General features: G+C 36.9%; 1 protein-coding gene and 2 long non-coding RNA genes across 3 annotated transcripts; 1 reads left to right on the top strand and 2 right to left on the bottom strand.

Moving 5' to 3' along the window:
* Nucleotides 1–13,986: 13,986 nt before the first annotated feature.
* LOC147567490 (putative ABC transporter C family member 15) lies at nucleotides 13,987–19,986 on the top strand. Its single transcript, XM_086654111.1, has 9 exons — nucleotides 13,987–16,337; nucleotides 16,433–16,519; nucleotides 16,610–17,206; nucleotides 17,314–17,478; nucleotides 17,928–18,222; nucleotides 18,320–18,840; nucleotides 18,920–18,983; nucleotides 19,082–19,321; nucleotides 19,589–19,986. Exons 1-9 carry the CDS (start codon nucleotides 14,112–14,114, stop codon nucleotides 19,696–19,698), a joined length of 4,305 nt encoding a protein of 1,434 aa, XP_086510237.1. The 5' UTR covers nucleotides 13,987–14,111; the 3' UTR covers nucleotides 19,699–19,986.
* A 37,631-nt stretch (nucleotides 19,987–57,617) lies between these two features.
* LOC147567489 (uncharacterized) lies at nucleotides 57,618–58,424 on the bottom strand. The gene is made up of 2 exons (XR_015237724.1): nucleotides 58,308–58,424; nucleotides 57,618–57,838 (listed from the first exon to the last, which is right to left on the bottom strand). It is a non-coding gene; the product is annotated as an uncharacterized LOC147567489 (long non-coding RNA).
* Nucleotides 58,425–59,345: 921 nt separating this feature from the next.
* On the bottom strand, nucleotides 59,346–59,933 carry LOC147567488 (uncharacterized). Its single transcript, XR_015237725.1, has 3 exons — nucleotides 59,846–59,933; nucleotides 59,682–59,723; nucleotides 59,346–59,451 (listed from the first exon to the last, which is right to left on the bottom strand). It is a non-coding gene; the product is annotated as an uncharacterized LOC147567488 (long non-coding RNA).
* Nucleotides 59,934–72,089: the final 12,156 nt, after the last annotated feature.

Here is a 72,089-nt window from a genome sequence, read left to right as displayed (position 1 = left end):
CTCCAATGAAAGCTCCTCCAGCAAATATAACCAATTGGCAACCTCCACCCCACCCTTTCATTAAAATTAACATTGATGCATCTTTTGTGAATGTTGAACAAATTATAGGTACGAGTTTTATTTTACATGACACTCAATCCAGATTTGTCTTTGCTAATGTGAATACTGCTCGAGCTAGAAACAGTGAGGAAAGCGAGGCAATAGCCATTCTCAACAGTCTAGTATGGGCGAAAGAACATAATCACTTGCAGATCATAATTGAAAGCGACAACATCAACTTGATCAAAAACCTTAATAACCCCAAGCATCAAGTGCAATGGCAATCGGTGGTCCATATTCGCAAAATAAGAAACATCAAGAGTGATCTTCAGATGGTTAAATTCAGTCATGTCAAAGAAATGCTAATACTCAGGCAGACAAACTCGCTAAATGAACGCTTAGTTTCTAATATATTTATCCTTAACAAAAAAAATCTGTGAATGGTTGCGTTATTTAGTTGAGGGCATTTCAAAGTCTGTGAATGTTCAGGACATTCAATTGCAGAGATTTTAATGTCTGAGACTTTCAGTTACGAACATTTCAAAGTCCACGAATGTTAGGGATCGACATTCGCAAATCCATAGACTTTGGTGGATTAGGACTTTCATTGACATTCTGGTAGATTCCAATGTAACAAAGAAAACAAATTTTCTCAACAAAAAGAAAACAATTATGATTATTATTACTAAATAAATTTTTATTTCAAAAGGATCTTGATATTTCAAAGATATATGTACGCGCTCATTAAGCGGCTATCAACCATGATATGAAGGAACGATCGTTAGTATACTTGAATAAGTCGGGTTTTTTTTTTTCACTATTTCTGGAAGAAAAATGTTGAAGCTGGTTAGGTCTTCTCAATCGCTATGTTGTAATCACTATCATGGAATTGGGCAATGTTACCTGGTATGCAGATCTTTCCCGTACGTGGCATGACTGCTGGTATGCGATACACTACCATGTGCGAATCAGGTACCCTTGGGGGTATACCTCTATGGCACTTTTGGTTATTTTCTTAAATATATTCTAGCGATCCATATAAAATGTACACACCTACACTCAAACATTTTGTATCCAAAAAAGTTTAACTAGTTGAGTTAAAAATCTTTCATTATTTGCCTTAGTAGTGGAGTTTATAAATTTTTACAGATGAATTGGACTAGTTAAGACGAGAATCTGGTACACCAAATTCGGGATAGTAGATTATAAATCCATTAAAAAAGAATATGAAAATTGAATATACAGGACGCAGGGGAGATAATGTCCGATAACATTGGTGTTCGACTCTTCAGATACGGGAGATTGTAATTCTATATTCCTCGGTACGGTCTCGGGTCGGGATTGTCATCTACTCCAAATTCCAGGTGTCTTAGCTGTGATTCATTTGTCTTAGCTGACAATATTCTTGAGCAGAGGCGGAGCCAGGATTTGGAGTAGGGACGGGCTGAAACATGGTGTCAAGAAAAGTTACCTAATATATTAAGAATAAAGAAGTGAAAATTGATTTCTTTTTTGTATTTAGTAAAAATTAACAAAATGGTCATAATTCTAATGAGATTATGAAATCATTTAAACTAAACAAACTAAGACCTTAGACAGCTATAATTGTCGGGACTCTAGTAAACTTGGTCAATTCGATATAAGAAAAGTTGATGTACAGAAAAAGCTATTCGAAAATGTCATTTTAGCGTAAATAAATTTCATGTAAATTGTGTTTGATGCCGGCAAAAAAAGAAGAATAGCTAAAAGAGGTTCAAGTTAGCTTAAGATAAAATTTATAGTTGAAGAGAATATATAAAGCACCCTCAAATCAAATACACTAGTAAGTTTTTATTCAAAAACAAAATGGGGAGGGGTGAAGTTAAACTGGCCACCACCACTTTGAGCAACCAGTACCACTAGGCCAAATCTAATCAAACTGCATGTGGTAGGTTTACTTTACAATGTGAAAGACATGTGATATTTTCATGGGATGTCCTTCTTAGTTTTTCTTTTTTTGTTGAACTGGTGTCCTTGTAAGGAAGGTCGTGCACGAGTGATGTCATTGCTAGTTAGTGTAATATTTTCTTTGGTACGACAAATATGATTTTTTTTTTTTATTGTTGAAAACAAATACGATCCTTTTAGTAGATATATAGTTTTATTCTTTCAACAAAAAAAAAGATATATAATATTATTGTTTTTTTTTTTTTTTTTACTTTATCACTAAGGTTAGTAACTACTGTATATTATTGATATTGTTCTATTATATTAAGATTATAATTTTAGTTTTACTTATTAATTTTCATCCTATTACTATAGTACATTAGTTATTAACTTTGATGTTTTCCATAATTTTCGTCCCGCTAAAGTTACATCAGATGAGACTTGAGAGTCACCGAATTAACCTTAATGTCATCATCACCCGAAGCTCTTTTGTTTTTATTGTGCTACTACAGAGTTGGTACCAAAATTCTATATAATATTATTGCTATTTATCTTAGAGTAGTTAAGATTTAAGAAGCTAATAAATAGTAGTATAAAATTAGGATTTAAAGTTTCCCAAAAAAAGAAGTCCAGATAATTAGAAGTTGTTGTCTTGGTCTCGGACTCGGTTTTTCTCGGCTAAGATAGCTGAGAAACTCAACCAAATCCTAATCCGGAATCTCGACTGAATCTCGTCTCGGGAGAAGGACGAGACCCGAAATTCTCGGCCGAGACCAACTACATAGGTCGCTAACCGAAGTTGGTAGGCGACAACCGAAGACTTTTTCCTTCTCCTCTTTCTCTCCAGTATCATTCTGTCTCTCTAAATTTCGGCGAAGGGGATCCCCCCTTCGCCGAAATTTAGAGAGAGAAGGAGATTGGGAGAGAGAAAGAAGAAGGAAAGAGAACAGAGAGAGAAAGAAGAGACAATCAGTTTGAGCCCCTTCGCCGAAATTTAGAGAGAAAATGAGATTGGGAGAGAAAAAGAAGAAGGAAAGAGAACAGAGAGAGAAAGAAGAGACAATCAGTTTGAGCCCCTTTGTCGAAATTTAGAGAGAGAATGAGATTGGGAGAGAGAAAGAAGAAGGAAAGAGAATAGAGAGAGAAAGAAGAGTCAGTTTGGTTGTGGATTTCACCGACTTTAATGGTGGAGGTTGCCGGAATATGGTAGAGGTTGTCAGAATTGATGGTGGTGGGAAGGAAGATGGAGGAAGAAGAAAACAAAAATAATAAAATTGGATAGTGTTTGGAGGAAATAAAACAATTTTGTTTCAACCCAAAACCTTCTTTCGCGGAAAATTTTCTTATTTCTCCAAAACTTTCTTCCCCGAAAATTTTCTTATTTTCCCAAAACATTGACCTAATTGAAAACGTGATTCAAAATCTTACTAGACATGTCACAATTCAAAATGTTGATTATTTATTTTGTATGTATTTAAATGGATTGAATAGCTGACTCAAACTTACTGAAATCTGAATAAATGTGACTTTTTTTTTTTCTTTTTCTTTTTCTTTTTGTTGAGATAATACACGTGACTTAGAAGAATCAAAGATACAGGAGAAACTAATGGGTCAAATATGAGCCGTTCGTTGAATGAACAGTCCAGATTAAGTAGGTCTGGTCCTATATATAGGGGTTGTTTACCTTATTATGTGAAAGAAGTCAGAACTCCAAACAGAACACCATAACTGCATGTCTGCATCCCTGATATCTTAGCTTCTTGACAAAATTAAAAGCTTCTATTAACAAGAAAAAAACATTTCACTTTTGTATTCAATATCTTCAATGTTGTTAATGTGGATTTTGGAAAGTTTCCAATTTTATAATTTCTATTTCAAAAAGTTCAGTGAAGGAAGAACCATTAGAGAGAACAAACAGTGACCTCTTGTTTCAATATCTTCAATTTCAAACATTCCAAAATAACCCCATGGAATCAAACACCCATTTCCTGAAAAGGAGGCAGAAGAAGAAGCTAATGTGGATAATTTTGTTACTGGAATTTGGAGTTGAATTGTGTTCCGGTGGCTAAATCCGTTATTCAAATTAGTTCCGGAACAAGAAACAACTAATGTGTGTTTCTCCTTGTTGGAAGAAGCAATTCAAAATACTAAGTCTGAATCTTTCATCTTAACAAGAGCAGTAATCAAACTATATGGAGATTGTTGGTGATTCATGCAATTTTTGCAGAGCTACTACAATTGTTTCTTATATGGGTCCCTTTTTTAATCACAAACTTTGTCGATTTTTTATCGGAGAAGAATGATAATTCAAGTAAGACCCATGGACTTGTTTTAGCATTCATCTTTTTCTTTGCAAAAACTATTGAATCACTTTCACAAAGACAATAGTATTTCGGTGCTCATAGTATTAACATTCGGGTTAGATCATGCTTCACGGTTTCAACTAATACCAAAACCCTTTCAATGAAATACTCTAGTCTAAACAAGGGAAAAGTAATAAAGGAAGTTTTATAGGACCCTCCCATTTTTGTTAAAAACCTCCCCATCAATTCATTGATTTGGTAAATAGTCATTGACCTTGTTTGTTAAAGGGCCCCCATGCAATGGTTTAAAAAAACCCACTTTAAGGGTGTATATCACCCACATTAGCGATCTACATATCTCAACCCTAAACCTCTCCAAAATTCAAATCCCTAAACATTCTTCTTCTTCTACTTTGGTGATAACCAAACTTTCAAAAAACTAAACCTAGAGTTTGAGGAAGATGAAAGATGAAAGAGGAAGAGATGAAGATGAAAAGAGGGTGAAAGAAAGAGAGAATGAGTGGGAATGAGGGAGAGATGAAGCTAAAAATGGCGATAGTGATAGAGGTGATAGATTTTACAGAGAGAGATAAAATAAACTGAAGAAGAAGATGAAACAGAGCTACTGGCCCAATTTTTGGTGTGCTCAGGCGGAATTATGCAATAGTTAAGGATCGAGCCCACAGTAAAATGTTGTATAATTCGGCCGGAGCCCACCGTAAAATATTACATAATTCGGCTCGAGCCCACCGTAAAATATTACATAATTCGGCTCGAGCCCACCGAAAATTGGCCCAACAGCTACTGGTCCAATTTTCGGTGGGCTCGGGCCGAATTATGCAACATTTACGGCTCGAGCCCACCCGTATTTGCCACCAGTAGCTTTTCGGTCTGGTGCAACCGGAAAGCTCACTTGGGGGTTTTCTTCCTCTCTTGATTTTCACCCACTTCCGGACAAAATGCTTCCAAATAAGGTCCATAAATCTCCTTCCTTGTGTTGCTAACCAGTAGATTTAAGTATTCAAACAATGTAGTTTCAAAAAATCGAAAAAATACTAAACCAAGGGTTATGAGGAAGACGAAAGAGGAAGAGATGAAGATGAAAAGAGAGAGAAAGAAAGAGAGAAGAAGAGAGAGAACGAGAGAAACAGAGAGAATGAGGGAGAGGTGAAGATGAAAATAGCGGTAGTGATAAAGATGATAGATTTTACAGAGAGAGAGAATATAAATAGAAAAAGAAGATGAAACTGAGGTTATGAGGAAGATGAAAGAGGGGTGGGGCTTTTGATCGGTCAAGAGACTTTTTCTTGGTTTGAATAATTTTGAACTAACGACATTAACTTTACCGTTAGGTCAAACTAGAGAAGGGAGAGTGCCTTTTCCTTGAGGGGCCCTTCTAACCAAAATGGGAGATTGGGGGAGCGCTTTTAAAGGAGGGGCACTTTTAACAAAAATGAGGGGCCCCTATAAAATCTCCCAAGTAATAAATCTTGTCAATTCGGATATTAAAAAGGTCGAAGACTTTTGATTGGACAAGGGACATCTCACATTTTGTGCTTTGGCCGGGGATCTACAACAGTTTGGGCAGGTGCTTTTAGCCACACCTAAAATCTAATCGTTAACTAGCTCAAGGGTACGAGTTTCAGCTCATTAAATCACCTCTTTTTTCTATTTTAATTGAAGGCCGGTGTTTCGAGGAAAAGGGAAAAATTCCGGGGGAAAAAGTGAAAATCTCAAAATCTACTCCCCAAACACACCCTCAGAGCTTCCAGTTGTGTAGCCGGAATAATGTCGCCAGCTATGTAGTTGGCCGAGACCGAGAAGGGTCGAGATTTTCGGCCAAGACAACATGTAATTCTCCATACTATAAAGTCTAAACATAAAATTTCTTGAATCATTCATAATGAACTTTGAATCACCTTCTTCTTCTACTTTGAAGTAGGAATCTTCTTGTGTTCTTCACTTCTTCTTAGTTCTTAATTTTAATTCACACTACTTTTTCCAACTTAATAACTGTATTCCTAATCTACTAGAATATTTTAAGTTTCTATAGAATTTTCAAAGTTTAAGGCATAACACCTGAAATTCTATATAGTATTATTATAATTTATCTTAGGTTGACTGAGAATATAATAGGTAGTTAATATTTAAGAATGTAATAAATAGTAGTATACAATAAGGATTGAAAGTTTCCCAAAAAAAAAAAAAACCTAAATAATTCGAAGTTGTTGTCTTGGTCTCGGACTCGATTTTTCTCGACTGAAATAGCCGAGAAACTCGACCAAACCCTAACTCGGAGTCTCGGCCAAGACGATCGAGACCAACTACAAAGGTCGCCAGCCAAAGTTGGCGGGAGACAACGCATTCTGATCTAATATAAGATCTCAAACTCAATGTTGTAAGAAGTCATTTCTGAACGACAACAAACACATAACTAAAAACTGTGTTGCCACTTGACTTCCAAGTATGTTATATATAGAATTTTTGGGCTTATAGTCCAAAAAACGGGTCCTAATAGTAGATATAATCCTCTCTAATCCTATAAAGGGTTTTAAAACCAAAAAAATAATATAAATGGATATCTAGTCTATTTGGTCTCATCTAGAGAGAAAACACAAATCTCTAGAATAAATATTATTTCATAATCCCTAATCTAACCTTTCCATATTTTATAACTGATTTATCTTCGAAATCTATGCATATCTTTTCCCATATTTATCTCCCATATTTCTCTCCAATCATGTTTTTATTCAAAGTAAGGATATCTTCATTATTATCTCCCATATTTCTCTCCAATCATGTTTTTATTCAAAGTAAGGATATCTTCATTATTTTCAGTAACGGAAACTCTTTATTTGATCTCTCTAAAACCGATTTAGTTGACAAACCTCCATTAAACCAGAAAATCTTCTTCTTCTACATTATATTGCTGTCCAAATTCATCATTTATCAGGTTTAATACTTTCGAAATCTTTATAAACACCATTGTTAATATCTAATATTTCTTCTTATAACTAAAACCCTAATTATTTCTCTCTATTATAAAACGTATCAGATTTATGATACATATCTATAAGATCTGTTTACTATTTCATTAACTTCGAATGTATGATGTTTATTTTCTCTCTCTAAAATTTTCATAACTGTTTTAGATCTTTATGTTTATTCCTTATTCAATGATTCCTTCAAAGTTAGTATGTTATGTTTGCATCCAGTGATAATATCATATTTCTTTAGATCTATGTTTAATCTTCTGTTATCAATCATCAATCGAATGTTTGATGTTTATTTTCTTTCTCTCTCTTAAAATTTCATTTATGTTTTTGATCTTGATGTTTAATCCTTCAACTCGAGTTTGACATTATTGCAATCAATCATCATAGCAGATATCTTTAGATTTGTAGTTTAAGCTTAATGATATTCTCATTTTTTTTTCTTCAGATCTGGTTTTCAATCCGTACGGATTTATGAAACATTTGTTCTTTCATACGGTTACTCATAACAGAATTTATAGTACATGTACTTTATCGTAAATTACCACAATTTATAGTAAATTATGGGTAATTTATAGAACATTACCCGTGCTTTAACGCCAAAACAGTACTCATTTCATTAGTAGAAATACTTCGCTTTACTATCAAATCTCGTGTACTTTGCAATAAAGTATATATAATTTACGTATATCTTCATGTTCTTACCATTATGTATATAATTTACGTATAAGTGCACATAAATTGCGTATTATTTATTTACCATTACGTGTACTTTTCACCCAAAACAGTAGCCTTGATAAGTTTACCAAACTACTCAAAACCTTCAAATGTTGTCAAAATTTGACAAACGTTATATATAATTTACGAAACTGTACATGTAGTTTATAATACAATATATGATTTTTTTTCTTTAATGTATGTCTATTTATGTGTGTAGATTTCATATATACCAGATGAAATTTCAAAGAGAATCATCAAATCAAAGTGAGTCAACGAAACTAATGGAGAGTACATGGATGGGTACCATTTTTGAACCAAAGAAGATTTTGTACTTTTTTTTTTGTAACAGAATGTAAAGGATGTGTAATGTAAAAGAAATTATGTGTAATTTATTAAACAAGACCCACATACATTTGAGAAATTATGTTGTATACTTGACAAATGATAGTTTCTTCGTCATAAATAATACATAATTTACGTATTTGTTTCATAATTTGTATTCTATATGTATTTATATATGAGTAAAAACGAAAACACATGTTGCTTTAATGTTCCTAGAAAAATATACTATTTCCAAAACTGAAAGTTAAGTGAGAGAAAGTGATATATATGTTTTGTATATTAACCCCCAAATCACGCTAAATTGATCCTTGAAAATATATTATTTCCAAATCTGAAAGTTAAGTGAGAGAAATTTGATTTGAATCGAAAAAAAAATTACATAGTGAGAGAGAGAAAATTGATTTGGTTACGATTTTTGTTTTGAATTGATTTGGAAATAGATTTGCTTTCCAAAACGGTTAGAAGATAGAGAAAAATCAATTTCGGATTTATACGTTAGTTGCTTTAAATCCCCTAAATCACGCCCACATTAGAAACATTCCAAATTCACCCTGGAAAATTAAAAATCCCATGATTTTTGTAGGAGGGACATGGACAGTAGTTCTCTCATAAAGAATGGGTTATTATGTCCATAATGTAAAAGGACTAAATATCCATGTTTTGGGAAGATTGGATCATAAAACTTTTTTGAATATTATTTTGGTCTATATACCCACGGACTCTTATATATACTTATAAAGATCGGTCCTGCTTTTAGGTACAAAACCTAGTCTGGGAACTATTGTGATGAATCCAAACATGACAAAACGGATAGAAATTATATTATGCAAACATTTGTGAATGACGGGGAATATGTTTAGATTTTATATAGATTCTATAGAATGGGCTCTTGATCGGCCTAGATTTGTGGGGGCGCAAGGTGAACTTTGAATTTGCGGATAATACAAGGGGCCACATTTATGAACTTCGCGGGCCACCAAATCGAGTATCACAGATGACCCTGCCTACCACTACACCGAAGGGTGGTGGACAAAACATCAACCTAAATGAACACCTGATTCAAAATCTAACTAGACATGTCACATTTCAAAAAGTTGATCATTTGTTGTTTCTTTTTGTATTTAAATGGACTGAATAGCTGACTCAAACGCAGTGAAATCCAAATACATGTGACTTAGAAGAATCAAAAGATACACGAAAACACATATGGGTCAAATATGAGCCGTTCCTAGGGTTGTTACCTTATTATGTCAAAGAAGCCTAACTCCAAACAGAACTGGATAACTGCATCCCTGATATTCAAAGTTGGAAGTTTCTATTGTTGAGAAAAAAGCATTCACTTGTGTATTCAATATTTTCAATGTTATTAATGTGGAAAGTTTCAATTTTATAATTTCTAATTCAAAATGCCATCTTGGATTCTCTCTGTTTCTGATCATCATCACCTCTACTCTGTTTCCTTCTTCTTCTTCAACTGTTCTAACAATTTCAAAGGAAATTACTTCAAACAAGTTGAAGAACCATTACAGAGAACAAACAATGGCCTCTTGTTTCAATTTCTTCAACTACAAGCATTCCAAGAAACCCATGGAATCAAACACCCATTTCTTGAAAAAGAGGCAGAAGAAGAAGCTAATGTGGATACTTTTGTTAGGCCAGCGCTTTGGGGAAAACAATATAGTTTCCGGGGTGTGAAGACTTAGTCAAAAATTGGTCAATTTTGTTTGACAATTTTATTTTGTAAATTGTTAGAGGGAAAAATAAAAAACCCCCCACCTCACCTCTCTCTCTCTCTTCTCCGACCAGGTAGCCGGAGTTCCGGTCTGTTGAAGAACAGACCGGAACTGCCCTTAAATAATTGTCCAAATACTATTATCCATATCCTGGTGGATTTGAATTTGCGAAAGACCTAATTCATATTATAGGATATTCGGCCGGGAAGGAGACCCTCACCCCGCCGTTCTTTGTCACTTTCTCTCACTAAACTGGTTTGAGAAATCAATCCCCAATATTCAACCGCCATTAATCTTAGCTGCCTCACTGTTACTGCAAAACCAGGGAAATAACCCCATGACCAAGCTTGAAGAGATTAATACCACTGATTTTACTCTTTTCTCAAATTCTCTTCTTCATGAAGTTCCCAGGTTGATTTGTCAACCAATATGAATTCTGGTTTCCTTTTCTCATCAGGACAAACAGGACCTTGACGTGAAATTCTGAGCTCCAAGAAGCTTTTTTGGTTGAAGAAGACGGCTGAAAAACCCTAACTGCCGGACTTCTTTTTTCTTTTTCCCACCAGAGACGATTCTTTTTGTTTTGTCTTGGGAACTTTGACTTCAGGCAACTTTTTCGAGAGAGAGAGCGATTTTTTTTTTCATGGTCGCCGGCCGAAAAATTTTCCGGCCGGCGACCTGGTCGGAGAAGAGAGAGAGGTGGAGGGTTTTTTATTTTTATTTTGAAACATATTCCCAATAAAATATGTTTCCTCGGAAAATTTTCAAAATTTTGCATATTCCCTTTAAAGTTTCACACCCCGGAAACTATTTAGCATTCCCCAAAGCGCTGGCCTTTTGTTACTTCTGGAATTTGGAGTAGAATTGCATTCCCGTGGTTAAACCCGTTATTCAAAATAGGTCATACTCGAAAAGTGGAGCTACCCGATATTCCATTAGTTCGGGAACAAGAAACAGCCAATGTGTGTTTTGTTGGAATATATTTCCATATTTTAAGATATCCCATATAATATTGTTCCTATATTGAAATATTAAGAAATGTAAAAGATTAGTAACTACTAAATAAATTAGAAACTAGTAGTATTGTAACTCTATAAATAGAGTCTTATATTTCTTTTTTAAACCATCAAAGAATAAACCAATTTTTTTATCAATTACAACTTGGTACCAGAGCCAACATTCTGAAATTTATTTTCTGATTCTTTTGTCGATTGAAGAAGAAAGAACCTTCATCTTCTTTTTCTATCTTAGCTCCAAAGAAGAAAAAAAAACCTTCATCAGTTTTTATTTTAAAAAGAAAGAATTTATTTCGGTAATAAAAAGAAGACAAAAATAGAAAGACCAAAACAATAACTTCAATTGTTATTGTGTGATCTATATTGTCTCACAATTTACAAGGCTTTTAGTTTCCAAATTTTCTCATATAAATTTTTCCTTATAACTAATATAGTGGAAAATATGGATCAGACAATTGGTACAATTTTTCAGTCAGGCGGATCTTTTAATTCAGTGAACGGAATTCCCCACTTCTTTCGCAACTTAATTCTAACCGGGGTTTCTCTCCACCTCTTCTATTACCTGATTTACCGATCAATACTACAAATTTATTCTTTCTCCCAATTTCTTCAGCCCAAGCGATTAATTCTTCTCGAGTTTGAAAAACATATTCCGTCAAAAAATACTCACCACCATCAATACTAAATTGACACCCATCATTTGAGTGTTGATTTTTTTCTTCGACATGGTACTTATCATCAATAGGAACAACATAAAAATCTCCAAAAAAAAAATCTCCAGGATGGAACGGACTGCCCAGTCCGGGGCCCCTCTCAGCACTGAACGGATCAGGTTATCCGGCTATATTTGAAAGGTCACGAACAACCTAGTCCGTGACCTTTCAGACCTGGACGAACAAGGTGATCCGTTCCGGGCTGAAAGGTTTCGGACTAGTTCTGTCTGTTCACGTAACCGAAGTTTCACTTTTTTTTTTTCAAGAACTCACAGAAAATGTATTGAAACATAAAAAAAAAAAAAGAGTCGGGGAATGGTTGTATACCTCATGAGAAACTTCTCCTTGCCCGGAAATAGGTGAAAGAGTTGGAATCGATGTTAAATTCAAATTTTTAGAACCCTATTCTTCCATGGTTAACTTCCTAATTTCTTTTAAAAAGATGATATAAAGAAGTTATGAAGGAAATATAACACAGTTGAATGATGAACAAAGCACTGAGATTGATGGTTCAGAATAAAAGAATGGCCGTCGGTAGGTGTCGATGTCGTTGCCGTCGCCAGAGAATGTTGCACTCTTTTCTAGGGTTTTGTTTTGGAAGAAATACGAATTGGATTCCTTTTGTTTTGGAAGAAATAGTGGTTAATTCTGTTCGAAAGACTCCGGCGAACGGAAACCCCCTTCGCCGGAGAACTTAGAAAGAGAGAGAGAGAGGTGAGATAAAAAAATATTTAGAGAAAGAGAGGAGAGAGAATTTTTTTCCTTTTTTTTCTTTTTTGTGTTTGAAGGTCGCCAGCCGGAAAAGTTGCCGGCCGACGACCTTCCCCGGTGAAGATGATGAGGTGGCGAGAAGATGAGGTGGCAGAGAGAGGTGATGAGATGGAGGAGAGAGAGAGAGTAACAGACATTTAACGGTAAGTTAAAAAAGGGGGTCATCTGGGTATTTTTGATAAAATAGGGGGCTAGGTAGGAAACCGGTCACAAAGTTGGGGACTATTAGAAAAATAACCCATTTTATAAACATAAGGATGTAATTAGTTCTAAATTTTTTTTTTGTGAAGGTTCTTAAACAAAACAAAAATGCTTAAGTGAGTTTTGCTAAACTTGTAACCTTTTACACATAAATATACATAGAGATAGGTTATTCCTCACCCGAAAGTAATTTTATAGTTTCGAACTTATATTTCAAATTTTTTGGGGAACCTATTTGAAGAGAAGTTTTTATCTTATAGAATGAGGCAGTCCCTACACGAGCAAAATTATACTAGAATTGCAGGGTAATGGTCAAGTTTTTTCTATTTTAATTGAAAACCTGTTCTATTTTAATTGAAAACCTGACTCAAAATCTAACTAGACATGTCAGATTTCAAAATGTTGATTATTTTTCTTGGCCGGTGTTACAGGGAAATAAAGAAATTTTTCAGGGTGTGAAGTTTTGGGTGGAAACAAAAAAAAATTACAATTTTTTGTTTCTACCAAACAACCAAAACCTAATACTTTTCATCTTCTTCTCTCTTTCACCTATTACCACCATTTTCGGCGACCCTCCATTTTCGGCGAACTTCTATTTCCGGCGACAAATTTTTTTTTTCTGTCCTCTTCATCTCCGGCGAAACCCCTTCGCCGTAGGTTTCCAGATTCGTCTAGAAATCAAACTAAACGAGTTGTCGTAGGAGATAGAAGAAAGAGAGAAAAAGATAAAAGAGAAGAGAGAGAAGAGAGGGTGAAGAGAGAGAGAGGCAGAAGAGAGAGAGAGGCAGAAGAGAGAGAGAGAGATAAAGATGATGAAGTCGTCGGGCGTCGTTGGCGACATCCGGCCGGCGACTTTTTGCCGGCGACTTATGAGGTGTGTTTGGTTTTAGTTTTTTGGGTTTTCCACCGTCTTCCCCGGAAACTTTTATGCTTTCCCCAAAATGTTGGCCTTTTTCTTTTTTATCTAAATGGGATTGAATAGCTGACTCAAACTTACTCAAATCTGAATACACGTGACTTAGAAGAATCAAAGATACACTAGAAGTAAATGGGTCAAATATGAGCCGTTGGTTGAATGAACAGTCCAGATTAAGCTAGGTCTGTTAGTAAAGGGTTGTTTACCTTATTATATCAAAGAAGTTTATAACTGCATCTCTGAAATCTTAATTGAAACTTTCTAAAAAAAAGAAGAAAACATTCCTGGATTCAAAGTTTCAAAATATTACTACTTCTATTCAAGAATCATTTCTTGGGTTCTCTCTCTCTTTCTATTTCATCATCTCTACTATATTTCCTTCTTCTTGTTCATCTGTTCTTAGTTTTTCAAAGGAAAATCACTTCAAAAAAGTTCAGTATGAAGATCATTAGTGTTGGAGCTATCCCAATCTTTCTTGTATGGATATTGTTAGAGATTTTTAGAGAGAGAAAGAGAGAAGAAGCAGAGAAGAGGAAATCATCCTCTGTTTTTACCAAGGTTAGTGTTACTTCCAATGTCATAATCTCTATAACCCAATTGAGTTTCATTGTTTATCAAGTTCTCAAGTTCAAAACTATCTCATGTGATTCAGCTTTTCAAGCTATAATTTGGGTTTTAGTTTCAACATTCGCTTTGTGGTTCAGAGTCATTAGGGAGAACAAACAATGGCCTCTTGTTTTGATTACCTGGTGGGTTTTCTCCACTATTTCTTACACCTTCACTCTCTCTTTCTACTTCATTAGCCATTTGAGATCAACCCAAATTTCAGCTTTCTTTCCTGAACCTAATATGTCTAGTTTTGCTTCTTACCCATTTTCCATTTTTCTCTGCTTCAATATCTTCACTTACAAACATTCCAAGAAACCCCATGAAATCAAACACCCACTTCTTGAAAAGGAGGCAGAAGAAGAAGAAGAAGCTAATGTGGATAGTTTTGTTAGTTCTGGAATTTGGAGTCACATTACTTTCCGGTGGTTGAATCCATTATTCAAAATAGGTCATACTCGGAAAGTGGAGCTGTCCGATATTCCATTAGTTCCGGAGCAAGAAACAGCCAATGTGTGTTTCTCCTTGTTGGAAGAATCAATTCAGAATAACAAGTCCGAAACTTTCATCTTAACAAGAGCAGTAATCAGAACTATATGGAGACCATTGGTGATTAATGCAGTTTTTGCAGGTATTAATACAATTGCTTCTTATATGGGTCCATTTTTAATCACAAACTTCGTCGATTTTTTATCGGAGAAAAATGATAATTCAACGAACAGACATGGACTTGTTTTAGCGTTCATCTTTTTCTTTGCAAAAACTATTGAATCACTTTCACAAAGACACTGGTATTTCGGTGCTCATAGGATTAGCATTCGGGTTCGATCATGTCTCACGGTTTCGACTTATACCAAAACCCTTTCAATGAAGTACTCTAGTCTAAACAACGGAAAAGTTATAAATCTCGTCAATTCTGATATTGAAAAGGTCGGAGACTTTTGTTGGTACATTCATGGGATGTGGTTGCTACCTGTGCAAGTGATCCTAGCGTTAGTTATTCTCTACCGGAGCATTGGTTTAGCTCCCTCTATTGCTGCTCTTTTTGCAACACTTTTGGTTATGGTGTGTAATACTCCATTAGCTAATTTGCAGAAAAGTTTTCATGGTAAAGTAATGGAAGCTAAAGATTCAAGAATAAAAACCACTTCAGAAACTTTAAAGAACATGAGGGTTTTGAAGCTCCATTCTTGGGAAACAACTTACTTGCAGAATATCTTGAAGCTTAGAGAGACAGAGAGAAGTTGGTTGAGAAAATATCTCTATAGTTGTTCCGGGGTTGCTTTTCTATTTTGGACTTCACCCACTTTAGTTTCTGTGATAACTTTTGGTGTAAGTATTCTTGTGAAAGCTCCTTTGACGTCCAGCAGAGTTCTTTCCGCTTTAGCCACTCTTAGGGTACTTCAAGAACCAATTTCAAATCTACCCGAAATCATCTCCTTGTTAATGCAAACAAAGGTCTCGATCGATCGGATAGAAGATTTCATGAAAGAAGATCAAACGACACCTACACCCAACCGCATTCTGAGCCCATCAAATGTTTCTATATTGATGGAAGTAGGGGAATATACTTGGGAACCAAGTAACACAATCCCAAAAGAACCGACCGTTCAAATTACTAATAGTATCCAAATCATGCGAGGAGATAAAGTTGCAGTTTGTGGGACAATTGGATCAGGGAAGTCGAGCTTACTATGTAGTATTCTTGAAGAAATCCCACGAATTTCAGGCGTAGGAACTAAGGTTTTTGGTTCAAAAGCTTACGTTCCACAGACAGCATGGATTCAATCGGGTACGGTTAGAGATAATGTGTTGTTCGGGAAGGAGATGCAGAAAAACTTATATCAGGAGGTTTTGAGGGCTTGCGCTTTGAGTAAGGATATCCAAAAGTGGCTAGATGGAGATTTGAGTGTGGTGGGTGAAAAGGGACTCAATCTAAGTGGAGGGCAGAAGCAGAGGATTCAGCTCGCTCGAGCGATTTATAGTGAAGCCGAAGTTTATTTGCTAGACGACCCTTTCAGCGCAGTGGATGCACATACAGGAGCACACCTTTTCAAGGTATATATACATACTGTCTCTTGGCCTAGTTTAGTTTTTCATAGTGCATCCCTTTGTTGGGAAGACCTATAGTGAGTTTAACTAAAATTTTGCAGGAATGCCTGATGAGATTATTATCCGAAAAGACTGTCGTATATGTCACCCATCAGTTGGAGTTCCTGGATGCTTCAGACCTCATTCTGGTAAAGAACTAGATCCATAAACTAGCTTCTGTTGCGCTCATATTGTAGATTCTTGTCTTGAATCCTAATGTTGTGTTTAATTTTAAACAGGTGATGAAAGATGGTAAGATCGTCCAATCGGGTAAATATGAAGAGTTGATGGCAGAACCTAATGGCGAACTTGTCAAACAAATGAAAGCCCACAATAAATCACTAAGACAAGTAACGCCTTGCGAAGACGAAAAACTCTTAACTGCAGTCCCACGGAAGAAAAATCAAACTGGAGTAGAAGAAGAAATATCGGAAGAGAGTAATAGCAACATCAACCACAGAGAAAATAGTAATGAAGAAACAGAATCTGGTAGAGTAAAATGGAAAGTTTACTCTACCTTCCTGACTTCTGCTTATGGTGGAGTTCTCGTTCCGGTTACCCTTCTGTGTCAAATCTTATTCCAAGGGTTACAGATTGGGAGTAGCTATTGGATTGCGTGGGCAACCGAGAAAAGGAATATAAGTAAAGAAAAACTTATATGGGTTTTTGTTTTGCTTTCTGGTTTAAGCTCTGTGTTCATTTTAGGAAGGGCTCTTTTGCTTTCGACTATTGCTTTAGAAACTGCTAGCCGACTTTTCCTTGGGATGATTAACTCCGTCTTTCGGGCACCCACTTCGTTCTTCGACTCTACACCCTCGAGCCGAATTCTTAACAGAGTTAGTTCTTCAGTCATCTCCATTCTTATGTTTTCTAATGTAGCTTTTAACATTTGGTTCTTTGGGTTAAAAAAAACCCCGCATCTTATATATCCTTATTTTTGCAGTCTTCGACAGACCAGAGCACAGTAGATACCGATATCCCCTACCGAGTAGCAGGATTGGCATTTGCACTCATTCAGCTCTTCAGCATCATAATTCTTATGTCTTATGTTGCCTGGCCAGTCTTCTTTCTCTTTGTAGCCATTTTCGTGATCTCCATATGGTACCAGGTAAGTTTCTTTAAGTTCTCGAGATTCAGTTATTCTTTAGGTGACCCAAGGTGTACACAAGGTTGTTAGGAGCGGAAAGAGAGGCGATGCGGGGAGAGGTGGGGTTAGGCGACCATCTGATATAGACACATAATCATATTTTATCTCATATGGTCTTACCATCAAATACGGCTATTGATATACATTATGCATAATAAGTTAGGCGTTTACACAGATAAACTATATGTTAGTATATACACCACATATATACTTGAACGGCTAAAGACCGAAGTTTATTTTTGATACTAAAAAGGGGCTAATTCGGAAAGGTGGATCGTCCAAATACATTGGCCAAACTTAGTTGTGAAGTTCTTTATTGAGATTAACTTATTTGACTCTGTCAACTCAACTTCATTGCCTACAGTGATCCGTATCAAAGTCACTAACCGCAGCTATCTATTTTCTGGCAGGCTTACTACATAACAACAGCGAGAGAACTTTCAAGGATGGTGGGAGTAAGAAAGTCTCCTATCCTCCATCACTTCTCAGAGTCTATTGCTGGAGCAACAACAATCCGTTGCTTTAATCGAGAAGGTCGCTTCTTCGTGGAAGTTCAGAGCTTAATTGACGATTATTCTCGTGTGGTGTTCCATAACTCGGCTATGATGGAATGGCTTTGTGCTAGAATCAATTTCCTATTTAATCTTGTTTTCTTCCTTGTTCTGGTTATCCTGGTGACCTTGCCAAAGGAAGCCATTAATCCTTGTAAGCTCCTTTCTCATCTCTCTTTAGTTTGTCGGATCGAAGAATCTGTATTATAGAATTTATTAACTTACGGATTATGATTATGATATACATACAGGTTTTGCAGGACTGGCAGCTACCTTTGGCTTGAACTTGAATGTCTTACAAGCTTGGGTAATCTGGAACTTCTGTAACGTCGAGAACAAGATGATTTCGGTTGAGAGGATTCTTCAATTCTCAAATATTCCTAGTGAAGCCCCGTTGAAGATCGATGAATGCACGCCCGAACCAGACTGGCCTATGAATGGGTATATCGAGCTTCATAATCTTCATGTTAGGTATAGACCGTCACTTCCTATGGTTCTTAAAGGAGTAACTTGCGAATTCCCAAGTAAAAAGAAAATTGGGGTAGTGGGCCGGACTGGTAGTGGCAAGTCCACTCTCATCCAAGCGCTATTTCGAGTCGTTGAACCCTCTGAAGGACGGATTCTTATAGACGGACTTGATATTTCTAAGATGGGCTTACATGACTTAAGGTCTAGATTGGGTATCATACCTCAAGACCCAACGCTCTTTCAAGGAACGATGAGAACAAACTTGGATCCACTTGACCAACATTCAGATACTGAATTATGGGAGGTAAAAACTCGAAAACTTTATTTACTCAAAAAGCTCTTGATCAAGTTACTGATTCCCCGGAAACTAATTCAAATCTTAGGTTCTAAACAAGTGTCATCTTCGCGAGATCGTGAGACAAGATCAGAGGCATCTAGATATGCCAGGTACCCAACTTATAACTTGATAATTTTTTCAAATGACATTGTATAGTACATTTTCTGTTTCTGAGGTTGTTTTCTCCTAATGTGTTGGAACGCCGCAGTTTCGGAAGACGGAGAGAATTGGAGCGTTGGGCAAAGACAGTTAGTTTGCCTTGCTAGAGCGTTGTTGAAGAAAAGGAGGATTTTGGTGCTAGATGAAGCTACAGCCTCGGTTGACACCGAAACAGATAACAAAATTCAAAGTACAATCAGAGAAGAAACTAATGGCTGCACCGTTATCACAGTGGCTCATCGAATACCAACAGTAATCGATAACGACCTTGTTCTGGTTCTTGATGAAGGTATGGATTAAAAAAAGTAAACCGAAAAAAGTAAAAGGTAGATAAAGAACATCGAAAATCCCCGAGCCCCGTGCTTGGCTAATACACGCTTTGCCCAACCGGTAACTTTAGGGTTCACAAGATAAGTGAGGACGAAAACTGGGTTCTTTAAAAGAAAAATTAACATTGATCTGAATCAGTGTTTGCATAAAACTGCACTTTTATTTCTGTTCATTTTACTTTGACAAATTGGTAATGATTTTTTTGTTTGAATCTTGATTGAAACAGGTAAGATTCTTGAGTATGACTCTCCAACCAAACTAATGCAAGATAACTCATCTGCATTCTCAAGCTTGGCTATGGAGTTCTTAAGGAGATCACACGGAAGTACTCATTAGTTTAACCCAATCTCAAGACAAGTTGTAGATAGAGCTACTAACTAATTTGATATCACACTCAGAAACAGAATAAAATAGGAGAAGCGACATTAACACTCGTAACACAACAAGAAGAACGTCATTAACAAGATTATCGACACGAAGAAGCCCCAAGAGAACTGAATATACAAATTTATAGGCCACTTAAACTAGAGGATTTGACCACATTGTTTATTAAATCTGTTTTACCTTAAAGGATGTAAATGTCATAATGAGAAAATTTTGCTTATACAATTTCACTTGTTCAAATCTAAACTTCCATCTTGTTTCTTGTACTATATTCTACATGAATCTAAGCTTGTTAGTGCATCTAACCAAATAATAACATATACTGGATAGTTTTTCGGAGTCAGATACTGGATACTGGATACTTGGAAGTTCAACAAAAAAAAAAAAAGATACTGGATAGTTGGATGTTCCTAGTAAATACTCAAATGATTGAATATTCGTGTCAGACGCTTGAACACTCTTGATGGACTTGAAGTCATTTGAATAGTATAAAAATACAAAACCTAGACAAGAAAGTATAGTCGTATTTCTCTTTTGGTGTTTTTTCATTGCAACACCTGGTATTTATGTCTGAAACAGGTGGACTTGTTAAGTTCGAACTAGAAATTTGTGTATAATGGATGTGATTTGTATCGGTAAAAATAAGAGATTAAATAACTTGAACCTATTAGTTCAACAAAAAAGAAAAAAAAAACTTGAACCTATTAAGACATTTTTTTTTTGAAATAACACTAAGACAATCAATCACACCTACACGGTCGGTTAGCCTACAAATAGTTCTGGTTTTTATGTGTTTATGTGCTTGTACGTTGGAGAGTCAGGAGTGTTTTGGGAAGGATGCTACAATACGCAACTCTAGTTTTACTAAAGATAACTGTTGGAAAAAAATAACTATATAAAATTAATTAAAATAGTGTCCTAAATTGCTAAGCATTTATAGGGGTGTACATTTGGTATCCGAACCGACCAAACCAATCCGATCCAAACAGATTTGGACACTGATCGAATGGTTATCCGGATTGGTTTGGATACTAAAATATAAAAACCGAGTGGTTTGGTTCGGTCTATGGATTTGTTTGACGGATAACCGAAGAAACCAAACCAAACCAAACCATTTATTATTACTTTCTATATATTATATATGTGAGAATATATGATTCAATTGTTTATCATTTTTTTTCTCTTCCTCGAATGTTGATAAACTATGTCAACGTACATGTAGACTTAAGGATTTGTGAGATAATACTATTTTTGAACACGATGTAAGTATAATTGTAGCTAGTTTTAAAGTTGAAAATTCCAAAGTTTGCTCTTAAAAAAATTTTGACCTTTGGTTCGGTTGTTTAACCGAACAAAACCATGAACGGATTGGTTCAGATTGAAATTTAGAATAACCGAACCCTTTGGATTGGACTACGGACAGGCTCAAAAAGTCGATTATCCAACCGATGTTCACCCCTACTAAGCAACACTAAAAACAAAAATCAAGTATCATCAAGTTTTTGTTCCACGTTATATAAGTGGAATTTGAGCATTTTCTTTCAAAATTACCTTCACAAAGTGATTTCCCTTCTCATATATAGCAAGTACACCAATTTTTTGTTGTACTGGGACACGCTTTCTTAACAGAGTATGAGTTATATTCTATTTATCTCAGAGTACGCATAAAACACAGTCGAAAGTAGTAGCAAATAAACAACCCATGTCAGGTGATGTGAATCAATGACCCTTGTCACAATATTCTTCATAACGATTCAGTTTTCCTTCAATATATCTATATTAATCACCACCCAAATGCTCATTGAACAGATTATCATCTTCCCTTAGTTATTATTTTTCGGGTTTGGAGCAATGTTGTTTTTAAGATTCTCAATATAATATGGGAAGTTTTAAAGGGCCCTCCCATTCTTGTTAAGAGACCCTTCCTTGTGAATTCGATACGAGCCCACCGAATTCACAAGAGAACTTTCAGCCCGAGCCCACCGATTGTACAAGAGACCTCTCCTAGCCCACAGAATTTCTACTCCAATACCCTATATTGTGATTTCGGTGGACTCGTACCGAATTGTGCATTCGGCGGACTCGCACCAAATTCACAAGAGGCCCTTTTAACAAGAATGGGGCCCCTTTAAAACTTCTCATATAATATATGCAAGAAAATATCAATAAAACAAATTTTATTTTCGTTTAAAATTTAATAAAAAAAGAAGAAGTAATGTCTAGTAAATAGTTTCATAAAGTTAAGGATAGTTGTCTTTAACACTTCAAGATTGAAGAATATATTTGCTAAATAAAACCAATAAAATAAATTTTAGTATTATTTAACAATTTAATAGAAAGAAGAAGTTGTGTCTAGTAAATAGCTTTGTGGAACAATTATGCACCTTTATTTAGCATTTGTCTTTGGGAAAGGTCCCAAGTGGGATTATCACAAACAAAAGTAGGTCAAGTAAAAAATTTTATTTTCATTGAATGAACTTAACTTATACACCAATATTTTGCAGCTATATTTGAGCCTGATGGACCAATTTGACAAAAACAAGTACTAATATTTTCTTCTATTTTCAGTTTAATATTTGAATATCCAAATTGAATTTTTCAGATCACAAGGGAAAGAATGGAAACCAAAAAAATATTTGATGTTGCTTCTTCATTTTGGATCTGTAAAGAAGTTGTTGATCGATGGCATGATTTCATCACTAGATGTTGTGCATATTTCTCTCCCTCGTCTAAGTTGTCAAGCACTCCTGCAGCTCTTTTCTCTTTGTTAACCCTTCATTTGCATTCACAATTTTTAGTCAATTTTTCTTCCTATGTGGTCCATAATGTTGTAGTAGAAAAACAAGTGTTGTCCTTTTTAATGGGTTACTGGTAAAAGAACGTCAAAGCGGAATAGTATTTTAGAAGGGCAAAAGAGCGAGTTTTAAACATCGACGTAACTCACATCAGGATTCATGGTAACATTCCTTACTAATTGCATCCCAATTAGGCTGACAACCGTTACCATTGACACTGTAATAGATCTGAAAAAACATCGCAAACGGAATTTAAGTTTGTCCGGACTAGTCTGTAATTATTTAGCAAGAGAGCAAAATTTCTATTTCCAGCTTATGTTTACTCACGTATAGTATTTTGGAAAAAATTTATGTGTACCCACCAATAGTATTTTCGAAAAAATTTAAGCTGAATATGACATTTTTTTAACTATTAGTGAATGTGATTATTGGTAATTCGGGGACAAATAAATAACTAGAACATAATTCGGATGGAAGCGAACAAAATGCGTAAAAATTGACTTACGGATGAAAAAGAATCAAAAAGCATTTGGTCAAGGAATTGGGACCAAAAGTGGAAATAAACGTAACATAAGGGTCTGATATGGAATTGATTCAAAGTTTAAGTTATACACGGGAGGGGATTTGAACTTGAGACGTCATATGCATAAATTTTGAGACCAAACCAGTTGAGCTGGATCAAATATTTAACCTACAAAACAGAAGTAAGAAATATATAACCCTGGCTGCAGCCATGGGTCACCCCACCCTGGCTCCGCCAATATAGTCTGTCTGTCCTATACAAGCTGGAAAACTAAGGGGCGAATGAAACTATTTCGTGGTGGTAAGAAGCTTAAGAAATCAGTTCATTAGCCAAGAGCTGGTTCACTCTTTCAAGAAAAAAGCTATTTGATCCACTATCTCCTTTCTTATTCACAATCGCCATGGAAGGTCTGAGTAGGCTCTTGGAAAACAATGATCACCCAAATCATTTCGTGGTTTTCCCCATTTCAAATTCCAACATCATCATTCAACACCTTCTCTTCGCAGACGATTGCATCATCTTTGGCCAGAACACACAAGAAAACATTTACAATCTTAAACAAATCCTTAAAACCTTTAGTGAGGCCTCTGGCCAAATGATTAACTATGCTAAATCCACTATCTTTTTCTCCTAAACGCTCACCCTAAATTCAAGTGGATAATCATCCGCAATCTTAAAGTTCGACAATCTTCTTCTCTTGACAGATATCTTGGTACCAACCTTTTCATTGGGGCTAACAAAAAACAAACTTTCTCCTCCCTCCAATCCCAAATTCAGAATAAACTTTCTAAGTGGCATACGAATCTCTTATCCCAAGCTGGTCGTTCAGTGGGCATCTCCACAATTGCAGCGGTCGTTCTCCGATACTAAATCCTGTTTTGCTCTTCCTACAGGAATAAGCAACTGCATCGAGACTCTTCAAAGGTCTTTCTGGTGGGGAAAATCCAAAACCATCCATACAATTAACTGGTCCTCCATTTGCCTTCCTTGCAAATTGGGGGGACAAAGTTTCCGCCTTCCTGATCTTGCTAACCAAGCTTTTCTCGGCAAATTGGCTTGGCGCATGATTAAGAACCCTCAGGCCCTTTGGGCGAAACTGCTTAAAGTCAAATACTTCTCAAAAGAACCCAAACCCTCCTCTCCCAAACCTAATCACTCTTGGATTTGGAAATCCATTTGTAAACACTTTAACCAAGTTTCCGGCCTGATCTTCTGGGATGTCAATCAGGGCACACATATTGATACCTGGCATGATTATTGGATCACTGATTATCCCTCTCGTATTCCTAACATCAGGAATGTCAACCTCAATTGGGTGGCACAACTCAAACATAGTAACACGTGGAACATAAATTTAATTAATCAGTGTTTTACTAATGATATTGCTAATGCCATTCTAAGTATTCACTTGCAGGAACACAAAGAGGATACAGTAAGATGATGGCTAACGAAATCAGGTAACTACACTATCAATTCGATGTACCATAACTTAAGAATGACAGGATATACACACCAAAATGAGGGTGTGAACTGGAATTTTATCTGGAATATCAACACGACTCCTAAAATAAAGCTCTTCCTATGGAAATGTTGTACGAACACTCTACTTGTTAGAGACAAGATTGGTAAATTTATTGGTAATTTTTATACGTGTCCATGTTGCAACCAGAATGAAACTATTAATCATATCTTAGAACATTGTACTTGTGCCATACCGATTTGGTTTTACTTCCAAATACTAACAGATAATATCACAAATGTCAAGGACTGAATTCTCAACGGAAAGGATATCGAGGATGATTTAATTAACCTTTATACTAAAATCTTATGGGTTTATTTGGAAGGTGAGATGTAAAAAATGCTTCTCCGTGCAGTCACAAACACCTATGCAGGTTATCAACAAAATGAAAGCAACACCAAATAAGATTATGCAATCAACACAAAAAGTAGTCATAAAGAAGAATCAAAGTGGACCCCGCCAACAACACCATTCCTCAAAATTAATATAGATGCATCTTTTACGAAGTTGACAGAGATGGCAGGAATCAGATGTATTATGCATGATGACAAAGCAAACTTCGTAGCAGCATTATCAGATACAATCAGAGGCCAAAACCCGGAAGAATGTGAATGTTTAGCGATTCGTTGTGCTATGCTTTGGGCGATTAAAATAAGGATTGATCATCTCCAAATAGAAAGTATTAATCCTAATGTGATTAGGTATCTCCATGACGCTAGTAAATCAGTTTAATGACAATCAAGCAAGCAACTTGAAGACATCCTTAATCTCAAAGACAACTTCAACAACATCATCTTCTCTTACACAACGAGACAGAATAACTAGATGGCTAATTTGTTGGCAAAATGCAGCAGGGAAAATCGGCAGAAACGTACTTGGCACAACCTCCAGGAGATAATTTCATGTTTTACTTAGTAGTTAGTGTTTTATGTATCTTCTCTTCAACAAAAAAAAGATTAGGAAATCAGTTAACTCTTGTACCTCATTTATTTGATTCTAAAAGTTCTGATACTGCTAAAAGATTCGATAGAAATATTTTGACAAAAACCTTATTGCCTTTGGTTTTACGAAAGATAGGAATATCTTCTAAACATGTAAAAAAATGATGTGTCCTATTAGTGAAAAAACAAAATAAATCATATTTTTGTCGAATTGTAATTGCACTATCCCCCAAAATTGTAAGGAAAAATATGGAGCAAAAGAAATTCACTTAAATAAAACTAAAATTGAGACGACTATATTGATTTCTGCTCAACCGAGTAATAAATCTCCATATATCAATGACTAAAGTTAGACATATAATTTTTCTTTTGTAAGGAAGAATATGGAACAAGTAACAATTAGTTGCAGGTTTTACTTATGTTGGTTGATAGTGTTGACATAAACTCCAAAATCCTAGAGGTCGCAGGTTCAATCCTCAAAGGAGGTTGAATCCATGGTTATTGAATTTGGGATATTAAAGGTATAAATAATGTAATAAGTTTGTCCGGCTTTAGGCCTCTTTCATGTTGTTGGGCTTTATGCATCTTTCATGTTGTTGGGCTTTAGACCTCTTTCATTGTTGGTTTAACTTAGGCTAACTCAATTTTGACCCCCTCAAAATGACCAACTAATCAAAATGGCCCCGTAGAGATGATAAATTTTTTAAACATTCCCCGACATCTTAATTTCGTCAGATTTTTCGTTGACTTGTATTTTGAAAGGGTCCATGGGTATAAGGCCCAAAATAATGTTCAAAAAGGGTTTAGGGTCCAATATTCCCGAAAAATGGGTTTAGTCCTTTTGCACTTTGGACCTAAAAACCCTTACTATATAAACCCAAATCCCCTCTATATCCCCATACAGATTTCCCGTTATTTTTAAATTGGGGTCGGACCAAAATGCAAACAACATTTTTGTAGCATGATTTATGGTATTAAATAGAAAATAACGGATATTTGCAAATCAATTTTCTCTCTCTTCTTTACGGATTTGGAAACCAAATCAAATCTCCCTCTTTCCGAATCAGATCAAAGACCGAATTTTTCTTGGATCAATTTAGCGTGATTTGGGGGTTAATATACAAAACGTTTATATCACTTTCTCTCACTTAACAATTTATCCAATGATTCACATTATTTATACCAGAACTTAATATTTTTTACACAGGTACACTGCAGTATCTTCTCAACTATCTGAGTCATTCAACAAACAACAGTTACACGCTTTTAAATAATTCTTGACAAACTTGAAATCATATCCTGTGTTTATACTATACTGTTGAAGGGCGATTCGAAATGCTTTAGTTTTATCTTCTTCCCTACGTTGGATGTTTCTGTAGGAATTTTCATGATCAGTAACAGCTAAACTACAAACAAAAATGTAAATAATTGTCAACAATACGTATCATTTATGAAAAACTACAATGTAAAATGTTATAAAGTTTATGTACAGTTTTATAAATTTCATAGTACTGATTAATAAAGTATATGTACTGTTTACCTTCTCTTACAATAAAAGTGTACAGAATCTTCACTGGTTCAAATGTGTAAAGCGCAATAACGTACATATAATTGTTTGAACAATACATATTGTTTACATTTTGTTACAATAACATTGTACGGAATCTTCTCTGGTTCAAATGTGTCATATTCAATAAATTGCACATAATTTCTCTTAAATTACACATTAATTAGCATTCTGTTACAAAAAAATGTGTCATGTTCAATAAATTACACTAATTTCTTTTAAACTACACATCGTTTACATTCTGTTACAAAAAAACATGCAGAGTCTTCTCTGGTTCAGAAATGGTACGTTACCGAGATCTGATATCAAGAAATGTTCTAAAAATCAACATCTGAAACCTAAATCTAATGAAGAATAAATTAATACATGGAGACAAACATAACATAATCGAAGATAATAAATTAGTAAACAAGGATTTAACATTAATATCGTAAATCGGTTATGAAGATCTTAGAGAGAGAAAATCATGAAAAATGATGAATATTTGAAAAGATGAAAAAGAGATGAAAACGATTATAATGAAAATCATAAATATCTATAAAGATGATGATGAAAAACATTAAAAGAAAGATTACTTGTTACTAACCTCGGAAGCAACTATTGGTCTTAACAATGGTAGGAACTGAGTCCTTTGATGATGGAAATCGAAAAAAACGATGAAGATTTCAGCTGGTGCAATAAAGATGAAGCAGATTTTCGAGAATAAAAAATAGAGGATGAATAGAGGATTCGGTTTTAGAGAGAGAAGAGTAATGATTTTCGTTTTTGGATAAGAATGAAAATAGTAGTTTATGTTAATAGGATCGTGATTGGAGAGAGATGGTGGGAGATAAAAATGGAAAACAATTATTTGGGGATTTTGAAGGAAAATAAGTTTTTGTTTACATAGAAGGTTAGTTTAGTTATTATGATTTAACATGAATTCTAGGGATTTGTGTTTTCTCTAGACATGGATACAAAAGGACTAGATTTCCATTTCTGTTAATATTTTGGTTTATAAACCCATTTTAGGATTAGAGAGGATTAAAAGTGTGTTTCAAGGTACATTTTTGGACCAAAAGACCAAAAATTCATTTTGGAATTCAAAATTGTCTTTTCTATGCGTTTGCCAGATTTGTCACAGTAAATATGTTATTAGAAAGAAAACTTTATCTTCATATTTTCTTCCATTACGATCACTTCCTCTTCATCGTTTCCACCATCGTTTCATTTTAATCTTCACCACTGTCTTCATCTCCCTCTCTTTGTGTCTTATTTTAATATTATTTGGGAATCAAGTTAGGGGAAAGATTCCCAAACCAAGGAAATTGGTATTAACCGTTCGATCATTTAAAACCTGGATTCCAGAAAAACCTATCCAAGAATACTCATTTTTCCCTTTCTTACGAAAAATCTGGAATTACTCTGGCATTTCTTCTACGTGCTTTGACCTCATTTAGGCCTAAACCATAAATTTTGAGGCATCTTCGTAAAAAAAGAACAAAAGTTGTTTCAGTAACCTGAAATCTTGAACGTACCTATACAAACAAAAGAATTTGGTATTAACCTTTCGATCATGTAAAACATGGAATTCCAGAAAAACCTATCCAAGAATACTCATTTTTCTCTTTCTTACTAAAAACACGACTACATGTGGAAAACCCATAGAAAAGTTGTATTCTTGTATTCTTGAACAACATAAGGAAATATAAAAGTGACGAGTCTATTTACCCTAATATTTTCCAATATTTTGACCATATAGTAGATCCGTCCATGCTCAACTTCTGCAAATTAGAAACTCGCCAATAACCTAATCATACAAGAGAGTTTTAGAGAGGCGAAGTGGGAGTTTGAGAAAGAGAAAGAGAGAGAGAGAGAGAGAGAGAGAGAGAGAGAGAGGATTGATCATGCAGCTGACAAAATAGCTTTAGAATTTTAGACTAAGTGGGACCGTGACAAGTCATGGATTGGATAACTTATTCGAAGATTTTCTATTTTTAGTAGTTTCCAGATTTTATATTTTCTTAGTATTAGCAGATTCAAAATTTCAGTTGCTTTAGAGAAAATTTTCCAGTTTTTAGCAGTTTCCCAAATTTGGTTGTTTTCTTAGTTTTTAGTAGTTTTCTAGATTCTAGTTACTTTAGAGTTTTAGTATCTTTAGACTTTTATTATTTTAGGGTTTCTTGCCTATAAATAGGTCTTTTATGTTCATTGTTAAGAAAGTTTAGTTTATTGAATAAAATTTTGTTGATTTAACCAATCATAGAGGAACGATCTTTATACTTTTAATCTCTTGCCTACTACGCGCTGCATCAGTTGGTATCAGAGTTTGCGTCGATCTTTAACAATATCACTGAGAAGACAACCTGCTAGAGGTAGGGAGAATCTAATGGATATTTCTAATGAAAGAGTTGAAGCTATGAATCAACGGTTAGACGGTGTTGACGAATGGCGGCAACAGATGCTTCGAATGATGGAAGAATTTACGCATCGGTTAGATGCCTTCATGAATTTTGATACCTGATTGACAGAGTAGGCTATGTCTGGTCTTGTTAAGGTCAGATATTGGAGTGCTCCTACGAGACTTCGAAATACTTGAGGATCCTCCAATGGAGTTCCATCTAACCTAGAGAGTTTGGTACCAGTGATTGCTGGAGTAGAAACTGGTTTAGAAGAGAGAAGCCCAAATTGATGAAGAAGATCATTAGTGTATTTTGTCTGAGTTAATGTGAGAGAGTGATCATCTCGAATAGCTTCCATGCCCAAAAAATAACTTAAGTTCCCCATATCAGTCATGTCAAATTGATGTTTGAGTTTATTAATAAGATTCTGAATAATAGAAGACGAAGAACCTGTGATAATGATATCATCGACATAAAGAAGTAAAATAGTGAGTGAATTCGACTGTCGAAGGTAGAACATGGAGGAATCTGAAATTGATTGAATGAATTTGAAGTGAAGAAGACAATCACTAAATCTTTTATGCCACGCCCTAAGTGCTTGCTTCAGACCATACAAAGCTTTATGTAATTTGCAGACATGAGTTGGAGATGAAGGATCGATGAACCCCTTTGGTTGAGTCATGAATACATTTTCCTCCAAATCTCTTTGCAGAAATGCGTTCTTAACATCCAATTGATGAATGCCCCAATTTCCTGAAACCGCAAGAGATAGAATAACTCTAATTGTCTCTGGGCGAACCACTGGGCTGAAGGTTTCAGCAGAATCAATCCCAGGTTGTTGAGTGAATCCACGAGCGACAAGACGAGCCTTGTATCGAAGAACAGATCCATCAGGATTCTGTTTAACTTTATAAATCCATTTTGTATCAACTATATTCATGGATGGGTTTCTAGGGTCAAGGGACCAGGTTCTATTTTTGTGTAAAGCGCGAATTTCCTCCTCCATTGCTTGATTCCAGTGAGAAATCTTGGAAGCTTCATTAATGGTCGTAGGTTCCTGAAATTTAAAATCTAGAGAAGAATCGTTAGTAGTAAGAAGTATTTTGGGTTTTCGTGTTCCATCTCGACTTCGAGTTATCATAGGATGAGTAGAAGAAGAAGGTAAAGGAGGAATTTGGGAATTAGGGTTAGCGTCAATTGTAGTCGTAGTTGGAATAAAGGAGGAAGAAGGAGATGCGTTAGGGCTAGGTGGAGGAGAAGAGGTGGACACGTTAGTATGAGGGACCACCTTATTAGTGGTAACAGCTGGGACAGACTGAGAGGGAGTAGTGGAGACACCCGGAGCAGACTGAGAGGGGTCGTTTTGTCGAGGGACCACAAAAATCTGGGGGACAGAAGACCGTTGAGAAGGAGAGACAGGTGGCCCCGTACAATTTGGTCTAGAAGGATCCACATTTTCAAAGCCAGGTGGAACACGAGGAGTGGACATAGGTACAGAGATGTTGGTAGAGATTGAGGGAGGTGGACGGTTCAGATTAGAAGATCGAGGATGGGAATCGACCGTCCAATTTAAAAGAAGAGGATTAGAAGATTTGGGCGGAAAAGATGAGTTGGGCGAAGAAGAAGAAGAAGAACTGTGAGAGGATGAAGAACAGGGAAATAGGGTTTCATCGAAAATTACATTGCGCGAAATGTAAATTCGAGATGATTTTTCGTCGAGACAAAGATAACCTTTGTGATTGGAGCTATACCCTAAGAAAATACATGGAAGAGTCTTGTTGTCAAGCTTAGACGAACGATAAGGACTAAGAAGAAGGTAGCATCTGCAACCAAAAATCCGAAAGATAGAGTAATCTGGTTTGGAATTGAATAGGATTTCATATGGAGATTTGTAATTGAGGACAGACGAAGGTAGTCTATTAATGGTAAACACAAACGTCTGAAAAGCTTCTGGCCAGAAATTTTTGGGAAGAAAAGAGTGATGAAGAAGACAGAGAGAAGATTCAACAATATGTCTTACTTTGCGCTCAGCAACCCCATTCTGTTGTGGGGTGTGAGGACAGGATCTCCTATGATGAATGCCATGTTGAATAAGAAAATTTGAAAAATCATTGCTAATGTATTCACCTCCACCATCAGATTGTAGTATTTTTATAGGTTTCGAAAATTGGTTTTCAACAAAGATTTTGAAGTTCTTAAAATGAGTTGGAACCTCAGATTTGTGTTTCATGAAATAGACCCATGTAAATCTAGTATAATCATCTATTAAGAGTAGCATAAAACGAAAACAAGAAGATGAAGAAACTGGTGATGGCCCCCAAACATCACTATGAATAATTTCATTAGGTTGGATAGAGGAATGAGAAACAGATTTATAAAGAAGAGAATGATGCTTTCCTGAAATACATCCAATACAAATTGATTTGGTTATCTTATATGAAATTACAGGTAGTACATCATTGCTAATTAGGTAATTTAAATTTTTCTGGTGGAGATGAGCGAGACGATGATGCCAGACATTAGGAGAAGCTTTAGCACCAGCAGACATGGTCTAAACAAAAAGAGAGAGAGATGGAACAGGGGCTGAGGAAAGACGAAATAATCCATCTTCAATCATGCCTGCGAGTAGAGTCTTCCTTGTGGGAAGATCCTGGACATAGAAACCACGACGATTAAACACAACTTCACAACTGAAATCATGTAGAAGATGAGAAATAGAGATTAGGTTCTTTTTGAAAGGAGGAACAATAAGAACATTTTTAAGAGTAAGAGAAGGAGTGAGATGATAATTACCAACACCAGAGACAGAAGCAGCTGAACCATTACCATCTAAAACATGATCAGGAGGATGGATATCAGATTTGGAAGAGAGAGAGGCTGCATCTGAGGCAATGTGAGACGTAGCACCTGAATCCACATACCAATGAGGATTAGGGGAGAGAGAATCAATCCCAAGAGTAGCAAAAGAGGAGGAAAGATCATTCTGACGAGTTAGATGATAACATTGTCGTGCTGAATGGCCAAGACGACCACAATATTGACAAATAAGAGGAGAACGATCTGGTGGACGACCAAGAACAGAAGAATAGTTAGAGCGAAAATTACCACGACTAGAGTAAGCACCTCGACCACGATTACCTTTGGTGTAGCCTCCTCGACCACGACCACGAGTAGAATTTGTTAAGGAAGGAAGAAGAGAAGGAGAGTGAGAGTAAAGAGCAGTGGGTTGAGAGACATTGGATTGAAGAAGTTGAAGACGAAATTCATGAGTAAGAAGTTGAGAGTGAAGTTCATAGAATGATGGAGGTATTAACCGAGTGGTAATGGAGGTCACAAAACCTTCATATTCAAAGCCAAGGCCAGAGAGAACGATTAGCATTAGTTCCTCATCATTTACTGGATGGCCTGTGGCAGCAAGAGAGTCAGTGATTCCCTTGAGACGAAGAAGAAACTCAAAAACAGTGAGAGAACCTTTCTTAGAGGTTTGAAGTTGTAGTTTTAGATTCATAAGACGAGCAGAATTGAATGAAGAAAAAGATAATTCTAATGACTCCCAGACAGCACGAGAAGATGTTAACCCAAAAACTTGAGTGAGGATGGGTTCAGTGAGAGTGGCATTAAGCCAAGAGAGGAGCATCTGGTCAACTCTATACCAGTAAGCATAATATGGATTAGGATGAGAAACAGAGGTATCTGATTCAGAAGATGAAGGAAGAAACTCAGGGAGAGGAGGATAGGTTCCATTACCAAATTTGTAAAGGTCTTGAGAATGCAAGATGGGAAGGAGCTGACTCTTCCAGAGAAGGTAATTGGTGTTATCCAAACGAATGGAAACAAGATGAGCAATGTTAGTGAGGGTGGGTAATGATGAGACATGAAAATGTCCCATCCGAATCTCTTAACTCGGGTTAGTTAGTCCAGTTCGAGCGGTTACTCTGATGATTTGTTTGATTTTCTTTCTCAGGTCTCATTTACGGAGTTCGATGCAAAAACATCGTGATAAAGACATACTCGAGGGGTATTTTGGTCATTTTAATGACAAGGGTATTCTGGTCAATATTAGTGCTCATGTGAAAGTAGAGTCGAATACGAATCTATCGGCAGAAACGGGAGTCCAATCGGAGTTCGGATGAGAAACGTATGGCTAGTCAAAGTTGGAGTCAAAGGCAATTGACCAACAGTTATTAAACGACACGTGGCGCGGATCGAATAGAGAACCGGGTGAATCTGGACGTTATCGGGATCATTTCGGTACGGTCTTCGGGTCCAGTGGGATGAAGACGGATGACAGATGAAGAAAATCTGGTACTCCCGGGCGTCCCGTAGCTCGCTACTCCCGCAAGAATCCAACGATTCTGTTCACGTCAGTGCAACGTGGCATCATCTGGATCACGTTTCACCCAGTCCCTGCTACACTCGATTACTCCTTATTTGGTAACTAGCAGCTCACGTTCCTCCCTCTTTCTCTTCTCTCCATCTTTAGGAAAGATAACCATAATAGAATACAATAGAGAGAGAAGAGAGAAATCGAAGAATATTATGAAGATAAATTGGAGAATGGAAGGTTGTAAAGATGGAAAGATAGAAACCGAGAGAGAGAAGGAAAGAATGAGACAGAGATGGAAAGTGAATTAGTCAGAAATGGTAAGAAGGAAATAAAGAAGGATTTGGGAATCGGTTTTCTTCTCTTATAACCGAAGGATTAAGAAAAAAGGAGGATTATCACTCGGCTGGGGGACATAAAAAACAGGACACCATTATCATAAAAGAGGAGCTCAGCTTCTCCATCAATTTTTTTATCATCTCTCCACCATTGAAGTATAGCCGAGACCTAGAGAAAGAGTGAAAAAGATTATATCTTAAGTTCTGTTTCTTTTCTTCTTCTTTTTCTTATAACTCTTCTCTTAGTGAGAAAGAGAGAGTTAGATAGAACGAGTTGAGAGAGAGAGAGAGAGAGAGAGATACTGTAGAGAGAGAAAGTTTGAATTTATAAATCCATTATCATCTTCTTCTTCTTCTTTCTTTATCATTACTCGGTTATACATATTATAGAGAGTTCATAGCTTGTTTAGAGAGAGAAAGAGAGAAGTTTGGAAAGAGAAATAAAGAGAAAACAGAGAAGGAAGAGAAAAACCAGGGAAGGAAAATAATTTTCTCATAGGGAAAATATTTCCGGGAAGACGAGAAAATCGTTTTCCCAGAGGGTGCGTTTGGCAGAACAGTGGAAAATCAGAAGGAAATCACTTCCCTAAGGCTCTGTTTGGCTGGAAAATCAGTAAGAAATTCAATTTTTTCTATTTTTCTCCCACATTTTATATAGTTAACCTTTAAATCTTTCATCATGATTAACTAATCTCTATCTACGGTCTTAGATGAACTTCTTCATAAATAATTTTATCGATATGATTTGTTAATCAATTTTTCTTGTTTTTCATGATAAAATCTTCCGGATTTTTAGACCATTCATGGACCAAAAATCTGAGTTATATAAAGAATTTGCTAATTAAATCATAATGAATCATCGTTAGAATTATTAGAAGGACGGATTCGAAAACCCTAGGTTCCCTTTATCTGAATATCAACTTTAGTATTATTTAATTTTTAATTATTGTTTATCTTTTTATTATTTGAAGAAAAATATTATCAATCAAACCACCTTTTGAAGACCTAATAGTTTTAAGATTAGAATTGAAATTTGACTTAGTCTCTGAGGAACGAACCGGTCTTACCGGAATTTTACAACTTGACACCCGTGCACTTGCGGGTGTAGACCTATTTTGGGAAACTTTTTAGGCCCATCAAGTTTTTGGCGCCGCTGTCGGGGACTAGTTTTAAATTTTTTCTAAACTTGGAAAGTTTTTATTTTTGGTAAGTTTTGATTTTTGGCCACTTTGACTTGCTTCTCTATTTTTGGTGCTTAGGGCATTAAGGAGCGAAAGAGAAGGCGCAAACAAGGAGGAGAGTCGAAAAGAAGAAATTTACAGTTTTATTTTTTTATTTTATTTTTGGTGAGAGAGAGACTTTAAACTTTCTAGTTTTTTTTTTTTTTTTTTATATATTTGGATTAAAGTTTTGACCCTAAATTGGAGGGCTTGTAAATTGTAACCGAAAACCAAAACGAAGCCCCGGGTTTGGACACTTAAGGGAGGAGTGGCCCGGGTCATCTACAAGGGTCATCGCCCGTCCTGAACGGGAGGTAATTTCTCTAATCACCCACGAAGCCCCTGTCAGTGGGTATTTGCGTGTTTCGTGTGCCTAATTGTTTTGATCGAATTGCTTAGTGTAAGCATTCTAGTAAGGGCAATAACCCAATTGAAAGATAGGAGACGGATTTCATCACCGTTCTCTTGTCCAAATAGGTAACAACATTCATGATCCCAAACTTCACCTAAAAATCTAAAATCTGAATTAGACATCAGCCTCTAAGGTTTCGAGCTCATAGGATCTTTGAAACAATTCAGGGACTTAATTTTTATTTGGGCATTCCTCAAAGGAAAGTGTTAATCAATTCTTTAAAAGGTCACCTCGAGAAGAGGCAACGCTACCGAAGGTTGGATGGCTATCACAACGTTCATCGTTGGTCGTCACTAAGAATTGTTTGACCGTATTACTTTGACGGAGTAACCCTCATAACAATTATAGTTCAAGCTTTGTAACGAAGTAGGAGCTGTCTAGATTTTTAGGGTGAATCTGACCAACTTGTCTGTCTAGATTCTGTTTAGGTTGCTTGGTGGAGTCAGACTGATTGTGTTTGCTTTCCTCTAGGGTCTTCGTAGTGATTCCTCGGTTTTCAATTTAAAAAAAAAAAAAAGTTTTGTTGAGAATATCCTTGGTCATTGGGCTCTAGTTTATGCCCGATAGATATCGTGATAAGAGAGGTCGTTTCATTAGTAGAGAAACTCATCTAAGTAATCTTCTAGCCAATCTCTCTTTGAGTGACACTATGGGTGAAAATCTAAACCAAGCCAGGGATGGAAATCCACCTATGACACTCAGGGATTATATGAACCCTACTAGAACATGTCAACCATCATGCATACAGTTACCCCACTCCACGGCTCACTTCGAGTTAAAGCCGAGCATTATCCAAATGCTCCCACTCTTTCGTGGAGTTGAGAACGAGAATCCCTACCACCATGTTAGGGATTTTGAAGAAATCTGTGGGACTATAAGATTCCCCAATATGTCTGATGAAATAGTGAAGCTTAGGTTGTTCCCTTTCTCTTTGAGAGAGAAAGCAAAATCTTGGTTGTAGGCCTTACAACCTCATTCCATCACCACATGGGAAGATTTAACCAGTTTATTCCTTCTGAAATTCTTTCCCAAGCACAAAACCACCGCTTTAAGGCAAAGTCTTAATAATTTTGTGCAACAAGAAGGAGAGTCTCTCTACAAATATCTTGAGAGATTTAAAGAACTGGAACTACAGTGTCCACACCATGGTTATGAAAAGAGCAGACTAGTCCAATTTCTCTATGACGGACTAGACTATCCCACTACATCCATGGTAGAGTCATTCTGTGGTGGCGGATTTACTTATAAATCCGTCGATGACTGCATGACATTTCTAGAAGATTTAGCTGAGAAATCCCATCAATGGGCAACTTCTAGAGGACCTCCTACTAGGGCAAACCCTACTCCGAATAAAGGCGGCATCTATAGAGTTGATGACTCCGAACTTAAACTCGCCGCCATAACGAGAAGGATAGAAGCCCTAAAGCTTGGTCAGCCTAAAGCAGTTAGGGAGGATCCCACTCAGGCCATGAGTGTTGGAAATGAATCCATCTCTTATCCATGCTCCGTTTGTGGAGACCCATCTCATACAGGGAATAAGTGTACCCTATTCTTTGTTTCTGACGAAAAAGAGCAAGCTAATGCTCTTTACCTAAACTCTAGGCAAGATTACCGTCAGAAATATGATCCTTATTTGAACACTTATAATCCGGGTTGGAGAAATCACCCCAATTTTGCTTGGTCCAAGGGTCAAAATCAGGGTCAGGTTAGTAGCTCCATGAACCCTCCTGGGTTTAATGCTCCTAGGAATCCTTATGCTCAAAATCAGGGTCAGCCTAATACCCAAAATACTCCTCAAGGATCTTTAGAGGAAACCATGCTTAAATTTATGCAACAAACCTCCAAGGAAATTTCTAGTCTAAAAACCGAGGTAGAAGCCCTTAGGCAAAGAGATCAGGGTATGTTTCCTAGTCAACCAGAGCCAAACCCGAAGGGTAAACAGTCGATGGATCAGGCCAATGCAATAACCACCCTTAGAAGTGGTAGGGTAATTGACAATAAGGTAGGAGTTCCCGAAGATAGTGAACTAAACTCTGAACAACCCACCTTACCAACTAGTGTCCCTAGTAAAGAGCCTGAGAAGGCTCCTGAGTCTGAAGACCCACCCATTGTGCCTGAGTCGTATGTTCCTAGAGCCCCATATCCTCAGCGTTTGGTAGAACTAAAAAAGAAGACTCAGTTTGAGGAGATAATGGAAATATTCAAACAGGTTAGTATTAACATTCCATTATTAGATGCTATTAAACAAATCCCAGCTTACGCTAAGTTCCTTAAAGACCTATGTGCACCGTTATCACAGTGGCTCATCGAATACCAACAATAACCGATAACGACCTTGTTCTGGTTCTTGATGAAGGTATGGATAAAAAAAAAAGTAAACCGAAAAAGTAAAAGGTAGATATAGAACATCGAAAACCCCCGAGCCACGTGCTTGGCTAATAGAGGCTTTGCCAAACCGGTAACTTTAGGGTTCACAGATAAGCGTGGACGAAAACTGGGTTCTTTTGGAAACATATTAACATTGATCTGAATCAGTGTTTGCATAAAACTGCACTATTTTCTCTGATTTATTTTACTTTGACAAAATGGTAATGATTGAAACAGGTAAGATTCTTGAGGACGACTCTCCAAGAAAACTAATGCAAGATAGCTCATCTGCATTTTCAAGTTTGGCTATGGAGTTCTTAAGGAGATCATCCCAAAGTAGTCATTAGTTTAACCCATTTTTTAAGACCAGTTGTAGATAGAGCTACTAACAAATTTGACATCACACACAGAAACCGAATTAAATAGTGTTGTTTAACTTGTATACTATATTATCGTCTTGTTTCCTTCAACAATGAATGATAATATCCTTCTGAAATTTTTTCAGAGATAAACAGTTAGTATTTTAACTAAAATTCCTTAAATGAAAAACAGAAGGTTAGTACTCTGTTTTTTAAATTTCAGATACAAAAATAAAATAAGAAAGAGGATAAAGAACAGAAATTATATTAGTTAGAACCGAGGCGAGTGATCTCTTTTGTATCAATGATCAATCAGATACCCAAGTTTCTTATCTAGATATGGTGTCGATGTCTCTAAATAATACATCCATCCTACCATATCATACGATAAAATTTATATATAGCATTATGGTGCATTTAATGGAAAATAAAGACTTTTAGCAGAGATGTGAAAGAAATAAAGGATTTTTTTTCTTTCAACATAGTTATAGATCCATTGACGCAAGAAGGCTGGTTTCCTGGTTCCATGGTTTTGGGTTTCCAACTTATTCGATTTGGTTCAACACGGTTATGAAACGCATTGCAGTCACAATTATTATAACCAACAGATAAGTCTTTTTTTTTTCTCTTTCTTAAAAATGAGTAATATTTGTATGAATATATAGTTTGGTTGTGAAAAGTGTCATGGGTATCATTTGATTTATTAGGACTGGGATGAGTCCCAATTTTTACCCTATAGAAACAGCAGAAAGGTTGACATAACAAAACCAATTTGGTTGGTGAAAGAGCCAAGGAAAAGTAAAACTAAGGTGCTGTTTGTTTTTTTTATACGTCTGAATCTGAATTGGCTGAATCTGAATTGGGTAAACTGAATTGGCTGAATCTGAAATTGGCTGAATATTTTATAAGTTAGATGTTTGTTTTTTAAATCTGAATGTTTAGGTCTGAATTAATAGTTTTACATTTATACCCCCAATTTAATATTCACAAACAAACCTAATTTTATAAAACCCTATCTCTCTCTCTCTCTCATAAAATGAAAAGCAAAACCCTAAACTCCTCCATTTCTCTTTCTCCATCTCTCTGTCTCCCTCTCACTTCCGGCCACACTTCTCTCCGACGAATCTGTCTTCCGGCCAGATATCTCTCTGACTCTCCGGTTGGTTAGTTTATCTCTCTTTCTCTCTTAGTTCCTCTCCCTCTCTAACACAAAATGAGAAACACAAATCACAGCAATGAACATTTGCTCCAAAAGAAACCCGAAGTTCTATGTAAACCCTAGATCGAGATTTTGACGTTAATATCCATGTAGACCCAATGAAAAGGTGAATAACATGAACTAGGGTTTCGTATTTCTTAAAAAAAACTAGGGTTTCGTATGGTTACACTTGTTGAGGATGCTTACCCTTCCAACCGATCACCCACGGTGCCGTTTCTTGTTTCTTATGAATAACATGAACAGGTTGAAGATGAAAGTGGGTTCAATTTCTGTATCAACCGCAAGCTAGCAACATCTCTAGATCCCAGATCTATCATCATGGTTTCATTTTTATTGTCGATTTCTAGGGTTTTATTTTTACCATTTGTGATGTATGAGAAAAAGGGAGAGAACGTGATGGTCGGCGGTGGTCGGCGGTGGTCGACGGTGATGTGTTTGACGTTAACAGAGAAAATGAAGGAGAAGACAGAGATGTGATTTCTTAGATATTTTAAGGGTATTATTGTCATTTGGCCTTTTTCAGATGTTGTACTACCAATTCAGACTTGATTTGAAGTCTGAAATTTGTGGATCTGTTTTCAGCTATTTCAGACATCAAAAGAATTCAGCCAAATTTCAGATCTTTCCAAATAAATAAAACAAACATCTGAAATCTAAATTACCATCCAATTCAGATTTCAGATCTGAAAAATAAAAAAAACAAACAGCACCTAAGTGAATTATCATTGATTATTGATGTAACATATGTGAACATAATTAGACACGATGAGGGGAAGTTCCTTTGGAAAATTAATGGAGGAAAGAAGAGAATGTTAATGGAAAGGTCTGCACTTTAGCAGTTAACCCTTCAGAATGCGAAATACAAATGACTGACCAACAATCTTATAGTGTTATATGATTAGTTGTCAAGAACCGAATCCGTAAATCCCGATACCAACAATCTTAAGACAATCATGTTTATTTTGGGTTCGATTCTTGACTATTTGGGAAACCATATTAGTCATGGTTGCTCTGGACTGCAGCCTACCACTGATCATGTTCTTCTGGTTAATATACCTGAAGTCAGGTACTAACAGTGACATGGTTATATGCAAAAATAAAAAGACAGTGACATGGTGACTCTACAACCTTCCAGGTGATATCCCATTTGTTTTGGATTCGATTTTTAAATAGTGTGGATGTCATGTTAGGCCTTTTATTTTTAGATTATGTGTACTTGATCTTTATTGATGACGTTGAGAAAACACTGTTTGATTTTGGTGTACATGTGTTCTGTCTATTACCATTATCATCATCGGTTAGATACCACCATGAAAAGTATAAGGTTTACTCTGGCGACTTAAATCGATGACCAGATTTGGGAAATCACTAATTTTAGTCTTCATGTTTTCCACTCCCTAAACATGAGTGGGAAGTCACTGCCTGACCTTTATTTATTTATTTATTTATTTTTCCATCTTCGTTCTCATATTTGGATTCATTTGATGTGGTTGAAAAATTAAAACAAATTAAATAGAGATATTTTCATAGTTCGTTCTTATGTATATCATCCTATGACCGATAGAAACCAAATTGGTATACTGTCTTTTTCCCAGTAAGTATAACTTGGTAATTTGTGTAAAGGGATTCACTGTAAGATGGGCTTATACATTTTATGTGTGCTCTATGCAAAATAGAGCAAGTACAAGGCCCATACCTAAATGTCCCATACAATCAAGGCCCATAAAGGGGTGGGCTTAAGAAAACTCAATCCAAGATAATCTATAAGCTTGAGAGGACACTTGTCTTGTGTCTACACCTAATGGCTTGTTGTTTGACACATAAGAAGACACTTGTCTTGTGTCTACACCTAATGGCTTGTTGGTTGACACATAAGAGGACACTTGTCTTGTGTCTACACCAAATGGCTTGTTGTTTGACACATAAGAGGACACTTGTCTTGTGTCTACACCAAGTGGCTTCTTGTTTGACACATTAAGGGACACTTGCCACCCATGTAGCTTCTTATACAAACTCTATGATGGATTAGAGACTTGTATAAATAGAGATGGAGTTTAGAGAAAGAAGGCTAGGGGCTCTTGCTCTAGAAAGTCTAGTTCTTGTCCATCACTTAGAGAGCTAGAGAAGAGAAAGAGAAAAGAGTCTTCTTCATCTCTACTTACTTTACTCCATCTCATATAGAAGCAAGAAGGTTAAAGATTGAAAGAAGAGAAGAAAGTTGAAGATAAAGATTAAATAAACCATCTACTACAATGGAGAAAGGTACATATACTTTATCTTGATTTTCTTTATTCCTACTCATGTATCTTGTAACAAGCATGAGATTCAAAGATCAAGGGATTAGTGTTTTCTATTGGTTGGTGTGATGAAACCAATATGAAAGAGCTAACATTCACATCTTCGTTTGCTCAATTGGTTATATCATCCAAGAATTAACATGGAAATGCCTTAGTTTAGGAAGTTAGACTGGAGCTTTATCATGGTATATATATGTCAAGCAATATATATTAATTATTATGTTGTATACATGTTGTAATAGCGGCCTACGACCCAAGTGTTGACAGAATCTCAATTCTTAATCAACGGGGGATAACACTAGTAATAATCTTAAAGCTATATTTTGTACACATATAGACTACTATGACAAGAATCAATTTGAATAATTTTTTGTTACGAGTTTGGTGGTAATGGATAATAAATTCAGTGATGGGAGATGATAATGATGACTAAGTTGAGATGTGTTACAGTGTTTGTTGTTGTGAAGGTTGATTCAATTGACTGCCAAAGTGCAGAGCCTTTTGGATGGTGCAACCAACAGGTATGTTCCAAACCTCCTGATATCTTGTGACCCGTGGTTTGAAACGGTTCAAATTGCACCACTAAGTGGCCTTCTGCCAAATTACCACTTCTCGACCACAATTGCTTCTCTCACTTGAGTACTTAATTGATGGTAAATCTATGCATTTATCCGGAGAGAGTGAGAAACAAAGCAATTGCCATTTAATTCTCGGTTGGTAATTGATGGTATAATTGTTTCCTTAAGTGCGCAAAACAAAAGGTCACTGTGACTCAGTTTGTTCGAAAGCATTATCGAAGTCGTAACAATATTTCGAAGTTAGAATGTCCAATCTAATATCTAAGGAGAAAATCAATCATTGGAATTTGGATATCTCAAACTGTGGGGGAGTTATAAAAATAAAATACCTCATGTATAGTAAGGTTTCTCTCGTACATCTGGTGGATCATTAAAAATCGGCATTGTGGGGTTGTATAATAAAATTGTGTTGTATTCTGCATCTATACCTTACATATTTTGGTTTCACCACTGTGAGGTTAACATGTGCGTCAGGTTTCCGTCAACAAGATCAAGTAATTACATAATTTAGTGGTGCAACATCATAAGAAAAGGATAAATATGTGGATTTACTAATTAGTTTTCCAGTTAATTTGTGAAACACTTTCTCTTTGTGTGCCTGTTTAGTTCAATCCATATATGTTCTCACTTTATGGACCATGGATAAGTGGAAATTTTTTAATTAGTTTATATAAAGAAATTTGGGTGGAGTGATATGCCCTTTTTAATGGTCAATTCACTATTTGGTTGCCTACTGGAAAGACGCGTGATTTCGACATCACAAAAACTTTGCAAAAGACAAGAGTATTGGGAAGTTCAGAAGTTGAACCATTTGGGGATTAATGGGCTGATATGATATCCCCTAATGAATTGTCATTTTCTAAGAGCTTTGAATTTTTGTATTTTACTCCATCTTCAGAGCAAAAAAAAAAAAAAAAAATTCATCCAATTGAAGCTCTGGAGAGTTAATTAATTGTGCAAAGACTTCATGCGGACTATGAGAATCGTCCATGGTAAATGCACCATAATGCTATATATAAATTTTATCGTATGATATGGTAGGATGGATGTATTATTTAGAGACATCGACACCATATCTAGATAAGAAACTTGGGTATCTGATTGATCATTGATACAAAAGTGATGATAGTGGATGAAAAAACTCTTTCGAACGTTAGTAAGTATTGAAAACTCTTGAATGCCTTAAACTCTCTTAATTCGAAGTGAATCTTGAAGTCTGGTTTCATGGCTTATTTAAAGGTGAGAGGTGACTGTTTGTTAACAGTCACATTTGGAGGAAAAAGTCACAACCCTCACATTTGGGGGGAAAAGTCACAACCCTCTTGAAGAAAGGAGGTACTGATCCACAGGTTTAATCTGGTCCGTCGGATGTAGATTTAATCTTGTCCGTCGGATTGCCTTTGGTATTTAAATAAAAATAAAGGCTTCTATGCTCCTAGCGACGATGCGCAAGTTCAAAGTGCAAAGTGCAAACCTCTAAAGCGCTCAATGCGCCCACGCGCGGTTTGCACCATAGCGCTCAATGTGCCCTAAACGCCCATTCGCCCACGCGCGTGCGCGGTTCGTTGGACCTTTATTTCATTCATACTATAGTATGGGAGAGCAGCTTATTATAAACCCTACATATTCCTTTAACTTACCCGATATGGGACTTTCCTTAAATATTTCACATATTTCCATATTTAAACCAAAACTTCGAAAACTAATATCTTATTCATACGGAATCGGTTTTGAGCAAACCAAAGCTTGAAATTCAAGCCCTCGACGAGATGAACGCAAAGGTACGTTATTTGAGTTGTTTCAACAAAGGGAACCTTGTCAAAAGGGCAAAAAACGCTCCTGCTGGAAAGTCGATTCCAACAAATAGGAGAAGAGACATTAACACTCGTGACCCACAAGAAGAACGTCATTGACAAGATTATTGGCACGAAGATTATTGGCACGGAAAATCCCGAAGATAAGTGAATATACGGATGTATAGGTCACTTCAGCAAGAGGATTTGATTACATTATTTATTAAATCTGTACATGTTTTACATTTAAGGATGTAAATGCCATATTGAGAAAATTTTGCTATTACAATTTCACTTGTCCAAAACTAAACTTCCATCTTGTTTCACTTATCAGTGTATTGACCAAATAATAAGATATACTGGACAATTTTTCTGTTTAATACTATGCTGAGTCAGATACTGGATTCTTGGACACTAAATACTCATATGATTGGATATTCGTGTAAGACGCTTGAACACTCTTAATTGACTTGAAGTCATTTTAATTGTATAAATGATGCAGGCGCATAAACGTGTGGGCCCACGTCCACGCGTGCCCACGTCCTATTTGGTTATAATAGTAGTTTATTTAGTATAGGAGAAGTTACTTTAATTTGATATTTCTTTATTTTTAAAGTTTCTATGTTTGAGTAGTTTATTATTTTAGGAATCCTAGTTTGAGTCTATCTAGGAAGGTTTATTATCTTATAAAAGGAGATCTAGTCTATGTTATTATTCACCTTGAAGAGAAAAACCATTGAAGTTATTAAGAATTTAAGTTTATTTTATCGTTTCTTACAGTTTTCTTTAATTATTCTTAGTTTATTTTATTGTTCTTTAATTATTCCGCTGCGTCTACATCAATAAAAATATAGAACGTAGACAAGAACCTAGACAAGAAAGTGTAGTCGTATTTTCCGTTTTGGTATTTTTTCCACTTACGATATGCAACACCTGGTATTTATGTCTGAAACAGATACACTTATTAAGTTGAACCTTACCAAAAATAACTCGAACCATTTAAAATTTTTTTTGTTAAAACAACACTAAGCCAATCAAACCTACATCGTCAGTTAGCCTACTAATAGTTCTGGTTCTTATGTGAGTATGTACTTGTAAGTCGGATACTGTGAGTGTTTGGGAAAAGGTCCAATGTGGGATCTAAAATGAACTATGAAGTTGACTTATACACCAATATTTTGCAGCTATATTTGTGCCCCAGGGACTGATTTGACAAAAACAAGTACTAATAATTTCTACTATTTTCAGTTTAATAATTGAATATCCAAATTGAAATTTTCAGATCACAAGGAAAAGAGTGGAAACCAAAAATAGATTTGATATTGCTTCTTCATTTTGGATGAGTAAAGAAGCTGTTGAGTGATAGAAAAAACAAGTTGTTATCCTTTGTAAAATGGGTAGGGGTGAACATCAGTTTTGTTTGTGACAAACTTCCTCACTACATGTTGTGCATATTTCTCTCCCTCAGTCGAACTTGTCAAGCACTCCTGCAGCTCTTTTCTCTTTGTTAACCCTGCATTCGAATTCACAATTTATAATCAATTTTTCTTCCTATGTGGTCGATAATGTTGTGATAGAAAAAACAAGTTGTTATCCTTTGTAATGGGCAGGGACGATGTTGTGATAGAAAAAACAAGTTGTTATCCTTTGTAATGGGTAGGGGTGAACATCGGTTGGATAACCGACTTTTTGATCCTATCCATAGTCCAATCCAAAGGGTTCGGTTATTGTAAATCTCAATCTGAACCAATCCGTTCAGGGTTTGGTTCAGTAACCGAACCACACTATTCATGAACGCCTTGGTTCGGTTAAATTACCGAACCAAAGATTAAAATTTTACTAAGGACAAAATTTTGAATTTTCGACTTTAAAACCTACTACAATTATACTTAGAACGTGCTAAAAATTAGTATTATCTTGCAAATCATTAAGTCTACAAGAACTTGATTAATTTGTCATAGTTTATCAACATTCGAGGAAGATAAACAATTGAATTTCCACCGTCCATCATGTCTAATTATATATATCTACATATATAATATATATAAAAGATAATAATAAATGATTTGGTTCGATTTTTTCGGTTATCCGTCAAATAAATCCATGAAACGAACCCCTCGGTTTTGACCATTTAGTATCCAAACCAATCTGGATACTATTGGATCGGTCTCCAAACCGCTCAAATCTGTTTGGATCGGATTGGTTTGGTCGGCTCGAATACTAAATGTACAACCGTAGTAATGGGTTAGTGCTAAAAGAACCTTAAAGCGGAATAGTATTTTAAAAGGGTAAAAGAGCGAGTTTTGAACATCGACTTGCCTCACTTCAAAATTCGTGGTAACATTGCTTAATAATTGCATCCCAACTAGGCTGACTCTTCTTAACAAAACAAAAAAAAACTAGGCTGACTGCGTTACCATTGACACCGTAAGTGGATATATTTGAAAAACACCGTAAACGAAAAAAATGATTAAGTTACTTATTATCTAGTCAGGGACCATTACCACCCAGACTTTTTTTTTCCATCATTCGTATATGTGGATCGATATAGTCAATCATTCCTATACACGTTGGAAAACTAAGGGGCGAATGAACTCTTTCGTGGTGGGTAATAATCTCAGGAAATCAGTTAATTCTTGTACCTCACTCTTAGTTGACTCTAAAAGTTCCGATAGTGCTAAATGATTCGATAGAAATATTTTGACAAAAACCTTATTGCCTTTGGTTTTACGGAAGATAGGAATATCTTCTGAACATGTAAAGAAATGATGTGTCCTATCAGAAGAAAAAACAAAATGATTCTTTTGTCGAATTTTAATTGCATCATCCCGATAATTGTAGGGAAAAATATGGAGCAAAAGAATCATTTAAATAAAACTAAAATTGAGATGATTATACTAATTTCTGCTCAACCGCAAAATATTTCTCCACATACCAATGACCAAAGTTAGACATTGTGAAGAGGTAAATCTGTAGGGATTTACACCCTTCTACTAGTGTTTATAGCGGAAATATGACATCTAATGTCTACACTAGTATTCCCAGGATCACATGCAAAACTAGTAATTAATCTAATGGAGATAGTAGATTACCTTAATCGCTTTTCCCTCGAACTAGTTGAATTGATTGAAGAAGACCAAGAGCTTCAAGTGTAGCTCCTCTACTTGGGACACGAGCAATCAATTTGATCTCCCACCTTGTTGTATAGCTAGCACACCAATGGTGGTTGGAAAAGAAGAACACCTTCTTCTTTCACTAGATTGATAGTAATGGGAATTAGCTCACTTTCTCCTCTCTACTTGATGTGGTAGAGTAAGAAAGCTTAGAGAGAAATTCCACACCTTATTCTCTGCCCTAAGAGTGTTTATATAGAACCCTAATAAGAATCCACCTCCTTTTAGGTTTCCTAAAACACCCTTTAGAATAAGATTTAGGGAAATAGTCGAAAATAGCAACTATTGGTATTTTCTCAATTCCCCAAGGAGGAGATGTCCAAACACCACGAAAATTGGCAGATATAATGTTTATTATATCAGCAACTAACCCTCCAAAATTCAGCCCAATCCGAGTCCTAGAAGTACCCGAACCGGTCTAGGCCCAAAAACCCTGTTTTTGGCCTTTTTGTACTATCTTTGCCTAATTCCTTTTTAGGCCTATGAGATATGTTTATGGGACACTCCCATGATTATATCTCACTCCCACTAGTCATATCCTAGATCAATTTGTCACTCTTATGTGTAACCCGTTGTAGGATCCGATCGAAGTTAGCCGCGAATTACTTCGTAATTCGACGATCGTAGTTGGTCTCTAGCTACAACTCTACGATCCCTAAATCAATCGGACTTGATGATCTTCCACATCAATTGTCCTATCCGACAAATTGTTCGCATTGTCACCTTGGTCGAAGGACATCTCCTTCAACTCCTTCAGACTCCCACTTGGACTTAGAACAAGTGCAATGCCTCGATTCCCGTGTCAATTTAGTATCCCATCTGATACGTCATATCATTCAGACTTTCTTGATATCCGAGTACAACTGTAAAAGACAAACGATTAACTTTTAATCCGTTTGAGCGCGGCCACGCATTTTCAGTTGCTACTCATCAAGTGGCCTTGAGACACTTTGTACCTAATGTGATTAGGGTGACACAATCCATTCTTGCGCTCCCACTTAACTTCATGTCTATCCTGTCCTTCCCAGTATCCGTCTTTATAACCTCCTTTTACGGCGCGGCGTTTAACGGAACCAAAGTCGGGCATTCCTTACATAAGATGAGTGGAGCACTCATGTTTTGAGGAATCTCTCCAATTGTCTTTATGAGAAGTATTGACGTTCATCACGAATGATGTACTTCTCATTTGAGGGTTATCCAGTGTATAAACCTTTTATACACCCACGTAGTCGAATAGAATATACTATTCCTATAGCCCATGAAACTGCGCTAACCCATCGACTCCCGTGCTAGTCTTCGTGAGTCATTGTTGTCCATGCAATGACCTGGACCAGGGATTTTTGATAATAAATATTCCAAGTTCACTTAATAGGGTTTCATTCATCAGATCACGTATCTGACAAACCTATTCGGAACATTTTATTATCTATGGACTGTCGTTTAAACACTAAACCAAGTTTAGACGACTGGTGAAATAATTCTTATTATTTCTGATAACGAGAGTTGTAAATCTGAGCCTCTTCCGTAAAACTCCTTTTACCCACTCAGTTTTACTTGTCGAGGTTTAAAATTACACCTCATGCCTTAGACTGTGTATGAATCTCATACTATGTCTTAGGTGACAGTTTAGTTTGACTACCGTGGTAGTCGGTTTTAAACTTTGCTTATTATCAATTAACTTGAAGATTACTATCTTCAACCTTGATAATATCTAGTAATCTTTACTAGAGTTAAGGCCTTTAATTCTTTGTGTAGTATTTGCAACAGTTCCCGGCTTAAAACACTTTTAGCCTACTTTCCTTCCATGTCTGGAAGTTTGCTACGATGACATGTTCAACTTTGTACTACTTCATCCTTTAGCCTTCTAGGATGTACTAAGTAGTGTTTCGGTTTTCTAATCCGAATTCGGATGTTTAAATGCTAATCATGTCCAACATGATTGACTTTATGTTTTCGAACATAAATGTCTCTCTCATGCGTGCTAGCTCATCGGTGTCTTTTAGACTCCGAGTTTTGCAACGCCCTCTGTCATGAGTTTTTGGGTCGAAATTCTTTTAGACTTTCCGAGTCTTAGATTTTCTGTTTCGGATCTCAAGCATCTCAGCGTACTGAGTCTCTCTAATCCTATCATCCTTTTGATCTATGCTTATAGATCTTCAGATGCCCAAAATGGCATTTTATCCTTTTGTGTGTGGTCCTTTATTGAGTCAGTTCGTTACTGTTATACAACACCTTATGTCGTACTCAATCTTTTGTATGTACTCTGCATACGGACCCGGAAGGTTTGTTTACTCCCACTTACCTTCTTGAAACTCGTGATTCAAGATTTTCTTCACTCTCCAGGAATCAAATTTCTCTGATTGCCTTTTGAATCGAAGATTCTAACTCTTGCGTGCTTTTAATCCGTCGATAGATTTCTGAAGCATGCTTGTGGACATAACTTGATTGGAAGAATCTTTATTCTTCTTGTCTCGTTTCGGGAAACACGAATGTTTCCATCCTTCTCAGTTTTCTATTTTGGAAAACCAATTTAGGTCTTTTGTTGACTTAAATTATCAAGCTTCATGTCTTGACGAGATATGGATTCCACGATGATTTTGGGTTCTAGCCAAAATCTAGAGTCAGTTTTCGTTTCTGCGCAGGTCTTTTATCTCTTCAGAAATAACCTTTATTTTCTGTGTCTTTGAGATTTGACCTTTTAGGGCTTTTGAACAACAATTTGGAATTTTCTCAATTACTTTAAGATATTCCTTTAGAGACACTTTCACTTGTTTTGAGAGTTCTCCGGCGAATGACATTCGCTTTTGTGCGGTGGGTTTATAAGATCATGTCTTTAACCTTTCCTTTTCCGAGGAGCCGCAGTTTGTTGCTCTTGGTCGACTTTAATCGTCTTGTACAAGTTTCATGATTGTTCTTCATGACCCTCCATGATTTTTCTCATGATCGAATTAAATCGACTTGTACTTTTCTCCCACTTATTCTTGTAATAATTAGTGTTTTTCTCCCAGACGACCAGGTGTGCTAATTATTAGAAGAATACTATCATGAGCAACAAACACTTTGTTCTCTTGATTGGTTGTGGAAGAAGCCCAAATTTCATTCAAAAGAAATTGCGTCAGATATTAGCTAGTTCTTGTAATGCTTTTACAAGCTTAGCTGTTAGACGGAATTTTGGTAGTTTTGTGAGAAGCTATGTCTAGACTAAATGGATTTTGGAGGATAGAGTTTGATTCGTGTTCTTCATCTTAATCCTTTTGGACACTCCAAATATGGATAGGTTAGAAGTACGTTTGAAGATCAATCTCTGTTTTTGACTCAAGGCTTTCTTTCTTGTCAGTTTGATTCATGTTTTGGTTATAGTGGACTTGTTGTCCTCATCCCTTTCCGATTGGGATGAACCTATCTTATAGGTTTTTGACCAATTTTAGAATCTTTTGGTATATTTTGTTAAATTTAGCACTTATTAACATCTCAATTTAGAAATAAAGTTCTTTATTGATTCTCCATAATACTTAGTACAGAGATGATGTTAAAAAACTAGAAAACGATTAATCTAGAATAGTGCCTAAAGTAGACTTCGATCCCTTTCAGCATCCTTAGCAGTCGAGGCTTCTGCTCCCTCTTGGATCTTGTCTTCCTTAGCCAAATACTCAGTTCCCAGCTGCGCCTGTACATTCACAATGAAAGGGCAATTTTAGGTATCATATACCAAGGTTTGGGAATTTTTCAATATTTGATAAGTTAACTGTTTATACCTGAATTGGAAGCCACTGTTCCATTCTTTTTGTCCTCCAAGAACTTAGGGCAGTTTCTTTTCCAGTGGCCCTTGCCATCACAGTAGAAACATTTGGTGTCAGGAGGAGGACCTTTGTCTTTAGGTTTGGCAACTCGTTTGCTTTTACCTTTTGACGTGGTTTTCTTCTTCTGTTTTCCACCTTTCTTGAACCCTTTGTCCTTTTGTACCATAAGAACGTCCTTCTTAGTTTCCACTATAGCGACGTCCTTTTCGGCTGTTAGAAGCATAGAATGAAGTTCCTCCAACGTTTTATCCCATCCATTCATGTTGTAGTTCATCTTAAACTGATTAAAACCACTATGGAGGGAGTGAAGGATAGTGTCGGTAGCTGTCTGTTGGCTATAAGGGAAACCTAGTTTAGCCAGTTTGCCTATGAGCCTGATCATTTGACGAACATGAGGCCCAACTGGTTTTCCCTTTTCAAGACGCATGTCCATAATCGCTTTAGAGGTTTCAAACCTCTCCAATCTCGACTGTTTCTGGAACATTTCCCGAAGTTGTCGCATCATGGAGTAAGCATCCATGTCTATGAACTGCTCTTGTAGAGTCGGTTCCATGGTTGCTAGCATTAAGCAAGTTACGGGCTCTGCCTTTTTCCGCACACTCCTTTCTTCATCTATCTCTTCTTTAGTCGAATTATCATCCAATACAGGAATTGGAGTTTCTAGTACATATTGCTTTCCTTCCATCCTGAGAACTATTCCTAGGTTCCTTTCCCAGTCAAGGAAGTTGTGCTCATTTAGCTTCTCCTTGTCGAGAAGTGAGCGGAAGTTGAAAATATCTTTTGTCATCTTTAAAACTACATAAAGTAATGGCAAAGTTTTAAAACTCGTTATCATTTTTGAAAAACATTAGTTTTCCCACATTATTCAATATAAAATTGTCCCCGATTGAATAAGTGATTCCAAGACCCCAGTTCTTCGAAGTAAAGCGGACGAAGGCCCTACCCTTTGACTCCGTCGTTCCGGGTGAGCGAACTACTTCACTGATCATACCTTATGACTCTTGGTTGATAGATTTCATTAATGAATGACTAATCTATCCTTTTGCCTCGAGTATCCAAGACTCTCTTGCTGATCTCGTTGAGTAGAACCATTTAGACGTGTAGGCCTCTTCTACAGACCTACCCGCATTGTCCCAAGGTAGAGGAGGTACTCTGCGAAGGCCGACCCACCTTCCTCGAACAAGGGCGCAACGAGTGTCTTAATCTGGATAGGCGATTACTCAAGATTACTTTTGGGGACTTTTACGCTAGTCTGGCGTTTGTTATAGTGAACTATTTAGCCTAACTAACATCCACGACATAAAGCGTAAATAAGTAAGTAAATGCGCGCGAGAAAGTAAATCAAGCAGACATGGATCCTAGTATGGCCCCTAACCTAGAAGATCTAATCACCCTTGGTTTTCTTCTTGTTTCGCCTTTTGGTTCGTCTTAGATCGCCATCTTTGAACCTCCATTGATTTCTCCCACTCGCCTTTGGATTTCATCCTCGAGTTTCTTCAATGGACTCATAGACCCTAAACTCTAATTACAAGACTCTAACGATTCGCAGATCGTATAAACTTGAAATTAAAATTAATTACAAAGCATGCACCCATCCGTGCTTAAAACAAGAATAAAGAAATAAATCTATGGCCATACTAGTTTCCCGCATTCACATCACATGCAATCATATAATATATCAAGGCTAAGAATTATATATGCATGATTATCTTGGGAGATACTTTTGTTGACATCACATGTCACATTACGGACCTTAAGTCTAAATTCGAAGAATTCTACTAATGGTGCTTTCCGGTTTTATCTTTTATGATTTCTAAACTCATCTTTAAGAAAAACTCCGTTTTGGGCTCGAGAAAGCCCGGGTCAATTTCGGAAGAAATATTGGTTCGATTCTTAATGATTTCATAAATCAATTTAAAGAGAAATCCGTTTTGGGCTATTGGATGGCCCGGATTGATTTTGGAATTATTTGGTTGGAATCGGAAAAATTTTTGGCAAAAACTCCCACTCGAATGATGGTCCCTTTTCGTGGTCCGAAAAGCCTCGAAAAAGCCCGGGACAAGTCCTAGACAAGTCCCGGCCCAAGCCCAAAAAGGGCTCGGACAAGGTCCGGACATAGCACGGCCCATAGGGCCGGCATGTCCTGGCCGAGGCCTATCAAGGCCTGGTCTCGTCCTGGCCGGAGCCAGGACGCTAGTCCATGTACCAGACGCGTCCTAGACGTGTCTGGTACTGAACCGGACCAGCACTAGGTGTCTCGGACTAGTCCGAGACACCCAGAACCTCCCAGACGCGTCTCCAAGACGCGTCTGGTCGAGTGCTCTGGACGCGTCCTAGACGCGTCCAGGAAGCTCCTTCGCAGCTGCTGGTCGCGTCTTAGACGCGACCTGGACGCGTCTTCAAGACGCGTCCTTAGTAGCTTCTCTGGACGCGTCTCAAAGACGCGTCCAGAAGCTTCTGTCGCAGCTGCTGGTCGCGTCTTCAAGACGCGTCTCAGCAGCTGCTCTGGACGCGTCCAGAGGACGCATCCAGGAGCTTCCTGGCCGGACACTAGGGTTTTTCAAAACCCTAGTTTCCAAAAAGAAAAAAAAAAAAAAAAAAAAAATTTTCTTATGCAACTCTAAGTTGCTATTTTCCAATTTTTAAAACTTTTCTTAAATTTTTGAAATTCCTTTTAGAACACTTCTAAAAAATTTTTAAAACTTTTAGAAACTTTTAAATTTTTCCAAATTTGTTTTGAGAGCTTCCTAAAGTCAAAACTACTCTTTTTAGAACACTTCTAAAATTCCAAAATTTTGTTTTTCAAAAGTTTCCAAAACTTAAAAACAACTCTTAATCAAACCAATTTTGGATCAAAATCTAGGTTTTTGAAATTTTTCAAAGAACAATTTTGAAATCAATTTTGAAAAATCTTTGAATCCAATTCAAAATTAATCAAATTTTATGTTTTAAAATCTTTTTAAACATAACTATCAATTTAATCAAGCATGGATTAGTTTGAAATTCAATCAAATTGAGACTTTTAAAACACTTTTAATCATCAATGTGATTCTCAATTTGAAAATTTATTGAATCCCATCAAATTATGAGTTAAAAATACCTTTTTAAAAACACCTTTTAAAATACTTTTATAAACTCAATTTTCAAACTATCAAGCATATAAATTAGTTCGATTCTTAGCAAAAACTAGTTAATAGCAAGAGGCTCTGACGCCACTGTAGGGATTTACACCCTTCTACTAGTGTTTTTAGCGGAAATATGACATCTAATGTCTACACTAGTATTCCCAGGATCACATGCAAAACTAGTAATTAATCTAATGGAGATAGTAGATTACCTTAATCGCTTTTCCCTCGAACTAGTTGAATTGATTGAAGAAGACCAAGAGCTTCAAGTGTAGCTCCTCTACTTGGGACACGAGCAATCAATTTGATCTCCCACCTTGTTGTATAGCTAGCACACCAATGGTGGTTGGAAAAGAAGACACCTTCTTCTTTGACTAGATTGATAGTAATGGGAATTAGCTCACTTTCTCCTCTCTACTTGATGTGGTAGAGTAAGAAAGCTTAGAGAGAAATTCCACACCTTATTCTCTGCCCTAAGAGTGTTTATATAGAACCCTAATAAGAATCCACCTCCTTTTAGGTTTCCTAAAACACCCTTTAGAATAAGATTTAGGGAAATAGTCGAAAATAGCAACTATTGGTATTTTCTCAATTCCCCAAGGAGGAGATGTCCAAACACCACGAAAATTGGCAGATATAATTTTTATTATATCAGAAACTAACCCTCCAAAATTCAGCCCAATCCGAGTCCTAGAAGTACCCGAACCGGTCTAGGCCCAAAAACCCTGTTTTTGGCCTTTTTGTACTATCTTTGCCTAATTCCTTTTTAGGCCTATGAGATATGTTTATGGGACACTCCCATGATTATATCTCACTCCCACTAGTCATATCCTAGATCAATTTGTCACTCTTATGTGTAACCCGTTGTAGGATCCGATCGAAGTTAGCCGCGAATTACTTCGTAATTCAACGATCGTAGTTGGTCTCTAGCTACAACTCTACGATCCCTAAATCAATCGGACTTGATGATCTTCCACATCAATTGTCCTATCCGACAAATTGTTCGCATTGTCACCTTGGTCGAAGGACATCTCCTTCAACTCCTTCAAAATCACCTCTTGAATTCAGTTTGAATACTTGAATGTAAAGAGAGAGACAGATAGAAATCGAGAGAGAGAGAGAAAGAGATGAGAAAAATATTTCTCTATGTTTATTATTGAGTAACACATGGGTATTTATAGGTTTACAAAGTAGGTATCAACTGAGTGTAGATTACAACAAATCTAGATATAGGATTTTAACTATGCTTATCACATAAAATAACAACTTTACATACACAACCCTAACCCTAATGTGGTCAGTTGGACGATGATGAGGCAGGTCGGCTGGGCTTGGTTCGGCTTTAGTGGGTTTGGGCCTAGTGTGTTCCTTAATACTCCCCCTCAAGTTGGACCAGTAAGAGATGTAATGCCCAACTCGCCAATTATCTTCTTAAACGCATCTGCTCCAAGTGGCTTCGTAAAGATGTCTACCAGTTGGTCAGAAATTGGTGCCAAACGAGGAGCGATGACGTTAGTCTTTATCTTTTCCTGAATGAAGTGACAATCAATCTCAATATGCTTAGTTCGTTCATGGAAAACCAGATTGTCTGCAATGTGAAATGCATCTTTTTGTCAGATTGAACCGTCATTGGAGAAGAGTGCTTAATACCAAAGTCTCGAAGTAGATACTTCGGACATTGAAGTTCACTGGTTAATTGTGCCAGGGCATGATATTTTGCCTCAGCAGAGGATTCAGCAATAATGGGTTGCTTCTTGGATTTCCACAACAGTGGACTAGACCCAAGCATAGCGAAATAACCCGTTGTAGAACGGCGGGTAGAACTGCAACCAACCCAGTCAGAATCACAGTAGCCCGTGATCTGAAGAGAACTGGTGGCTGAGAGAAAAATGCCATTGCTAATGGAACCTTTGAGATTGCGCAGAACGCGATGAGGAGCCTCAAGGTGAGATGTGCTTGGTTTGTGAAGAAACTGACTGAGATTATTGACGACATAGCTTATGTTGGGACGAGTGACAGTAAGATAGAGTAAACGACCGATCAATCGTCCGTAAATGGTGGGATCCGGCAGGGGATCTCCATTAGAGGGACTAATGCGGAGTTTTTGCTCCATCGGAAATGGAGAGGGGCGACAAGCTGATAAACCAGAGTCTCTGAGAATGTCGAGGGCGTACTTTCGTTGACACAAAGAAATGCCTCGGGATGAGCGCGATACTTCAATCCCTAAAAGATACTAAAGACGACCTAAGTCCTTTAAAGAAAAGGTCTTGTGAAGGAAGGACTTGAGTTTGGAGATTGCAGATTCATCATTGCCTGTGATGATTATATCGTCTACGTAAACTAAAACGCAGAGACTAACGGAGGATGTGCGATAAGAGAATAATGAATAGTCAGAAAGTGACTGGGTGAAGCCTTTTTTAATGAGGGTCGAGGAAAACTTTGAGAACCATTGGCGCGATGCCTGGTTAAGGCCATAGAGGGACTTTTTGAGGAGACAGACTTTGGACTCCCCCTGTTTGGAAAAACCAGGAGGTAGTTTCATGAAAACCTCTTCATCGAGGTCGCCATGAAGAAAAGCGTTATTCATGTTTAACTGATGATGGAGCCAGTTCTTAACAGTCGCGATGGAGAGAAGTACACGTACTGTAACCAACTTTGCTACGGGAGCAAAAGTGTCATGAAAATCAAGGCCCTCTATTTGAGCGTGTCCTTTAGCAACAAGGCGAGCCTTATAACTACAAAATAAACGTCCTTTTGTTATGGACAAAACCCGTAGCAGATAAGTAAAACTTCGTAGCAATTGAGAATTTGTTATGGACGGCATTCCGTAATAGATATTGCCGTCACAAATACCATTAGCTACGAACCTTTTGTTATGACCCCTAACCCATAGCAAAAAAGTTGGCTTTTTGCTACGGGACAATCCATAACAATATGTGATCATATTTTTTTTTATAGGAAATGACCGTTGAAAGTTAGTTATTATGGCTTAGGCCGTAGCAAATATAAGGCATGATTAGTTGTAACAAAAGACCAATTACATTTATAAAGCATTTGTTAATTCATTCATTTAAAATCCAATTGTTCTTAGTAATCACTATATCTATGTATATTTACACACAATACTTACAAAAAGAACTTTCTTATTGAATTAACTGTAACACTTTTATTGCTTTACATTGTATATATCCATGTAAGAGTTAAATATAATGAAGTATTAAAAAAATTATCCTTGTGCTCTTACAACTTGAACTCCTCCCACATTAGAGTATAAAATACCATCTTTATAGAACTTGACATAGCTTAAGCCGAGCCTCTCCTGTCACTTGTGTAATTTGGCATATGTTGTTCAACATGGTTCCTGTGTTAGTGAAGAAAAAAAAATCATGAGTTTGAAGAAAAACTAACAACACATTAATCAACTCCACCTTAGTGTTCAAGAATCATCATCCAAATGTAAGAAACTATAGCTGAATTTTGTTTTCTGCAATTGCAAACATCGGTTTATATCTGTTTTTCAATAGTTAATATTCAACCATTTATTCGATATAGCAAGGATAGATCAATATGTAAAATGAAATATTAAACAAGAATCATAAATTAGATAGTGTGCCATTACTATCTGACTTTGGTCCATAGAAATCAGAAGCAGGTTGTCAATTCCAAATGAAACAACTTTGATCTCAGCCAAGGTAATGTTATTCATCAAACCCACACTACTTCAATCCGACGATGTCGTCATGTATGATCTTAGAATCAAATTATACTTCAACCAAATATTCAACAAGATTTGAGCACTAAATATAGAAATAATCCATTAAAATACTAACCAGAGTGCCAAAATCGCAACCATTCCAGCTGGCTCCGTGGTTCGATATTTCTAGTGCAATGACATCTTCATTCTCAAAATCCTGCAACCAAAATGTAGTCTTATAACTACAACAAAAATAAATTTAGTGGTCATATAATACTCATGATGCATTTGAAGTATGAAGAGAGAACCCATCATGTCATTGAAATTCAAAACGTGCTGTCTCGCCAAGACGTTGTTATGCCGATATCTATTGGTTCTTTCACCCTCTCGCAGACATAAATATAGTGAGACTCTAAATCCTTCAACACAAACTGTCTCAAAAAGAAAATAGAAAGTGAAAAACGAGAATAGTTTTGAGAATCTTGAGGGAAATTGTTCATTGAAAATCCTAAACAATTACGAATTACTATTCATCTCTTTAGGTGATGAATCTAAACTTGCTCACTTTCCTAAGCATTTGGGCAAAACACTAAGAGGAGTATTTGTACCTTGGTACTATTATCCAGAACACTACTAAAATGGCAGCCAAAGCCTAAATCCAAGTAAATAGATTCCAAAAAAGCCAAGATCAGATAGTCCTAGATTAGTATAACAAATTGCAATCGCGAAAATGGACACTAAACAGAATAATCGACGAAGAATACCATTAATGCCCGCCTTTTTCTCTTTTTTGTTATACCCTTTTCCTACATCATCATCAGAGCTTTCATTCTCCTTGATCTCTCACTCTCCGTCTAGAATTAGGTTTTTCAATGAAATGGCAAGGCATAAACACAGGTCTTCTAGGAGTTTCTTTGATCTTAGATTTCTTATGGGTTTCATCTTCATCTCACTTTTACATATCAATCAATCGCATCTAATTGGCATTTGATAAATCAATAGCTGTATAGTACCCAAAATAAAAAGGTTAAATGCAGATAAAAAACATATTCCAGGATGGGATTTTGCTTGAATTTCTTATTAACCAAATGCTTTAATAGAAGAAATCTGGTGGCAGAATTTCTACTGATAGAGATTCAGAAAGAGTTCTTTCTGCAACTTATAATGATATACCTGCACCTCAGTTAGAATGGGAGGAAATATCACTACACATGTTCCTCGTCTTGGTGGAGCAACTATTCAGATTAGGAATCTTCTATTTGTCTCTTGTTCTAATCATACTGTGCAAAAACAATCAAATCATAACTTAAACCACATAAAAATTTACACGAATTAAGATGAAAAGATAATATCTAATATCAAAGCCGAAATAACCAAAATCATCAAACCCTTAGCCCAAACAGAAAGAGATATCAATCAATTCTAGGGTTTTTTAACAGAATATATAAGTGAAATTAAGGTATTTCCAGATAGAACAAACATAATAGATTTGAGGTATAGACTGAGTTACCTTACCGACACAAGAAATAGCCGAAGAAAGACTTCTCCTCGACTGCAAAGAAGATCTTCAAACATATCAAATGGAGAAGAAACAAATAAAAAAAAATATATATATATATATATATTAGAGACCAATTTTTCAGAGAAAAACCTGCGAGAAATGGAGAGATTTACCGTGAGAATCAAGCTAATGATTTGTAAACTGATTTGGAGATGAACTAGCTTTGTTTGTCTCGCTTTCTCTCTTTCTCTCATTCTACTTGAACTCGTTTTTACCCTAGTCGACTGAATAGGGAAACCCTAAATTTTGGTCAACTTTAGAGCGGGCACTCTAAAAGTACAAAATTTTGGCTCTTTTTAATGCGCACATCCTAAAACTTTGGCGCCCTTTTTCGTTTTAACCTTTTATTTTCAGCCAAAAAATTTCCCCCGTAATTTCATCACCATTTGCTGTCATTTAGACCCACTAACTACGGAAAGCTCGTAGCAAATGCTCACCAGTTGCTACGCCTAACGTTTCGTAACAAAAAGATATTTTCGTATTTTTCAAAAATGTATGTGCGTGATGCACTTGATATGGACATATGTGTAGCAAGTGAACACAAGGTTTGTAGCTATTGGTTAGCATTTACTACGACTTAAAAATGTCCATAGCAAATGTTGACTAATAGCTACGGTATTTGTAGTCCGTAACAAAAAAGGCGTAGCTAAAGCCCGGTTGTTTTGTAGTTAACGTTCGATAGAACCATCGGCTTTGAATTTGATTTTATAAACCCATTTAGAGTCAGTCGCCCTTTTGCTACGATTTCTTTTTCCATTGCCAAACGCCAATGAGGCGATTTGATGGCTTAAGAAAAAGAAGTAGGCTCAGCGGTGGTGATGACAGAGTTGAGGAAAACTTGATGAGATTTGGAGAATGTATCGAAATCAAGGTAATTCGCAATTGGATATTGAACATCGACCGAGGGATAGTTGTGGCAGATATAGTCGTCCAGATAAGGAGGACGATGACGTGGTCGTTGTTACCGGATAGAACAACCGGCTCTACCGGCGTGGGTGCCCAAGTGCGGAGCCAGGGGTAGGCTACCCCTGGCTGCAGTCAGGGAGGAATAATAATATTAAATGGAAAAGTAAGACAATAAATGAAGCAACGAGGGTGGTCTTGAGCTTTTCCCTCCACCTAGCCCACATGAGTTCGAAACCCCTTCCCCTCTTTTAATTTTTATCTTTTAACTTAATTTCATATGAGCCCTTATATTATATGTGTTTTCACTTTTAGCCCCAAGTTCTGCCCCCTACTTCGGTATCTAGTTTTGGTTTGACCATTTTTTTGTGCAAAGTCAAAATTTATTCCATTTGTGAGGTTCCATCTAAATTATGTTTTAGTTATTTCTTCGTCCCCGTATTAACAATGATCATATACATTATAATTGGTTGAGGTTAATTTTTCGTAAGTTCTTTATGTTTGAACTATTAACCAAATTTTACATACTCGAAAAAAAATTACCTCTCAAACTACTACTTGCTAGTATATATACTTTACAACAGAAATTTTGGCTCTCCGATTATTTTTTGGCTAGTCTGGGGTAACTTCAAATCCTAGCTCCGCCCTTGTGGGTGCCTCGAAGGAAAGAGGAGAATCAATCGTAGCAACATGATTCGTGGGCTAGGACTGGTCAGAGGCGTCCCTTGAAATGGACGCTTGGGCATGGTCTAGAGGACCTGAATTCGCGGGGTGAACAAAATCCGAATGGGTCCTCGGAATGGAGGCACCTATAGTGTCAGATGGAGAAGCAAGACCGAGAAGGCTGATGAAGGTCGGAGAGGTGCCTGTAGAAAGCGAACAGGACGTTTGTCGAACAGACGGTGATTGACGTGGAGGATAAGTAAAGCTCCTGTCGTTTGGAATCGAAAGAAGTGGACGTGCCATGGGTGGAGCAGATAGAATCGAAGTTGGAGACTTAATAGGCAACTTATCCTCTTGAAACAAAATATCACGTGAGGAAATAATTTTACGTGAAGAGAGATCATAAACACAGTATCCTTTTTTTTACTGTGTGGATAACCCACAAAGATACCTGTAGATGCACGGGAATCAAATTTTGTTTTGATAATGGGGTGTCTAGTATAACATAGACACCCTAAAACGAGAAGGTGATCGAAATTAGAAGGAGATCCTTTTAATTTTTCATGGGGAGAAAGACCATATAAGGTGGGTGTTGGCAATTTACTAATGAGATAAACCGCCACTAGAACACATTCATCCCAAAAAAAAGCAGAAGATTATCTTGTAGGTGAAGAGAACGAGAAACCTCAAGAATACGTCGGTGCTTTCGTTCAACAATCCCATTTTACTGGGGGGTCTGAGGACAACTCGTTTGGTGAACGATGCCGTTATCACGAAACCAAGATTGGAGATCTTTGTTCATGAACTCTGTACCATTATCGGAACGGAAGGTTTGACTCTTTCGAGTAGGAATTGTACCTCCACCCAAATTTATATGTGAGATAGACAGGTGGAATTGATTTAAAACTAATTGTGAAAAATTTGCTATAGTTTTAAAAGTATCCGATTTATGTGGGATTAGAAAAATCCAAGTGCAACGAATGAAATCGACAACCAGAATAAAAAAATAACGAAACCTATAGTGTGAGGGAACGGAGAATGGTCCCCATGATGGACCTAAAAGGTCACCACCTGCAAGTATACGGGTGCCAAGCAGTAAAACCCAGTAAGTCCGGGGTCGATCCTCATAGACTAAGTTAAACCTATTCTAAAACTTAGAACTATCTCGTTTTCCTTAGGAATTGGGTTTTGGTGATAAAAGACTAAGGACTGGTTTTCGAAGATATCAAAATAAGAGAAAATCGTAGAGTTCTAATTCCACCTCGCATTGCCATAAATGGTTTCAATCCCTTTGTAGCATGATTTTTTAACTTATAACTCAATATTTAGAAGAACAACATTATCTAAATATCAAAAAATTGAACCTTTTAAACAAAAATATTTAGAATGAACTACATAAACATCGATTACTAAGTAACCATATCCCAACTATCGTCTATCAAATTTCAAGCATAAATCATCAAATAAAAATCCTAATCCTAAGCATGACATATCAAGCCATAAGCATAAACGATGAAGCTACTATAATTATTCGATCGAATCAAATAAAGTCTAGTTAAACAATAATGCATATCAATGAGAATCATGAAGGCAAAAGAAAGAAAAATAACTATGCTCAAAATTTCATCTTCACTCGAGAGAAGTAAAGTTAGCTACTCATACTTATTATGCATATCATCATGATTTGAGCAAATGTTTACATTGTAAAATCAAAGACAAAATAAAGAACATCACCAAATATGAAGCATTTTTACTGATGTATGAGAATATGATGAATAAAATGAGTTGATAAAGAAGGTTCTTCCTCTGATTTCTACTCCAATCTTTCTCTCTATCTCTTACTGAAAATAATGGCTGCGACTTCTGTCTACAAACACTCTTTTTTTCCCTCTCATAATGAAAAGAAGAAAAACTATGAAGCTTCTGTAAGCAGTAAAGAAGGATGAAGGGTTAATGGCTGAACAGAGAAGAAGGAAGAAGATGAAGTTAACAACTTTAACTAACATTCGATATGGGCGCTCTCACTCTTAGTATATGGCACTCGGTTTTATATAAGGCAGCACGCGTGAAGAGGGTGCTAATAACCAAAGTTTAGGTTTAACTAATTCAAGATTAGTTAGTTAACTTTCTGTTAAAAGATTACTTTCTCTCTCTAAACTGATTTTAGATTTTAGTATATAAGTGGATGTTAATTGTAATTCGAATATAACATTGAGTTGAGAAGCTAATGATAAATCGCATCTTCAAGAAACTTATTGTTTACATGGTATCAGAGCCAAAACCCTAAAATCGATTTTCAATATCAAAATTGAAATCAAGAACAACGAAGGAAGCTGATCTTCTGCAAATCAAAGAATCAGAGATATAGTCTTCATAATCATCATCAACGAATCAACTTCAACCATTGAAAGATGAATTCGAATCAAAAACAGGTAGCTTATAATCCAAATCTCACGAATTTGATTTCTGCTAGATTAGATGGTTCGAACTTTCTGGTTTGGAAAGATCAGGTAGAAAATGCCTTGATTGGAAACGATCTAGTGTGCTACATTGATGGCACCTATAGTGAACCCCCTCAGTTAACTGTAGTGGATGGAAGAGATGTAGCAAACCCAGCTTATCTCCAATGGCGGAAAACTGACAGTTTTGTCAAATCTTGCATAAAAGCAACAATTACACATTCAATTGCTTCTGATATTCTAGGGTTAAAGACTTCTAGAGATATATGGTGTTATTTAGAAATGGTGTTTCTTCAAGAATTTGAGGCACAAAAGTCATCACTAAGAAATAAGCTTCAAAATTTCAAAAAGGGGTCGTCTTCCATATCTGAATATTTGAGTAAAATCAAAAATCTTGCTGATTCACTTATAGCTGTGAATGATAAAGTTAGTGAGTCTGAATTAACAAGAATAGTTCTTCAAGGATTAGGCAAAGAATACTCTCAATTTGTAATCACTATACAAAATAGAGAGGGTGCTCTAACCTTTGGTGAATTAAGGAGCAGACTAACTCACCATGAACAATGGTTGAAAGAGCAAGAATTAAATGATGATCCAAGTGAATCATACTTTGTGAAGAAATTAAACAAGAACACTACAAGATCATCACCTATGAGGTTTTCTAATCAAACCCAGAATGTTGAATATGGTAAGACATCTTTCAGACCTAATGTGAGGCCTTCTCCTCAAACAAGAAATGTTTTCTTTGATTTCACCACAGTACCTTGTGGGATATGTTATAAGTGGGGTCATACAGCTAGACAGTGTAGATTGAGGTTCAAAGATTTCTCCTCAGAAGCTTCAAAGTCAGCCAACAGGAACTTTGCTAATCTTCATCTTCAAGAAATTGAAGATGAAGAAGAAGAAGAAGAAGAAGAAGAATTAGACTCTCAAGAAATAGAAGAAGAACAAGCTCATTATGGTGCTGAGATAGAAGAGCACACACAAACTAATGAGAAAGCTTATTTGTCTTCAAAATCTAAGGATAAAAGTTGGATAGCTGACACAGGAGCAACAAGCCACATGACACATACTCAAGAGAATTTGGATCATGTCACTCCCTATCAAGGTACAAATGGAGTTATGATTGGAGATGGGAAATGTCTAAACATTGTTAGTACAGGTCCAGCAAACCTAGCTACTGGTTCAAATACCTTTCATCTCAAAAAGGTTCTTCATGTTCCAACTATACAGATGAACCTACTGTCCATCTCAAAATTCACAAAAGATAACTTTTGTAGTGTAGAATTCCTTCCATGGGGATTTCTAATCAGAGACCTATGGTCCAAAGAGATACTAGGAGAAGGTCCAATGGTACACAACTTGTATAGAATAAATTTTGAAATGGATCCCTATGCTATACCTAGAGAAGATGTAGAAATGGCCTGTTTAGCAAGAGGAACTGCTGAAACTTGGCACAATAGGTTGGGACATACATCCCAAGAGATAATTTTGTTGCTAGATAGAGAGAAGAGGATCAAGGTTACATCTAAAAATTTCAAAGATGTTTGTTCTTCATGTCAATTGGGAAAGAGTCAGAGATTACCCTTTCCCACATCAGAAAGCTCTACTTCTGCTCCTCTTCAGTTGGTGCACTGTGATATCTGGGGTCCAGCACCTGTACCAACAAAGACAGGTATTAGATATTACATCCTGTTCCTTGATGATTATAGCAGGTTCTTTTGGGTTTATCCTATGAAGCTTAGATCAGAAAGTTTGAAATGCTTCCAGCATTTTCAAAAACAAAATGAAAGGCTTTTCTCTCTGCCAATTAAGCAATTTCAGAGTGATGGTGCACCTGAACTTAGTAAAGGAGAGTTTCACTCTCATCTTACAAAATGTGGAATTATCTTTCGAAGCTCATGTCCATATACACCTGAGCAAAATGGTCGAGCAGAGAGAAAGAATAGGCAAATTACATCTGTGGGTAATACTCTATTGTTTCAAGCTTCTATGCCTAAGGAGTTTTGGTTTCATGCTTATGCTACAACAACATATATCATTAACAGGACACCAAGTAAGCTTCTCTCTTACAAAACCCCATATGAATTACTGTTTGGTAAGCCACCTGACTATACTATGATTAGAGTATTTGGGTCTCTTTGTTACCCTTATTTAGGAAACACTAAGGATGATAAACTCAGTCCAAAATCATCCAAGTGTATATTCATTGGCTATAGCCCTACTCACAAAGGGTATAAGTGTCTAGACATTGAAACTAGAAAGGAGTATGTCTCTAGACATGTCATATTTGATGAGTTTACTTTTCCCTATGCCACTGACAATCTCTCTTCTCATACAAGTCCAGAGAGGGACTCTTCTCTACCCTATCAAGTTTTTCAATTACCCTCTCTTCCAGCTAATGTGGATATGTCTGCTCCATCCTATCATTCTACCTATTCATTAGATGATCAAGTCTATCCATCTTCTAGTGCCTCCACAACAGAACCCAACACAACTTCCAACCCTGAACCTATTCTCTCATCAACCACACAAACAGAAGAAGTGGAGTCCTCTCCACATGACCCTATACCCTATCCTAACTCACACCATATGCAAACAAGACTAAAGAGTGGTATTCTTAAACCCAAAACTATTCCAGACCATGTGGCACATTTGTCTACTCCTTATGCTTTTCGTTCTGTGCATACCCCTATGATGCTCTCTATAGAAGAACCATCTAGTTATAAAGTAGCTATTAAGGATCCAAATTGGAAAAAGGCAATGGAAGAAGAATTTCAAGCCTTGCTCAAGAATGAGACATGGTCTCTCATACCCAAACACCCAGACATGAATGTTCTTGGCTGTAAGTGGGTTTTCAAAGTAAAATACAACTCAGATGGTACTTTACAGAGGTATAAGGCCAGGCTTGTGGCTCAAGGCTATAACCAACAAGAGGGTATTGACTATATGGAGACATTTAGCCCAGTGGTGAAGATTCAAACTGTTAGAGTGGTTCTTACCTTAGCCATTTCTAAAAACTGGCCTATTCACCAATTAGATGTATCAAATGCCTTTCTTCATGGGCATCTAAGTGAAACAGTATATATGAAGCAACCCCCAGGGTTTGCAAATCCCAATTATCCTGAGTTTGTGTGTCATCTACATAAGGCTCTTTATGGGCTCAAACAAGCTCCTAGAGCTTGGTTTACTAGAATTGCTAAGTATCTTCAAAATTGGGGATTTCTAAAGAGTGCATCTGACACCTCTATGTTTGTTTTTCAATCTTCTGGTCATATGATGGTTTTCCTTCTTTATGTGGATGATATCATCCTTACTGGTTCATCCTCAGCCTTACTTGATAGGTTACTTTCTGCTTTGGCTAAAGAGTTTGCTATGAAAAAGCTTGGGAATCTCCATTATTTCTTGGGTATAGAAGTCAAGAGAACTAATTCATCCTTACTTCTTACTCAAACTAAGTACACAATGGAGCTCTTGGGTAAGTCAGGTCTTTCTGATTCTAAGCCTAGTTTAGTTCCTATTTCTGTTGGGAAGAGAGTCTCTAAGCTTGATGGAGCACTTATAGATAATCCAATATTTTACAGAAGTATGGTTGGGGGATTGCAGTATGTTACATTGACTAGGCCTGATTTGACCTTTAGTGTCAACTATTTGTCCCAATTTATGCATGAGCCACGCACACCTCATCTGGTTCTTCTCAAGAAGGTTTTCAGATACTTGAAAGGTACAATTGGGTCTGGTATAACTCTTCACTCAGCAGATGTGTCTGTTTTAAGAGGTTTTTCTGACTCAGATTGGGGAGGATGTCCTGATACTCGAAGGTCTACCAGTGGATACTGCATCTTCCTTGGTTCCTCTTTGGTATCATGGTCTTCTAAGAAGCAAGCTACTGTCTCCAGGTCATCTACTGAAGCTGAGTATCGAGCTCTCTCTATGGCCATATCCGAGCTCTTAATGTCCTATCTACTTGAGGAACTTGGGATTAAGGTCACTGTTCCCTTCACACTCTCTTGTGACAACATGGGAGCAAAATACCTTGCTTCAAATCCAGTATTTCATGCTCGAACCAAGCACATTGAGATTGACCATCACTTTCTCAGAGATCTTGTGACTAGTTCGACTTTGGAGATTCAATTTGTGGCATCTGAAGCTAACCTTGCTGATATTTTTACCAAGGGTATTCTCTCTTCTCAGTTTGATTTCTTTAGGAGCAAACTCATGTTTCTTCCTCCACTGAATCATTCGTTTGAGGGGGGCTGTAAGCAGTAAAGAAGGATGAAGGGTTAATGGCTGAACAGAGAAGAAGGAAGAAGATGAAGTTAACAACTTTAACTAACATTCGATATGGGCGCTCTCACTCTTAGTATATGGCACTCGGTTTTATATAAGGCAGCACGCGTGAAGAGGGTGCTAATAACCAAAGTTTAGGTTTAACTAATTCAAGATTAGTTAGTTAACTTTCTGTTAAAAGATTACTTTCTCTCTCTAAACTGATTTTAGATTTTAGTATATAAGTGGATGTTAATTGTAATTCGAATATAACATTGAGTTGAGAAGCTAATGATAAACCGCATCTTCAAGAAACTTATTGTTTACAGCTTCTCTGTTTTTGTGGAGAAGATGAGTAATAAATGATGTTGAACCCCCTGTTTCTTCTCCTTCTCTCTTGTAGTTCAGTTCATGTTCTCTGGAAAATTTCCCTCTCTACTCTATAGTTCAGTAAGTAAAGAAAAAGAAGAAGATGAGACTATCTTTCTTTCAATGATTTCTATGTTCTTGTTGAGCTAAAGAGAGGATCCCCTCCAAAGATGAGATGATCAAAATTGTTGCCCTCTATTTTCTTATATAACCAACCGTACCAAATCAGTCGATTCTCTCTCTATATTATCTGTTTTGGAAATTCTGCAGAGAGTATAAGCCGATCTTCTTCTAACCGAGCTCTATAATTTATATTTCCTCCCGCCAATGGTTTGATTTCTTGCCTATTATTTATCTCTAAATATGAATCCAAATCTGCAAGGAGATCTTCAAAGGAATCTTGTTTCATTGTCCCCTTTATCAATCTCTTCTCCGGCTACTTCACGATCTCTGTTCAACCAAGAAGATTCCAGAAAATCAGTTTTTCCATCTCCTCCCTACTGTATTCTTCTTGGTTCTCATTCTTCCTCTTTTAGATGGAGATGAGAGTAGGAGAGAGAAAGAATTTGAATAACCCAATCAAAACACGTGAAACTCACCTATCCCCTGTTGTTGCGTGGCTGGTGAGAGAGTAGATGATTCTATGCTCCGCGGCAAGAGGAAAGAAGATGCAGCGCACGTGCCGGATGAAGCCACATAATCCGGGACATCTAATCTACTTCCCTCCTGCGTGACATGTGTCACTGGCCCATTTGGTTCACTTTACTCTACTTGCTTTGACCCCATCTTTGACCTGGTCTCGCTTTCTCGTCCGGACTCTGATTCGACTTCTGTTTTCCCCTACAAACTCTAATTTGCAATCAAGTACTAAAATTTCCAGAACATCTAAATGACCGAAATGCCCTCAAGTGTGTCTTTCTCCCGATTTTAGCTATTTTCACATCGAACTCCGTAAAAGACATTTGGGAAAGAGAAACACATAATTTATCGGAGTAACTATCCAAAATGGACTAACTAGCCCGACTTAAGAGATTCAGATGGGACATTTTTATGTCTCATCGCCCCACAAATCTGCAAGTATAAGTTGGAAAGGACGAGAAGAAGAAGTCTTACTTCATTGGAATTGTAAACGTGTGAATTTAGACAACGGACAAATATCGCACGGAATTTTATTAAGTGAAATTAACTTCATACATGCAGTCTTTGAAACTAAAAACTTAAAACTAGCAAGAGATGGATGTCCTAGGCGCCAATGCCATACATCAAAAGAATTACTAGAAGATTTAATACTAGAAACAGAAAAGGAACAAATCGAGATAAAAAACAACATATGGGCTTGGCAGCACCTGAATCGATAACTCAGGGAGAAGAGTGAAATTTTATACCAGTAAGATTGACACTTGGATCGGTTTGGTCAAGCGTTTGTCTGGGGGTGCCTATAGAATTTCATTGAAGTTCCAAGAGATTTAACAATCCTTGGTGTTGTTCTGGGGAGAGTGAAGTGGCTGGAAGCACCCCCGTGGGGCAACATCGGTGCCCACAGCAGTAGCGAGCTGACCTTGCAGTCTATTGGGTCGGCATCGTCCACTTGAGCCAAATGGCCCTGGGTAACCGTGAAGTTGAAAGCAATTCGCCCGAATGTGCCCGTGTTGTCGGCAATAGTCACAGTATGGCCAAGGTCTTTTTGGGCATTGATGATCAAATCGTTCCGGCTGACTGTTGTCGGTCGGTTCGACGGCAAAAGCTGCCGATTCAGGAGCAACCAAAGTGGCTGCCATAATGTTCTGTTGAATCTCCTCTTGTTTAACAAGAGAGTGAATGCAAAGAATGGACAAGGATTTGGCTTTGAATAGCAGAAAAACGATCATGGAGTCCTTGAAGGAAATCCATGTCGCGTTTTTTATTGGTACAATCAATCATTAACTTCCATGTCCAGAAATACATGGGCCAACAGCTAGTAGTGACTGGTATTCATCTTGGAGAGACTTAGGATGAGTGAAGTAAGAAGAAACATCGTCCTTCTAGTTTGCAAGAAGAAATAGCTCGCTTTAATTGGTAAATCATTGGCGCATTGGTTTGAAAGAATCTATCATGAAGGTTACGCCATATATCAGCCGCATTATCATCATAGAGAATAGAAGAACGAATATCTTGAGCAACAGAGTTGATAATCCAACTACCGACGAGATCATTACACCTTTTCCAACATTGTAATTAAGAAGCTGAAGTAGGTTTTGGAATTGAACCATCAACAACACCTAACTTATCTTTGGCACGAGGTGCCATCTTCATAGCTCTTGACCGGGAGGCATAGTTATCTCCGATTAATAATGGAGTTATTAAAACCGTTGTAGGTAAGTCCGAATGATGAATATCAAACACCAGATTAGAATGAGGTGGTGTACCAGGACGATATTCAGAAGAAGTAGCTTCAGTAGGAATTGTTAGAGAAAAATTAGAATTCGAAAAAATTGAAATGGGCTCTTATACCATGTGAAGAGGTAATCACCTCTTGAATTCACTTTGAAATACTTGAATGTAAAGAGAGAAAGAGAGAGAGAGAGAAATAGAAATCGTGAGAGGGAGAGAAAGAGATAGAAATCGTGAGAGAAAGATGAGAAAATATTTCACTGTGTCTATTATTGAATAATACAAGGGTATTTACAGGTTTACAAAGTGGGTATTTTGGAGTTACTTCTACTCTTTAATTTCTCTACTTTTGACTAACGAGTGGCGAGACTCATGATGATGCATAAAATGTTCAGTCGTTGGATAATGTCGATAAGCCAAGAATAGACCTGAAGTCCACCGACTCAACCAGACTTAAGGCAACAAGCACTGTTGGACTCGCAACGCTCTGCCACCTACGCCCAAAACTGGGAGATCGGTCAAGATCAACTAAAGAGCTCCACCCCTTCTTCGCTTAAAACACAACCAGATCAGCCATGTGATTCTCTAAAGGAATAAGGGGGTCTATGTAAGCAAGGTCGATGCCTTACTCCTTAAACGAGGAAGGAAGAAGCGCGTGCATGCTTACCGACTTAATCCCGAATCTTTCTAAAGATCTCAATCGGTTAAAAATCTTAAGTGTTTAGGCAAGATTGGATTTCAAGAGTCTCAAAGGAGGAAACATCTCCTAGAAGATCTATCACCTCGGTAAGATATTTACGAAGTATCCTTGAACATAGGAACTTCTAATTATCCTAGATAGGAGATAAACCAAAAGGGAAACCCTACGAACATTAGGAAACTTTCCTAACGGTGGTCAAAACTTCTCATCTACACCGTATGATCTAAGTCGGTCCAATATCCTATATATTAAAACAGATCATTCGGTTATGTGAGGTGTAGACGGTAAAATGTCTACGGGTCGGAAAGTCTGACAGTCAACGGGTCGACGGTCGAAAGTTTTGTCGGGTCGGGTCGGATGCTTCGGGGACCGGCTACGTGTCGAAAAGAACCTGCACACAAAAAGAGAGAAGAGATCGTGAAGCCTTTGGGACACCGGGATGGTGCCGGCCTAAGGGGGCTCCGACGGTCAAGTCAGATACTCGATCAAATATAAATAAGAAAAGTCAAAGTGGGCAATAGAAGGGTAACCGTCGTCGGAGTGCTTAGGTGTCGCGGCTCGTGAAGTTGTCGGAACAGATCTCCACGGTAGTGATTTACTTACGGTAATTAAGAGGGTGATGGT

Source organism: Eschscholzia californica, unplaced genomic scaffold, assembly GCF_041429995.1.
Source record: "Eschscholzia californica isolate CP2 unplaced genomic scaffold, dmEscCali1.0.p SCAF_1, whole genome shotgun sequence".
Classification (NCBI taxonomy): domain Eukaryota; kingdom Viridiplantae; phylum Streptophyta; class Magnoliopsida; order Ranunculales; family Papaveraceae; genus Eschscholzia; species Eschscholzia californica.
This window is presented reverse-complemented; position numbering and strand designations above follow the sequence as displayed.

Bases quoted from the DNA above. Each gene is read 5' to 3' on its own strand.
- LOC147567490 (XM_086654111.1), top strand. From the start codon at position 14,112: ATGAAGATCATTAGTGTTGGAGCTATCCCAATCTTTCTTGTATGGATA. The intron at 17,479-17,927 runs GTAAGTTTCTTT...ATTTTCTGGCAG, and splicing joins TGATCTCCATATGGTACCAG to GCTTACTACATAACAACAGC. The intron at 18,984-19,081 runs GTACCCAACTTA...GGAACGCCGCAG, and splicing joins GAGGCATCTAGATATGCCAG to TTTCGGAAGACGGAGAGAAT.